This window comes from Arachis ipaensis, chromosome B8, assembly GCF_059453495.1.
Source record: "Arachis ipaensis isolate K30076 ecotype BB chromosome B8, ASM5945349v1, whole genome shotgun sequence".
NCBI classification, from domain to species: domain Eukaryota; kingdom Viridiplantae; phylum Streptophyta; class Magnoliopsida; order Fabales; family Fabaceae; genus Arachis; species Arachis ipaensis.
This window is the reverse complement of record NC_142443.1, coordinates 733,335-787,375: the sequence shown is the minus strand read 5'-3', so window position 1 is coordinate 787,375 and position 54,041 is coordinate 733,335. Positions and strand designations below refer to the sequence as shown.

The 54,041-nt window shown below is 30.7% G+C and overlaps 5 protein-coding genes and 1 long non-coding RNA gene across 6 annotated transcripts; 5 read left to right on the top strand and 1 right to left on the bottom strand.

The window, feature by feature from the left end:
* The first annotated feature begins 4,347 nt into the window (after positions 1-4,347).
* Positions 4,348-7,126, top strand: IAA19 (indole-3-acetic acid inducible 19). The gene is made up of 3 exons (XM_016313796.3): positions 4,348-4,742; positions 4,945-5,023; positions 6,798-7,126. Exons 1-3 carry the CDS (start codon positions 4,424-4,426, stop codon positions 6,910-6,912), a joined length of 513 nt encoding a protein of 170 aa, XP_016169282.1. The 5' UTR covers positions 4,348-4,423; the 3' UTR covers positions 6,913-7,126.
* An 8,537-nt stretch (positions 7,127-15,663) lies between these two features.
* On the top strand, positions 15,664-17,817 carry LOC107612194 (auxin-responsive protein IAA1-like). Its single transcript, XM_088497658.1, has 5 exons — positions 15,664-16,190; positions 16,491-16,657; positions 16,740-16,827; positions 16,926-16,996; positions 17,526-17,817. The coding sequence occupies exons 1-4, from the start codon at positions 16,042-16,044 to the stop codon at positions 16,969-16,971; spliced, it is 450 nt and encodes a 149-aa protein (XP_088353784.1). The 5' UTR covers positions 15,664-16,041; the 3' UTR covers positions 16,972-16,996; positions 17,526-17,817.
* Positions 17,818-19,318: 1,501 nt separating this feature from the next.
* LOC148546962 (uncharacterized) lies at positions 19,319-19,695 on the top strand. Its single transcript, XR_015896932.1, has 2 exons — positions 19,319-19,443; positions 19,529-19,695. It is a non-coding gene; the product is annotated as an uncharacterized LOC148546962 (long non-coding RNA).
* A 785-nt stretch (positions 19,696-20,480) lies between these two features.
* Positions 20,481-25,502, bottom strand: LOC107614211 (cyclin-A2-4). Its single transcript, XM_016316441.3, has 12 exons — positions 25,291-25,502; positions 23,974-24,305; positions 23,709-23,865; positions 23,346-23,500; positions 22,893-22,985; positions 22,532-22,665; positions 22,190-22,265; positions 21,893-21,969; positions 21,755-21,788; positions 21,511-21,660; positions 21,300-21,434; positions 20,481-21,069 (listed from the first exon to the last, which is right to left on the bottom strand). The coding sequence occupies exons 2-12, from the start codon at positions 24,244-24,246 to the stop codon at positions 21,016-21,018; spliced, it is 1,338 nt and encodes a 445-aa protein (XP_016171927.1). The 5' UTR covers positions 24,247-24,305; positions 25,291-25,502; the 3' UTR covers positions 20,481-21,015.
* A 9,647-nt stretch (positions 25,503-35,149) lies between these two features.
* On the top strand, positions 35,150-38,320 carry ERH3 (P-loop containing nucleoside triphosphate hydrolases superfamily protein). Its single transcript, XM_016315776.3, has 7 exons — positions 35,150-35,548; positions 35,634-36,141; positions 36,313-36,510; positions 36,830-37,074; positions 37,251-37,409; positions 37,560-37,647; positions 37,800-38,320. Exons 1-7 carry the CDS (start codon positions 35,190-35,192, stop codon positions 38,079-38,081), a joined length of 1,839 nt encoding a protein of 612 aa, XP_016171262.1. The 5' UTR covers positions 35,150-35,189; the 3' UTR covers positions 38,082-38,320.
* Positions 38,321-47,627: 9,307 nt separating this feature from the next.
* LOC107612130 (gibberellin 3-beta-dioxygenase 1-like) lies at positions 47,628-49,531 on the top strand. Its single transcript, XM_016313951.3, has 2 exons — positions 47,628-48,271; positions 48,614-49,531. The coding sequence occupies exons 1-2, from the start codon at positions 47,787-47,789 to the stop codon at positions 49,254-49,256; spliced, it is 1,128 nt and encodes a 375-aa protein (XP_016169437.1). The 5' UTR covers positions 47,628-47,786; the 3' UTR covers positions 49,257-49,531.
* The last annotated feature ends 4,510 nt before the right edge of the window (positions 49,532-54,041 follow it).

Here is a 54,041-nt window from a genome sequence, read left to right as displayed (position 1 = left end):
CTGGAAGTGAGCCGAGCTGAGTCAAGTTAGACCAAATTCAAACTCGGCTCACGAAAATTAAGTTTGGCTCATGACTCGACTTATTAACAATAGAGCCTATTTCGTAAGTTCAAGCTTGGCTCAATGAAAGCTCACAAATTGGCTCGAGCTCATGAGCTGGCTCAAATAATAGGAACATAATCTATAATTTTATATCAATAAATTATAACTTATATACATTAAAAAATTATTAAAAACATAAATTTAATATATTGTCTATCTATCAATTATAAATTTTTTATTTATATCCTACATCAAAATTATATATAAAAAATGACTATAAAATTTTAAACATTTAAGAACATTAATATATATGTAAAATTATATATTACTATTTTATATGTATAAATATATTAAATTATTAATACACATATCCTATATGCATTTAATCTATACTTTTAATATTATATACATAATCGAACGAGCTCACGAGCTAATGAGCTGAACTTATCCAAACACAAGCTCGGCTAATTTAATTTATGAGCTCAAATCCAAACTCAAGTCCGGCTCATCAGCTTACGACTTCAGCTTATCAAGCTATTAATGAGTCAAACTCGAGCTGACTTGACTCACTTCCAGCCCTACTTACTATTTATTAGAGTTATGAAGTGTGACAATTTGTAATTGAAATTATGTGGCTCTAATTCAACTTGAAAAATTAGTTTAAGTGGTTATGTTTTTACGTACACAAATTAATTAATGAATGATGCCAAATTGAAGTGTTCCTAAATATAGTATATTTATTTATTTTATTCTAAAGAAGGTACAGTGCTATAATAGTAAGGGTAATTAAGCAATGGTCCTCATTAAATGTTAATAAACTTTAATTATTCATTCCTTGCTACCTGGCTGCTTTTGCTTAGACAAATCTTCATCAAATTCGCATGCGTTTACACAAAATTTCACTTTTGGTCCGACACAAACCTGATTGATGGCTACCTTTTTTGTAGTAATAAGAATGCGACCTTAATTATAAAAGTAAGCATGGAAAAAATTGCCGGTGACAAAAGATATTAAAGTTGACAATACAATTATGTGAAGGTGCTTAATTAAATTAGCTTTATCATCAACCTTACCAAACTTTATTTTATTGAACACAAGGTTTACAAGAGTACTATGAGCATGTTTAAGCTTTTTTTCTTTTTTTGCAAAAAGGTCTTTTGTCAGAAAAAATAAACTTTAAAAATAGATTATAAACACATGTTATTCGTATCAAATTTGCATGGTGCACAAATCAACCCACGATGTGAATAATAGGATATGCCTACTCGATCGGTCTTGTACATAGAGCACATTAGAGTAATAACATGAGTTATAATGGAAGAGAATAAGTAGTAATGCATAATATTGATAAAAAAAATAAAGACAGAAACTCACCCGCAGACTGCAATTGACTTTACGTTAAGTTGATTTTGAATGGTTGACACATGTTATTATTTAATTTTAAAAAAATCGATTTATTTTATACAAATAGTTTAATTAAAAAACCAATTTAAATTAGACTCTTAAAATTTATTCTCACCCAATTTTTTAGAACTAGTATGAAACTTTTGATTTCTAATTTTTTCTTTTTTGCCATTCTTATACAGACAAAAAAAACGTTATTTTTATTTATTTTTCAGAATATCAAACTATACTTTTTGAAACAATTTGTATTCATATATTTGACGAAAATTAAATAAATAAAATTAAAAGATAAATTTAAAGAAAGATTGGTAAAAAAAATAAAGAATAAGAACGTATCAAATTTATAATTTAAAAATTTAGTGATAAGACAGAAAAAATTAATTTTTTAAAAGTAGTTATTTGATTTATTTAAATCGATTTTTTTAATTAAACCATTTATATAAAATAAATTAATTTTTTTAAAATCAAATGATAACACATATCAGCCATCTATAAATAACTATAAATAACTTCATGTGAAATCGATTCCAAGTGAATTCTACCCAAAAATAAAATAAAATAAAAGGCGCACTACCCATTATATGTCTTGACCTACCATGTGGTATCAAAACTTCAAAACAAATATAATATGAATGAAACTTTAATTTATTTCTTTGGTAATAATAATAATAATGTATGCAATACTTCAAACTTTGATAAACTTTAGTTAGCTAATAGGTTTGGTGGAAGTTAAAGCAGCTAGCTATCTAGTTACGTTTTTGCTACATAAAAGCATTCAATTTCATAGCGTGTTGGTAACAAACTAAAGCAAAAACCCTAATAAGTCGTAATATTGATGAAAATGGAAGGTTTTGCTAGCTAGGTAGGTAGCTACTATATGTATGTGAAGGAGTGGGAATGTGTAAGGTTATTGGTTTGGATGATATGTTTGGGCAAATTCTAATACCTGGCGTACGCGTTTGTAAGTTTGATGAGTCCCAATGTGTTCCCTCATAGACCTAGGGATCGTCGACTTTGACTCATCATTTGCTGTGATCTTTCACATTCCACATAGAAATTCGTTTGTTGCCTTTGGGTCCTACCTTCTTACACCATTTCATTATTTTGCTCCCTATATGTATCTCTATCCCATCACATTCCCTTACATTAATATATGCCATGCCATTGCTATATATACATATGCTAATTAACTAATTAACAATAATAATTAGGTGAAACACAATCTAATCATATATATTCTGAAAAGTACCAAGCATGGCTATTTTTCTGATTTTTTGCGTTCGTGTGTCAAACACATTTTAAATATGATATTTATTGATATTTATTTGATACACGTATTTTTTGTGTCTTAATACAAAAAAAAAATTTTAAACACATTTAGACAAACTTAAATACCATCATGTGTCAGTGTATCTAACCTTATCTTTATTATATATTCTTGAAATAAATTTAAAAGTAATATATATTATTAAAATAAAAAATATTTTAAATATTTTATATAATTAAAACAAGACATTAAAAATAATTAAAAAATTAATTTATATTTTAATATCAATAAATCATCGGAATATCATTATAATTTATTTAAAAATACTTTATATTATATTTTATATATATAAATATGTCATGTCCCGTATCTTATAAAAATTTTAAATTTGTGTGTTCGCGTATCCTATGTCATGTCGTGTACTTAGTGTCCGTGCATCATAGTCTGAAACAATGAGATAATACTCAATTTGGTCCCTGAACTTACACGCGAATCTCAATTTAGTCCCTAAGATTTCAATTGCCTCTATTTAGTCCCTAAAGTTTATAAACGTGCCTTATATTAGTCCCTGAGACAATTTTTAGTATAAAAACGTTAATAGAGCGTTGTTGTAGACTATCACGTGTCACGTTAAAACTTGTAAAACGATACAGTTTTGGTTTTGACATTTAAATAGCTCAAAAACGACACCGTATTACTTATTTTGTTAGGTAAAATTTTAATAAACGCCATTTAGGATGTTTTTAGGTTATTTGAGTGCCAAAATCATAACGACATCATTTTACAAAGTTTAGTCTGGCATCTGGCTGTCACGATAGTGTTTCGTTAACATTTGTACGTTGAAAATTATTTCAAAGACTAACATTAGTTATGTTCACAAAGTTTGGGGATTAAATAGAGGCAATTGAAACTTTAGAGACTAAATTGAGACTTGCGTGTAAGTTTAGAGATCAAATTGAGTATTATCTCCTGAAACAATATTTAAATAGAATTACTAAATATTTGCACACCAAACATTCTTTACTAAATATTCGTGTATAATTATTAAAAAGATGCTAATATCAAAATGATATTTATTATAAAAGGTATAGCCGTATAGGCCGCGAGATTATTTTGAATTTCCATCAATTATATTGTATGTAGTTGAATGAATTTGATTAAAGCATAACCTAATAGAAGTGGCATGTATTTGATAGAACTAAAGATGGCAGTGCACATATATAATTAATAAAAGTATTGTTCAAAAAAATGAGAGCAGCTTAGCTTGAATGAAGGGAATCACATGGTGTGCCCCAGAGTCAGCTAATGAAACGGCCACGATCAAATGTGAGGAAATGAGAAGAGAAGAAATAACGGTAGGATGGTGTCCAAGAAAAAGTTTAGGACCAGCAATTTTTTCAAATTCTGGCCAGCATGTAACCAATAAAAAAAAGTGAGTCATTAAATGAAATCTCACACCATTAAAATCATTATTGATAGCTATTTGATAGCTATAAATTACAAAAATTGCTGCCCTAGTACTCCTCGATGTCGAATGTATCAAAGTTGGTGTGCCGCGACTTTAAGAGGGAACAAACAATGTCCCTACCCTACACTCATTTGTTCCTCATGTGACCGACCACTTCACCTGTCATAAACAACAACCTAATTAATTAATACCCTCTTTCTTTCATATATATACTCTCAGTTCACCAAAAAGCCTCAAAAAAGATGGCGAAAGAAGGTCTTGGACTAGAAATCACGGAGCTAAGATTGGGTCTTCCCGGTGGGGATTCATCAGCATCGAAGAAGAGGGTGTTTTCGGAGATTGATGGTGGGGAAAATGGATCCTCGACGGAGAGGAATAAGAACGCGGTGGTGGGGTGGCCACCGGTGTGCTCTTACCGGAAGAAGAAGACGTCATCAAAAATGTACGTGAAGGTTAGCATGGACGGTGCTCCATTCTTGCGTAAAATTGATCTTGCCATGCACAAGGATTACTCCGACCTAGCCTTTGCCTTGGACAACCTCTTTGCTTCCTACGGAATCGGTGAGTATTCTTTTACGTTACATTATACCAACTGCACGTGAATTTCTACCTTTCAGCTGAAAATTCATATGAAGTTATCTTTTATGTGAATTGATATTGGAGAACCTTTTCGTATAAAAACAACTGCATGTAAATTTTTATCTCGTTTCTAGCAATACAGACAAAATGTTAACGATTGGTAAAAAAAATAACTATATGACAGATGCGGAGAATTGTGAACAAGTTCCGATTTACGAGGACAAAGATGGTGACTGGATGCTCGTCGGAGATGTTCCTTGGGAGTAAGTCTTTCTATACTAATTTCTTCTTATTTTCAACTTTGTCCACTGTGCTGCATAAAATTATGAATAATATCATTAGAATTGGCTATATATATAGAGTTATATTAAGTGTACAATAAAATCAGTCATCAAAGTCACCTACTAGTATAAAATATATGTTAGAATATAAATACACATTGAAAATAAATTAAACTACACATATATTTATATATAAATACATTGATGACTGATTTTAGTAGCTAATTTTAGTGTACAAATAACATTTTTGATATATATATGCCAAACTGATGAGATTTATTACTTTAATAGGATACACAGTTACACACAACAGCCAGCCAATTAAAAAACATATATTACTTCTTAGTTTATAATGATATTGATAACTATTTATTTAGCTATTTTTATTCACTTAATTTTTTGCGATAGATAATTTTATGATAAACCATCAAATTTTTTATAATCTGTTAAATCACTCAATTTGAAATTTTAGGAAAAAAGGACACTCTGAAAAAGAGTTTAGGCACTACTGATGATCCATTAGTTATGGTAATTGCATTGTCACCCATCATCTGCTATGATATTTCCAGTAATATATATATTATCTTTTTCAACCAACAAAATAAAACCGCTTTAGGAATTTATGTGCATACATATTTTCTTTTGGTAGGTGTTGATTCATAATTTAGTGGGAGCATCTATTGATTTTTTTTTTTCTGAGACAAAAAGTCACTAGCGTGTCATGTAAGACTGGATATAATTGGTAAACTATATATAGGGAATTTTTCGGTGAAGCATACTGTCCACTTTACCATTAACCCTAGTTTCATGCCTATATTAAAAGTTATATTAGTGGTGATTATTTTTTAAATATTCTAAATTTTAAATATTAAATTCTAATCTAAACTTCAAACTTTCTAAAAATAAGGGCCAAAAAAGTTTTTCTTATACTTATTTTCTTAAATATATTTTACTTTATTACATGATATATGAGAGAATAGAGATACATGGATAGTTAGTTCACATATTATTTATTTAGAATGATTACTTCTATATATGTTATAACTGAAAACTATGGTAAAAACTCAGATGAAGTCGACTTCATGTGAAGTTGATACCTAAGAGTCGTTAGATGAAAATTTAGTCAAATTGGTCAAATCATTTAACGGTTCTTAAGTATCAACTTCACGTGAAGTCGACTGTACCTGAGTTTTCACCGAAAACTATTAAGTACTTTGATATATATAACTAAATTTCTTAATATACTTTTATTTAACTCTTATTTTCACAAAAAAAAAATAATAATAAATTAGGAGTTGTGACTTTTATCTAATTCCACGAAATTGAATTGAAGAATAAGTTTGGCTAAATCATTTTGATGTCTGCCAGTACGACATTATTTGAATAGACGTGTTGATTAAGTTGTCCATAGATCTAATCAATTCCAAAGTTCTACTTTATATATCATTATTATCATGTTAATATCAAACATAAACAAAAGATTCTCATGGATCACACTTACATGGCCGACATGCGTGAATTCTTCATTATAATGTTCGTTCGTAACATCAAAATGAGACTGAAAATATAGCATCACTTTTATTGTCTCTTCCTTGAAAAAGGAAAAAGCAATTATTATTATTGTTAAGAAATATTTTACTATAATTATTATTAATTAACGTCATAAGAAATATTTTACTATAATTATTTTTTATGTTTTATTTTTGTCAAGTAATAATATGTTAGATTTAATTTGCACTATATATTATTCATGCAGGATGTTTATTGAATCATGCAAGCGTCTGAGGATTATGAAGAGATCAGATGCAAAGGGCTTCGGTCTCCAACCAAAAGGATCATTAAAGGGATTTATAGAAGGCGTGAAAAATTAAAACAAATTAAATAAGTTAGGGTTTTCTACTTTATATATATTATTATTATGTGGTACACGTTTTAATGATCATAGATCACAATTTTATGTTTCATTTTGTTTATATTCGAGGAAGAAGCAACTTTTTTATTTAGTTTGATGCATGAATTGTAAAACCTAAGAATGAATTTGATATATGAATGTTTTGGTAAATGTTTTGCCGGAACCAATTTTTTTTATAGAGTAAAGTATTATTTTGGCCTTTATATATGGATCACATTCTAATTTTTATTTTAGTCTAAAAAATTTTAAATAAGTTTAACATTATTCTACAGTTAAATTTAATACAAATAATTAGCATATTTAAGAGTTAATATAACGTTCGATTTTATTACGTAAATAAATTTCACTTATCAATGATTATTAGTATAAAAAAATTTTATTTATTATTCAAATCAAATTTAACGGTAGATCTAGAATAGCATGAATCTATTTAAAATTTTTTAGAATTAAAATAAGGCATTTAAAATATTAACAACTAAATTAAAATTTGGCTCAAACGTTGAGAACGAACTAAAATAATATTTTATTTTTATTTTATATTTCCTAATCGTTTTGGTAAATGTGTTGCCTCATATCTGTTAATGTGCTAGTTTTAGTAAAAGTGATTAATCGTTATTGAGTCTTGAGTCTTAATTGTCAGCTTATTCAGTTAATTATTTAAATTTAAATGAGAAGAATAAAAATATTAGAGTTTTCATATTTAAAATATTATACTAATTAAACTAAAAAAATAGTTCGTTATATTTTTTCAAGTGTTAAATAATTATATTGTACTCCATGATTTATTCTACAGACGGATGGGTCATTCATCTGCAAAAGGGAGGAATGGAAAACAAAAATGGACTAGTTTTAGGAAACTAATACTCTTTGTTACAAAATACTTGCTCAATATGATAGGAGTAAGTAAAATTACACCTTCAAATTTTCAACCACCCATCATTTTCATCAAATTACTCATAATTAATATGCCAAACCACCCCTAAAACGATGATTATTTTGGTATATATAAATTTGGTTCATACAAAATTTTATAAATTAAAGAGGAAGATGATTCTGAGAACCTAATTGAATTGGCCAATTTAATATAGTTAATTGAGAATCGGTTACTAAATCGATTCAATTTAAGGTAAAAACTATTTGATAGCAAATCGATGATAATGGTATAGTTTTTTAGTAATTAATCAATTTAAAATAATAAATTATAATCTTTTTAAATTATATATTTTATATATAATTTGTTTATTAAACTTTTGAATATTTAAATTATTGAATCTCTAATAATATTAGTTTGATGATGATAAAATCTAGAGATGGGAGGAGGTTGCACAAGTGGAAGAAGGTGTGAGAGAAGAGTGGCAGAGAGAAGGTATGGAAGTGAATGAAGTTTAGTTGTTGAAGAATAATAGAGAGTCACACTTGTAAGAGTATTACAATGCAGTATTTATACATCAGACAAACTATGCTCAATTAACTATGGCTAATTCTAACTCACACTAACGGACATCTAACTACAGTAACTTAGTTACTTTCTAACTAACTATTCACTAGCTTACTTCCATAAATATTTAGGCTGGAGCAGCACCAATATCAGCTAACATCTCCCCTCAAACTAGGAGTGTGAGGACTGTAAATGTCCAACAATCCTAGTTTGGAACAGCATGAGTGGAATGGTCCTGGTGCCGGTGTCTTTGTCAAGAGGTCAACCGTTTGTTTACTTGAGGTTACGGGTAGCAGCTTGATTACTCCCTCGTTTGCTTTGTCGCGAACTATATGGCAGTCTACTTCTATATGTTTTGTTCGTTCATGCAGGACCGAGTTGGCTGCCATGGCTAAAGCAGACTGACTATTACTGTACAGAACAAGAGGTTGGGGATGACTCACGCCAAGTACATGTAGCAGGCGAAAAGCCAGAGAGATTCACAAGTGGCATTGGCCAAGGCTCGATATTCCGCTTCAGAAGACGATCTCGACACAGTTTGCTACTTGCTGCTCTTCTAAGAGACCAGCGTTGTGCCAAGAAAGAAATAGTAACCAGAGACTGAGCGCCTGGTATCGGGGCATGTCGTCCAATCCGCATCAGCAAAACCACTGAGTTTGAAGTCAGTAACAAGAGGGAAAAAGGGACCCGTGGCTGGGGCGTTCTTCAAGTAACGTAGAACTCGCAGGGCCGCTTTGTAATGGTCTTGAGTAGGAGACTCCAAATATTGACTCAATTTTTTCACTGCAAAAGTAATGTCGGGTCTGGTGTTGGTAAGATACTGGAGCTTGCCAATGAGCTTTCTATACAAAGTGGGCTCAGTGAGGGGCGCTCCTGAGGTTCTACAGAGATGCACTGAATAGTCCATCGGTGTTGAAGCAGGTTTTGCCTCCAATAGGCCAAATTCCTCCAAGACATCCGTTGTATACTTCTTTTGATACAATGTCAAGCCCTTTGTGTTATAAGCAACCTCCATCCCCAAGAAGTATTTGAGTTTCCCTAAATCTTTGATGCTAAATCTGGTGTCCAGAACTGATTTGATATTTTCAATCTCATTGGCATCATCCCCTGCCAAGACAAGATCATCCACATAAGCTAAAATTGCAGTGAAACCTGAAGCAGTTCGTTTGGTAAATAGAGAATAGTCTGACTTGGACTGTGTGTAGCCAGATTCAGTAAGCACGGAGACAAGTTTGGTATTCCATTGACGGCTTGCCTGTTTGAGGCCATATAAAGACTTGTTCAGTTTGCAAACTGAGCCTGGAGGTGCTGCTAGACCTTGAGGAACTTGCATGTACACTTCTTCAGGTAAGTCGCCATAAAGAAAAGCAGTGTTCACATCCAATTGCTGGAGAAACTAACGCTTCGGGACAATAACAGACAGTAGAACTCTTAATGTAGTCATGCGGACAACAGGGCTGAAGGTATCAAAATAGTCAAATACGGCCGTTTGAGTGAAGCCCTTCACCACCAACCTGGCTTTATGTCGTTCGACAGTTCCATCCACATTAAACTTCACTTTAAAAATCCATTTTGATCCAATAGCTTTCTTCCCATGAGGCAGACTAGTAATAATCCATGTTTTATTTTTCTCAAGAGCTTGAAGCCCAGCATCAATTGCATCTCACCAACAACCCAATTTCATAGCGTCGTCATAAGTTTTAGGCTCGGAGATGGCCGCCACCGCTAATGAAAAACTTTTGAAATTTTGAGACAGTTTATTATAAGAATTATGTTTCGAAAAAGGGTACCTGTTGGTGGATGAATATGCCAAAGTCGATAGAATGGTAGGACAATCATAGTCATGCAGGTATGCAGGTATTTTTCTAGTCCTAGATGATTTTTTGGGGACTGGCTGTGGAGTTAATGATGATGATGATGCAGTATGAGTGTGCAAGGGATGTATGTCACACTCATTAGAGGGTGTGGGGTTATTATGTAATGCAGATGCATCATTCGAACATGAGCGAGGTGGTGAAGGTTCTGCTAGTGATTCGAATGGAACGGGTGAAGTATGAGGGAAAGTGATAGGGGTAAAAGTTTTAGGCAAATCAAAATACAGCAAGTTGTCATAAAGATGCAAATCATGAGGGCTTGAACTTGGATTAATGCCATCTGTTACCAGCTTGCTTTCATATGTATTGGAGTTAAAAGTCTTTTAAAAAGGAAATACAGTTTCATAGAATTGTACATTTCTGAAAATAAAGATTTCTCGTGTGTTGATATCATGCAGAACAAACCCTTTAATGTTGAATTTATATTCTAGAAAGACACATTTCCTAGCTCTTTTGTCAAATTTTCTTCTATGAGTAGCTAGTGTAGTGGCATAAGCTAGACACCCAAATACTTTCAATTCCATTAAATTTGGAGGTTTCCCAAAAATGACTTCATAAGGTGACTGATTTTTCAAGTTTTCATTTGGAATTCGATTTATAAGATGAGCAGCATGCCCAATTGCAGCTGTTCAAAAACAGGTTGGAATTGAAGAGTGATACATGAGTGTTCTAGTCATGCCTAAAAGGTGTTGGTGCTTGCTCTCAGCCACCCCATTTTTTTGGGGTGTCTCTACACAAGAAGTTTGTTGCATGATACCATTTTCAGCAAAAAATGTTTATAAGTTTCATTGTTTAATTTCTGAACCATGATCTGATCTAAAACACTTTACCATCTTGTTAAACTGGGTTTGGACATAAACTAAAAATTGTTTTATCAAAACTGGAATCTCATATTTTAATTTCATGAAATAGAGTCAAGTGAATTGGTTCTTATCATCAATGATTGTCAAAAAATAGTTATGTCCAGGAGTTAAAGGAGTAGCTAATGGTCCCAAACATCAAGATGAACCAAGTCAAAAAATTTTATTAGAATCTAAAGAGCTGTTTACAAGGGGTAATTTCTTTTATTTGGCGCAATGACAAAAGTCATACGACTGTACATTATCAGTACAATCTATGAGAGGATAACTCCTCTTTATTATATGCATTCTATCTATAGGTATATGCCCTAATCTAAAATGCCATAGGATTGCTATGTTATTCATCTCCAATGGTGCATCAAGCAGATTTGTGTGTCTAAAATGAGATGCTAATGACAATACAGTGTGATGTTGTGGTCGTGATCTCAATGGAGGAATGGTCAGTGTATATAGACCTCCACTTTCTTTAGCATATCCAATCATCTTCCAGGTACTCTTGTCTTGTACCTCACAGGCAGTATCAGATATTGAAAAATGACAACATAACTGTTTGGCAGCTTTAGAAACTGACAGCAAATTAAATGTAAAACATGGAAGGTATAATACGCCTATGAGATAAAATTTGTTAGAAAACATTACTATCCCTGCAATATTAGTTACGGTTTCATGTCCATTTGGCAGCTTAACTAGGATTGATTTTATGTGATGATAACTATAGAAATTTTCTAAAGAAAAGGACACATGATCGATTGCACCACTGTCAATGACCCAAGTGTGTAGTGAAAAAGTTTTTGAGAATAAAATATGTGAAATATGAGAGCTCATGGATAAGGTGTATATTGGAATACCTAATGGTGTAGGTTGATTAGGCTGTGAGATATTGCCTTGTTGGAGTAGTGCAATCAATGTGTCCTTTTGATCTTGAGATAGTAAAAGATGTGATGTCTTACTGTCTCCTTTTTAGGATGAAAATTGCATTTTTTCATTGGATTCTTCACTTTCCATTCCAAGTGAGGTAGCTGCATAGTTGATAGTTCTCAGAGGTTGTTTCATGTGTGGTGGTGGTCCGTACTTCTTGTAACAAGTATCCACCAAGTGTCCTATTTTGTGACAATAAGAGCACAGCTTGGGAGGTCCTCTGCCTCCTCTACTATCCCTTCCTCTTTCAGTTCGTCATCTACCTTTGTAGCCAGCAGCATTTGAGTAGTGTTGGGACCTTTTACCCTCAATAACATCAGATGAACTCATGCGAGCTCTTGCATCGCTGATTTCGGGTGAATGCAACTGTCGTTCTTGTTGAGTGAGAAGGGAAAATGCCTTGTTGACATCAGGTAGTAGTGTCATAAGCATCAACTGCGATCGAACTGTGCTATATTCGTCATTTAGGCCCCTTAACAATTTCACCAATTGTCTTTGTGTTCGATACTTCCTCACAGTTCTGAAGCCGCAAACGCATCCCGAACCACATAAGCATTTTGGAATTGGTAGGAATGTTTCAATCTCTTCCCAAATTATTCTCAGTTTGGTGAAATAAGCAGTGATACTTAGATCTCCCTGCCTAGTGGTATACATTTCCTCTTCTAATTCAGTGACTCTGAATATGTCTCCCTGATGATACCTATGTTCCAATTCGTTCCACATATCACAGGCATTTTCATTCAAAATCACACTCTGAGAGATCTCACTACTCAGTGACAAATTTAGCCAAGCAATCACATATGTATTACATTTTTTCCAAGCCAAAAAAACTCACATCCGATTCATCAAGTTTCGGTAAAGATCCATCAATGAACGCCAATTTATTATTTGATTTTAGTGCTAATCTCATTGCCCTAGCCCAAGAATGGTAATTGGAGGTATTCAAAGTCACATTAACTATGAAATTACCAGGATTCTCACATGGATGCAAGTAGAAGGGGCTTTCTAGATCCAAGATCACACTTCTGCTCCTCATTGTAGATTGATCCATTCTCTTCTGAAATTCTTGAAATTTGAAAAACTGATTCATGAATCTTGTAAATTTCTGAAATTCGCTGGAGGAGAACTCATTCTCCATCGGCATCGTACCTGGACTCGCTATTTGTTCTTCATTCGCCATAGTCGGGAAAAATCGGGAACCCTCATCAACAACTTCTCTTCTCCCTTTCTAATTCAAATTCTCGTCACACTCACAACCTCCACGCTCACCACACCATGATAAAATCTATAGTTGGGAGGAGGTTGCACAAGTGGAAGAAGGTGTGAGAGAAGAATGGTAGAGAGAAGGTATGAAAGTGAATGAAGTTTAGTTGCTGAAGAATAATAAAGAGTCACTTATAAGCGTATTACAATGCAGTATTTATACATTAGACTAATTATGCTCAATTAACTAGGACTAATTCTAACTCACACTAACGAACATCTAACTACAGTAACTTAGTTACTTTTTAACTAACTATTCACTAGCTTACTTCCATAAATATTTAGGCTCGAGCAGCACCTATATAAACTAACACCTATATAAGCTAACAGATGACTACTTCCCCTCTTCAGAACCTTGAAGAGGAATAAAGAATGCAAAGCTAGATATTAACTTAATATATAGTCAGGAATCCACGTACGAAAGAATTGAAAAAGTTTGTTATAATCATTCTAATTTTCTTAAATAATGTTACCATCGGTTAATAAAAAAGATTGAATAAAAGTGTAACGGAATCATTATAGTTTTTGTCAAGTTATAGTTTTTGATGCGTACATATTTTATATACAAATAATAATAATCTTCAAATTAAAGAAATAATACAAGTTGACCTACATGTTTGTTTCTTGCAAGGGGAACACTTGATGATTAAGATTGCAAAAAAAGATAGCTCTAAGTTAATCATATAACTATTTGATTCAGATAAATTAAACACAAGTAAAAGAAGAAAAGAAAAAATATTTAAGAAAATACATAGACAAATTAAACACAAGTAACTAACTCTAATAGATTGTAGAGTAGTTAGTATAGTACATTAGTTTTAATTAAACATAAACACATGCACGAACGCTGGCGATCGGAAGGTGCACGCATGGCTCTCAATGTCTCCCTCCAACGAATTTAGTTTATCGATAAGAATTAAGAATAACAACAACGCAATGAAAGGAACTGTTCTTTTTTTTTTTTTTATGTATTATTGTAGCATTATTCATTGCATGAGGTCACTTCCGTAATCGGATTTTAGAACATATGGTTCATTAATTTTTCGGGTAAGTTTTTCTAATATGTCTACACACACATAACAAAGCTACAAAAGGATGCACATAGTGGTTTTAGAATTAAGAGTCACTCATCTAAAGACGTTTAAAACGTCTTTTTTTAAAGATATTTTTTAGTAATTAAAATTTAATAAATATAATTAATTAAATCGTGTTATTTTTATTAAAATTAATATTATTTTTTATTAAAAAATTACTAAAATACCCTTAATATAGAAAATAACTAAAATACTCCTATTATATATATTAATTTTAAAAATTCTAAATTCTAGTCATTTACTTCTTGCCATCATAGAGTTAAGATTTAGAGTTTTCAAAATTTATATATAGTCATTTACTTCTTGTCATCATAGAGTTAAGATTTAGAGTTTTCAAAATTTATATATATATATATATATATAATAGGAGTATTTTAATTATTTTCTATGATAAGGGTCATTTTCTATAAAAAAATTTAGACCGATTCAAAATTTGATTCACCATCTTTTCGATCAAATTAATTTGTCTAGCCTAATTTTGATAAAAATAACACGATTTAATCGATTATATATACTAAATTTTAATTACTAAAAAATATTTTAAACGTCTTTATCTGAGTGGCTCCCTTTAAAATTACCTTGATAAAAGTTATTATTATTTTAGTAGAATATTTTTTTACGATAATTAATTCTTAAAAGAATATTTATTATGAGGATGAAATGTATTATAAGAATACTTTTAGCCAATATATAATTAAGAACTCTATTTTGGTTTTTATCTTTAATATAAAGAAGAGATGGCATACTTAATTAATTAATTCATCATTTTTGTTCATACTCGCTACAAACTAATCCATAATATAATGCATATTTAAATGAAGGGATAAGAAAACATGTGCTTTAATATATTTGCCTCATAATACTTCTTGGGTAAATGCATGCATTTGGTAATTTCTGTGTTTCACATACTTTATTCTTTTTCATCTCATATTTTCCCCATTTTTTTTTTGTATATCATAAATCAATAGAGAGCATATATATATATATATATATATATATATATATATATATAGAGTCCTGCTAGGGAGCCTGATTTTTGGGTTCACCAAGAATCGAATTCTTGACCTTTTGGATCTAGAACTCTAATACCATGTCATGATACCACTCATTCCAAAAATTTCAGCTGATAGGAAAAGGTAACACTAATAGTTATATCTCTAATATTCTCTAAACTTCTATTGTACACATTGTACAAATATTCTATTGGCTCCTCATACTTTCCTATATATATATATATAAGGCCATAGCTAGCCATGCTTCTTCAACAATAGAAGTAATCAATACAGAACATATCTTACTAATAGTAGAAGCAAGACTAAGCACAAAAACTAGTACAATTACAATTACACTTTTACTATATCTTGTAGTAAGAAAAAATAATGTAAAATAATCAATGAATTGGGTCTACTATGCCATCAATTATATCCTTTTTAGGGTTGAACAGGGAATTAGATTTTTGATCTTGTGTTGGCCCTAATTAGAATAGTCGTCTTTTTCTCTCTCTCTCTGCTTGGAATTTTTTCTTTTTAAGAATAGAAAAGAATAATGTGTGATTATATATATAGGTATAGTTAGTTTCTCCAAACCCAAAAGAAAAGAAGAGAAGAAAAAAAGTACTTGACTTACTTACACAAAGCGCCAATGGCGATGTTGGATGTTGACTTTAAGCTCAGCCTCTCTCTTCCCGGTACTCAAACCGGTGGCACCAAACGCTGCCGCCGCTTTCCGGAGGAGGACACCGTTGATCTTCTTCATCCCAACGAAGAATACAATTTTTCACCAGCATCCAAGTAAGCTTGTTTTAAGTTAGGATAATGTGATAAGAGCTGCATGCGATGAAAAAATATAATTATTGCTAGAGATATAATTATTTATGTTATTTTTTTATCAGTTTAAATTAAAAAAAATGATATTATGGCATAGTATGAACAATCTTTAGTAATTCCTAAAAAAAATAGGTAAATAAAACAAAAAAATAAATAAATTTAAAAAAATTATTATTTAAATATATTAGAAATATAATTATTCATTCTGTATGTTATTATTAATTTAAAATTTTAGGAGAATTAATATCATGATGTCATGTGCAGGGCACAGATTGGGGGGTGGCCGCCGGTGAAGGCAAACAGAAAGTGTGGCGTGAAGGTGGGTGTGGACGGAGCACCATATCTAAGAAAAGTGGATCTTGAAGCGTATGAGAGTTATGAGCAGCTCTTCAAGGCATTGGAGACCATGTTTTGTTGCTCAACCATTATTTGTACGTTTTCCTTTGATTCATTGATGATGATGATTATTGGTATTATTGATGAGAGTAAATGGGTGTTTTTGTATATGTGTAGGTAATGAGAATAAGGTGATGGATAATTATATGCCAACTTATGAGGACAAAGATGGTGATTGGATGTTAGTTGGCGATGTACCTTGGAAGTAATTACTAATTACCACATATCCATGTTTCATTCTTTTCTTTCCTCATTAAATAACTCATTTCTCACCTGCTTTGATTTCTTGTATTTTCTTTTTAGGATGTTTGTTGAATCATGCAAGAGAATAAGACTCATGATAAAGTAGACCCCTTGCCCTTTGGCTCGCTAAGGTTAATTATTTTTGCCAAAGCTAATGAGAGCTTGATTATTATTATTATTATTATTATTATTATTATTATTATTATTATGGGTAAAGTATATTTTTTGTTCTTGAAGTTTGACAAAAGTTTTAAAAATACCCTTAAGTTTTATTTTGTGTCAATTTTGTCCCAAAAATTTTCGATTTGCATCAAATATACTCCTACCGGCTAAATTTTCAAAAAAATTAAGACCAATCTAACAATAAAGCATGAAAATTATACTTGATTTGCTTGTGTTGAGGGTTGTTCTTATAAAATTGTTGTTGAATTGGTCTTAAATTTTTTGAAAAATTAGCTATTAAGAGTATATTTGATGCAAATCGAAAACTTCTATGACAAAATTGAAACAAAATAAAATTTAGGGATATTTTTGAAACTTTTATCAAATTTCAAGAACCAAAATATACTTTATCCTATTATTATTATTATTATTATTATTATTATTATTATTATTATTATATATGCCTCTAATTATATATCTGTGCACATAAAATTGCAGGTATACCGTACTGCTCAACTTAGAAGAATATAATCTAGTTTAGTTAGCTAAATTAGCTATATATATATATATAGTTATATGATAGTAAATATTATGTATGAATCTTGCATCATCGTCGTCATATATAAGATCCAGAGTGTATATTATATACAGACTACATACACTTCCGCTTTGGATTGTTTGTGTATATGTGATGTTTGTTAATTAATGATATGGTTTATGTTATGAACAAATCATAAACTTAGTATTTGTATTCTATTATACATGTTATAGATTACCAACTTTGTTTAAAATTGGGAGAAAAAAATTAATAGCCCTCCTTCCAACAAATTAAAGGAATCAGCATATACTTAAGGTGGTTTACACATGTTAAAGAGAACGAATTTATTAATTAATTCAGTGAGATAATAACTACGTTTCATAATGTGTGCTACATTTTTTGTTGAATGTGTCAATATGTTAATTTATACTTGAAGCCCAATTTAATAAATCGATCATTTTTTGCTGCTATTTCTTTTTTTTTTTTTTCATCTTTGTAGAACTTTGATATAGACCTAAAACGGACCATGAAACAGAGCATTTGGAAGTCTATTAATTATTGGTGCATTAAAAACAAACTTGTTTCTGACCCAAAAAAAACAAACAAAATTCTATTTGGACCAAGGGAAAAATATGATTTGCAGTGGGAAACATTTTTCCACTTCCACATAATTGATCTTTTATAACGAATTTCTTATGGCACAAATATCTAGAAGTGCACGCGGATCGGATCGGATCGGATATGACCAAATGGATCCGATACGACCCGATCCGCACATTTGCGGATTGGATCGGATATCGGATATATCCGCAAAACAGAAAAATATTTTTAAAAGTTTATTTTTATTAAAAAAATATCAATAAAATTCATTTTTCTATTCTTTTAAATATGTTTATTCATAAAATAATATTAAACATGCTTTTTTTAAATAATAAATTAAAATAATACAACATATACTATAATTATTAGTTGAAATAAAATATAAAAAGAATATTTATTTATTTATTTCTTTATTTTTGCGATACGCGGATCGAATATGCGGATACCAACACAAAATTTGCAATCCGATTCGATTAGTGTGCGGATCCGATCCGATCCGATCCGCAATAGATCCATATCCGCAATTTTTGAATCGGATTCGAATAAACACCGCGGATATGCAGATCAGATCCGATCCATGAACACCCCTACAAATATCCCTCGGGTTTGAAAGTTACTTCACATGATGAATTCTTGCTGATGAATGGTTTTGAACTTTGAATGAAGGAGTGTAAAAAACATGACAGTTGATAAATGACAATAATAAATATAAGCACGGAAGAGTGTATACTTTGGTATCATATATGGATATAGTTATGATGGACGGTTATTGTCCAGCTGTACTTATATTAATATAAGTGACATGAATTTGAATGAAAGAATAGTGGATATATTGGTCTATTTTGCATTTTGAATCTTGTATGGTTGAATGTTGATGTTTCTTTTTAGGTAGGAATTAAGGGTTAGAATTGAATTGTACAAGAAAGCAACTACCTGATCATGACAATTGACATAGTTAACTATTATATTAAATTTTATCATTCATTAATACACAACTACTTTACATAAAGAACTGAATTTTTTAAATATATGTTACTTAATTGAGAGTGAATGAAGCTTCTAACTAACTAACTAACAACCATAATAAGTGTTTATTATTTAGCTTGTGCAGTTGTGATTATAAATACATGACCAAAATGAATTGCATTCATCATCATAATCTTCTTATTCAACTGTGTTTGAAAACATGACAGGGGGATCTGCACCAGCACAGCAACAGATGTCGTATTATGATCATGTTCAGAGGCGACACAACGAGAAAGGAATCTTCTATGCTTGGTGTGTTACTTCATCCTTTAGTTTGTGTTACTTCTCAGTTCTTCAATTCCTTCTTTGACATGTGATTCATTTTTGATTGGTTCAGTTTGTTTACCCTGTGTTGCTGCTTCTGCTGCTATGAGAGTTGTGAATGCTGCTTGGAACGTACCTGTTGTTGTTGTCCCTAGCTACCTACTTTCAGATTCATCCTTATTGTAGCTATATTGTGTCAAATCAATTATAAGGAACAACACTCTTTGAATTATTACTTTATTTCTGTTGCTTGCTCACATTCAAATCATAGTTTACCATTGTCTTATATTTGATTCCAAGTTGCTTATTATATTTAATTAACCAAATAAGAGATATAATTATTTTACAATAATTATATACTTACATTTACTCATTCACACTACATCCAGAAATATATATATATATATACATCACAAATGGTTTCTTTTTATGTTATCCATAAAAAAATCATGGTTTTAAAAGTTGAAATAAATAAGCCTTTGTTAGGATGACAAAGAGGAAGTGAATTAAAGGTTCTCTTAATCCTCTAGTCCAACCATGAGTCTAAAAGTTATTAGTCAAAGTCTTCTAAAATAGAGTCTACCACTCGAAAATGTAAATTGTAGGATGCCATTTGATTTAGTTATAATTTGTAATTTATAATATGTATATATAATTTAATCACCTTAAAAATAGTTTGAATTGAATCCACGGAAGATATTATTATCAAGTTAGGCTCTATACATTATCTTCTTTGAGTGCAATTCTTTTTTAAACCATACGTTAACGCAAAATGCTTGTGCACTGAACTATTTTTTTTCTTTTTTTGTATTGACTTTTTCTACAAATTTTTAGATTTGATATCAAAACACAATGCATATAACATAGTTACATAGTGCACGAAAAGAAATGCAATTTTCAGGGAAAATCTTATCCTACATAACAAAAACTTGAAAATTTTCAAATAGTTTTTTTTTTTCAACCTTTAAAAAAAAGAATCATACATAACTAAAAAATGAAATTCTGTATTTAAGAACTCAATTAACCTGGGTATCTACTAAACCTGCAAGAATATGCATTTCATCATTTGATTGCCTACACAGAAATGAACTGTAGCCATAATCCTCAACTATGACAAAAATTTCAGAGGACCTAATTACTAGGGCTTCAGAATCTCATTGTTACACTATAATAACAAGAACAATCCTTTTCTGGCTACATTACTTCAAAACATTCCCTTTTTTTTCCTACATTACTTCAAAACATTCCCCTTTTTTTTTGCTACATTACTTCAAAACATGCCTATGCAACATGCTTGTGATTGTGACCTTGGTGTTCATTCAATGTCAGACAACTTAAGCAAGGATCCCAACAAAAGGTCACCAAATGTATATACAAAAAGATATTAAAGAATATAGACAGGAACACTTGAACTAAACTTGGAGGGAGAATTAGATTAGTCTTGATTGAGAAGGCTTTTGACTAACAAAGCAAGGTGTTTTTCCTTCTGATGTGCACATATCTCTGTTACAGTTAAGGCCTTAAGGGTCCTTTGCTTTGATTTGTAAATTATCTATAACTTCAGAACAGTGTGTCAAGCAATTCAGGTGATGACAAAGCCGCTACACATTTGAACTGCGAGAGAAATTTTCATAATGAAACACCATGCAAGTTACTTACTAGTACATATGATTCATATATATGATGTCCTGAAACAAGGAGATGAAATATAGCCTGTTGTTTCTATTTTCATTTTTAGGATTTTCTGTTTCTATCTATCTATAATGTGAAGGAAAAAGTATAAATAAGAAATGAAAACGAAAGCCAAGAAGGTTTGGCTAGTTTCAATTCCTAATCTTTCATACCTTCTCTTGCTCATACTTGGTGCGGATGGCAGTTAAAGGGCAGTCATTGCTATTCAGCTGTAGATCCCGTAATGCAAGAACTGTGGCTTTCAAGTCTGATGGTTTATAAGAGGCATAGTGTTGAAGAGTTGGATTCTGAAAAGAAAAATGGTGGTCAGATTTTCTTTATGTGAGTAAATTCATAAGGGAAATGGCAGTGACAAACACATACCCATGGATGGCTTGACCGATCTAAAGTCCATCTAGCAAGAAATACAGCAGATGCCGCAATCATAGAAGGACGGAAATTTAAGAAACCATAGTTCATAAGTGTTAGTTCAGCAAGGTAATTTGCCAGGTACTCCAATTCGAAGCTCGGGCTCTGCAATTTTTTAGGCAGGCGATTAGTAATGCACAAATCAAAACAATGTGGCATGTTCTAGACCAAGCAGCCATGTCAAAGTTGAATCTTTCACCTCGTAAGAAGCTTGTGCTGCCCGAAGAAACCTCCTACGAAACCAAGGATGAGTACGGACAATTGAATGAGGTTTCAACATAACATTTTATTTTATTTTAAAAAATATTTTTTAAATGAAAAATATGTTAACAAGTACCTGAGGAAAGTTTTTGTAGTGGGAGCAAATAGTTTATATGATGAGGACTTCAACACTTCAGTCTCCATTTTTCGTACCTGCCATTCAGATTATTTATCAATGCAATAACTCCAGTTATTTTGATAATAAGGCTCCACAACATACATTGAACTCAAGCCACAAAGGATATGGTAGATGGGCTTGATATTCTAAGTTCTCTTGTTGGGATAGGAATGAAATTGCAGTTTACTATTTGAGTGTATATTTTGTATTTTGCCATTAATCACACTAGTTCAAACTTGAAAAAGCAAGGCGTACCTCCTCTTTTGTGTATGTGTTGTCTGTGATGAAGCAGAATTCTTCAATTCGTGGGGCATTAATTTCTTCGTATTTCCTTTAATCATACAAAAACAAGAACATTTTCATATGGGGATGCTTCAAAGATATACCTAGACAAAATATGGACTGCTGAATTGAAAGCCTAATCTTAATGTCAACAAAGTAACAGACACTAAATTTCCTTGAAAGACTAATAACCAACATAGAAACAACAATAATTTATGATACAAGTATACAACGAACATGAATGCATATGTTTGTAGAGGAATGCTAACAGAATCAGAAGGTAAAAGGTCAACTTCGCTGACCCGAATAACTTACGAGGCAATTAGCATGCAGGTTATGCCAAGCAACTGAAGTCGTCGTCTTTCCATGTAAGTTTGAGAGAGAAACCAGTCTATGAGATATACAGTGAGGTAAAGAGTATCTGGGACCAATTTATACTCCTCAGAGACCTGATAACAAAGTTAAATGTGAATTAAAAGCAGCATTCGTATTGCATCGACTAGGAAAATTGAACCAAAGGAAAAACATGAAAGAATAAAAACAAAATAAGTTAATATCTACAAGCATGCAAGAAAGGAATCAGCATCAGTGATTTCACAGACTCTGCTAAGTTCCTATTGTTCAGTGAATACTTGACAGTTTGAACTTCTTAAAGATATTGGAAAGTTATACAAACCTCTACAAGCCAATCAACCAGTATCCCACGCATGCTTTGTGTTATATCTTGCTGTACTGTTTCCATGTAGTTAGGATAAGGCCTTCTTGATAGCTGAAAAATAAATGTTTGACATATTTTATGAAACAGCTGACAAGAAGAATGTTATGGAAAGTTCAAAACTAACAAATTTTACTTCTCAAAAATGAGTTGGAAACCAAATATTAAAGCAATTCTTCAATTGACTAGATGTTGCAACAATCAAACTATCAATTGCAAATTCAAAGCAAAGTTTTTACATTAGGAATGCAAAATAAATTCTAAAAACCTCAACAGGAAAAGGCTGGCAGTAAAAATAAACATGAAGATATTCTTGTAACTTCCAATGCAAGTCATTAGTAGAGACAACAAGATTTCTGTATTGGACAGAAGAAGATTGTTTTATTATAAGTGCAGGGCATTTATTTCACAAACCTCAGCAATACGCAAGTTTTTGTAGATATCAGTCGCATAGAAGCTGCACAATTGGGGATCTTCAAAATCTGCATCAATGTCAGTGATATCTGGTCCCTTTAATACATTTAGAAGTTCATAAACGCCACTCTTCTCGGCTGCAGCCATTTGTACATCTGAGAACAACACACAAAAAGAGTGCATCAACTAACTAAAAAATTATTTCCTTTATGAAGCTCATGAAGAGATTCAATTATCCTTTTATGATTTAAGGTGGAGTATTTAAGCAATGGGCAGACATGTCCAACTCTAAAGTATATTATGATATGCCGGGATCCAACATATTACTATAGCAGTCTTGTTGCCAGAGGGAGGGGGGAGTACCTTTCTTTTGAGAAATCAAAAGAAGAAGTGCATTGTTTGCGTTATTAACTGAGCACGTAGCATCTTCCGGTCTAAGCCCTGAGTGGGGCAAACTCTTCTCTTTAAGTACTTTGGAAACACCACTTGGACCAGCCTTATCCAGCTTGCCTTTCTTAGACTGAGAATAAGTTACAGGGGATATATTAGCATCATAAGTAAGGGAAATGTTAAATTCAAACAGTTGAGGTTTTAACAAGAAATGGTGGATGCATGGCAAGTTAGCAACCTGAATTTTAGGTGCATTCAAACAGCCCTTGCCTTTAGTTTCACAGAAAATGTTAGACACATCCTGAAGAGCAGCCCTCTTTTTACGTGGAAGGCATGCATTATCCGAAACTGCTCTTTTTGGATTGCCTTTTACAAGCTGCTTCTCTTTTTGTTGTGATACCCCCTTTGAAGGAGGCAATTGCCCAGATGCAAGAAATGCAGCAGCTTGAGCTCGAGTCAATCGACGAGGGAGGTCTCCAACGTTCCTGGTTACATTATTTTCTTTCTTCATGACGACAATATTCAGTAGAACAGAGGAAATTATGGACACAAAATCTTGATGTGTGAATCCTGTGACAGAAAAATGAAATTATGAGACAGGAAAGCCAAAAAAAATCTATATATCTGTTTTAGAGATCAGATTTTTAAAGTTGACCAGCAACCTAACATCAAAGGAATACACTTCAATTCATCATAATTTTGCAGTCTCCTGGTCCATCTTTTCAATGCAGAACAGAGTTCATTTTGAATTTGGTATGTTACAATAATGATTTTAAAAAAAACAGCATATCGATGCAATATGGTGAGACTAGTTAACAATTAAGATCAGTGCCTAATTTAAGCTTCCATCATGCTGTTGATTTTGTGTCAATAAAGTAATTAGTTAATATAAGAACTCTCTTATATTTTGAAATACAAATCCTCTCATCAAACTAAGATTAACATAAAAAATGAAAAAAAAAAATTAAAAAGAAGAAAAAGGGGCAAAACTTTAAGTTAGATATAGAATGACTAATACAAATGCAGAAGAAGTGCACATTACAAAAATAGAATGAACTAGGTCAATATAGAGTGCAAATTACATTTGTAAAGTGTTGGAGCAGAAGAAAAAGAAACCCCAAATCAATTTTAGAGTGACAACCAACTTTCCTCTGCAATTGCAAAAGCATACATTCCAGAAAACATACACACATTGTAAGAAGAGAAACAACTATGTTTATATACAAATGTAATCTTATTTTTCAGCATCACAGGTTCTACAGCTTCAGATTAGTAGTTTTCTTCACTTGATGGGAAAAATTGCAGTCAAAAATTGAGAAGAAAAAGAAATGAAAAGAAAAGAAATCAAGACTCAGACTTTACTTTTTCCCTTCTCTTACTGAGGCATTTTATCATACACCCATCAGACATAAAGAACTAAACATCAAAACCCAAATCAGCATTGAAGCAACATTACCACCTTCCCAAACCCAGTCACCCAGAAACACAAACATGTTCAAGAACGTAACATTTCTTGAAAGACAAAGACAATGGATTTGTATGCATGAAGAAGGACCTGATTGGGTGTCTATAGTGCAAGCTCCACCACCTCCATTGAAGAGAGAGAGAAAGCTCAGAAAAAGTCAGAAACCACAAACAAGAAGAGCGTCCTTGCAATGTTTGTTGGGGAACAAGCGTGAGAGCGGGATGTGGGTTGGGTTTAAAAATCTTTATGGAAGACATGGACGAGGATAAAAAAAATTAATATAGTTTTCTGAAATAAATAATAATTCTGTGGAGTATATAGTAGTATATGCTAATACCAATTATTTAATAAGACTTTAGTGGACTATTCAATTTTTGTTTGACCCAAAAAAGTTAAAAGCCAATTGAGTGATGGTGAAGAAAAACATCATATGACCATTTCCTTTTTGTCCATTTATGTATGCCATGTTATCTTTTATCTAAAGTTTTATTTAGTATTTTATTATTTAATCAATTTAAGAATATCTTTAGTAATAATTCTTAAAGCATTTCTTAGTAAGAATATATCTTTTCACAAAAATACTATTCATACGCCAATATAACTACTAAAATCAGCTAACAATAAATTTATGTATAAATATAAGTATAATTTAATTTATTTTTAATATTAATTTTGATATACACTTAACATAGTCGATCTTTTTAATTACATCTCTCGTCATATTTTCAACTCAGTTTATCAATTGAAATAAACTAATTACTTAGTAAGATTAGTGACTAAATTAGTCCAAATACACTGTATTATATGTATTAAACTGTACACTATGCGATATTTTTTAAGTTAATGATTTCGGATATTTTGTTTCATATTTAAAAAACAAAAACTTATGTAGTTTATAAGATTGTTATTATTATTATTAGTAGTAATATTATGTAATAGGTCAGTTAAGATTACGAAATTATTAGCATCTATTCTTAATATATAAAAATAGATGCATAAGTTTATCTATATTATTTTTAAGATTTTTTTTTTTTACTAATGTCATGTCAATAATATCATTTATTTTGGCAAAATTTTAGAATCAACCACTCAATTTTTGCCAAATCATCTATTATTTCTAAATCAGCAATATATATATATATATACAAAAAACAATACAATAATTACCAACGACAATAATTATAAATTAATAGTGTCTAACCAAATTTGTAACTTACAAATACATTAAATTCATATCCTTATATTTATTATATCTTACCGTTGTAAACAATACAATAAATTTATACCTCTAATAATTAATTTACTAATTTCTATAAACAACTCATTCAATGTAATAAACATCCATATTACAAATGTTATAATAATATTATTAATCATAATAAATTTTACGTTACAAACATTCAAATTTCATACTATTTGAACTACTTATATAAGTCTCTTGTCACTATTCCTTCAAATAACATCAAATTTAGCTCAAAAAATCTATTTCCGGACTATACAACATCTCAAACTCACTAAATGGAGATAACTATGTTATATGTGAAAAGTGTAAGAAGAAAGCATATGAAAAAGAGATAACTACATTTGTGGTATACGTAATCAAACACTACAATATCTAACAATAAGGTAACTTTATATACTTTTCATAATCCTATCTATCAAATTACTAACCAAATACTTATTTTAGGTTCAAAATTCAATTAAAAGTTTCAAATAAAAGTGATACAACAACTTTTGTACTATTTGATAGCAAATAAAAAAAAAATTGGGTACAACTGCTCAAACCTAATGACACTCCAGAAAGTAATGATATTGAATTACTACTCCAATTGAAAATTTTGTGTAACTTCACTCATATTTAAAGTCAATGTAAATGATTTTAATCTTAAAGAAGTTCTCTACAATACATTATTACCAAGACATTTGTTCCCACCAAAAGCACAAGCACTGAACCTAACACCCTTTACAACAAATAAAACAGGTAATACTAAAAAAAATTACTTATTTTAGTTATTTTAAACATTATTTTTATTTTTAATTTAAATTATTCATTGATTATAAGAACCAATTTCACCAACACTAATATTCTCAGACGAATATCACATACCCATCAAAAGATTAAGGTGAAAAAAACCATACAAATTAAAGACATATCTTCGAAAGAAGAACATACTTACAAATATGGAACAAACAACATAATATAAAGTGCATATAACTCAATAATTCATAAAGAACATGTGTATTTATAAGAACTTACACAAAAAGAAGAAAATAACAAGTCTAACAACAACCAATAAAACAAAGAGAGGACGAGTACCATAGAAGAAGATTAAATTTATCAACTAAAATAAATACAAAAATCAAACCACTAAATAAAAATGTCATTTTATACATACAACTCTAACATCTAAATTTTTTGTATTATAAATTATTTTAAATAAAATATTTTTTAGATTTAACTTTAATTTACATATTTAATTTAATTATATACAAAATATAATAATTTTTAATATTTATTATATACTATCATTAATTTATTGCTCCGCGTATCGCGCAGGTTTCATTCTAATTGATTAAAAGGGAAGAACGGTAAAATGCGTAGTTGTTTATGTGATGTGTGGTGGATTCTCAAAAAGTTGAAAATTTGAACCACGTGTTAGCTGGCACTTACACTTTTTTAGTTTTTTAGGTTACTGGCCTTTGCTTTTTTCAATAGTTCTATTCTTCTCCCTTCTCTCTTCTCTCTTGTCTTCTACACTTCTAACTTCTAAGCAATATTATTATTAATTTATTGTGCATTTTGAATTTGGGTTTTCTAGTAATTTTTTGAGCTATAATATGTACATTTTCCGATAATAGCTAGTTCAATACTGCGGTAATCAAAGTTGATTTTAAGTATTTTAACATTTATTGTTTTTAACGATTTTTTTAAGTTTATCTGTATACTGAATAAATTAAATACTAAAACATTGCAATTTAATATATTTATTTTAACAACGTATATGTATGTATTGCTGTAATTTGAATATAGTTTATGAGAAAATAATATTATCAGTTAGAAACTTAGAATTTATGGATCATTTTTTGTTAAGTGAATCTAGCTAAGAGGAAAAACAAAACGTATAATCTTTTTGATATACAACAAAACGTTAACACTAATCTGACTTAACTCGAGTCTTAAGTCATAATAATTGCAACTAATTGTTTCTAAACGGATAAAAATTGACTTACTCAAGTTTTTTTTTTTTTTTTTAGGATAATTTCGATACTTATCCACTTATCCTTTTTCAAAAAAATAAATAAACAACTACAAGAAAGCTAAATATATTTCAATATTGTTGTAAAACAAGAGAGTTTTAGATTAACTGTGATGATTTCAATCTTTAAAACAGAATGATATTAAAACACTTTTTGATACATTGCCATCATTAATTCACTAAACACCTACCTACAATTGAATCTCATATTATATTTTATAAAAAATATTATTTATATATACTAAAATCAATCATCACTATATCTTTATGTATAAATACATATATAATTTAATTTATTTTTAATATATATTTTATATTACAATATATATTTTTTATTAGTAGTTGATTTTAATATACACTATAGTTGATATTTTATAAATACAATTAGAAAAAGATAAATAATATAATCGAGTTTTTAATTTTTTTTTTTTTTTGGTAGATAATTGAGCCATTCATTATATATTCATTGATGTATGAAAGAATACTTGCTATTATTATTCAATGAAAATTAATTTTGATGTCTTGGTATTTTATCCCCAAAAGGTTGTATTATTCACATAGAAACGAAAAGAATGAGTATTCAATATAATCAATTTTAGCAGTAGTATGTTTAAGTTTTTTTCATAAATATTTAAGTTTACTAAGTTAGTAATTCAATTTATTAATAATATATAAATAACATTTGATATTATAAAATATAAAATAATTAAATATTTCGTTTGAGTGAAAATAAAATAAAAAAGTTTAAATCTTAATCTTACCTTTATCCTATCAATTGCTACTTCCATTACTACAACAATATAAACTATTTTTTAGGATTATTATGTGTCAAAAAAAATAAAATTCGTCAAAAAAATAAATTTTGACATTATTTTAATTATAAAAATATGTTAATAAAATTTTTGTGAAAAATAATATTTTTAACATATAAGTAATTGTAAAAAAAAGTTTAAATTTTATTTTGATAAATATTAGCCGTAAAAAATAATTTATTAGAAAAATTTGAGAATATATTTTTTGTAATATTTATTAACCGTTAAAAATATTATTTATTTTGATACTTATTGACCATAAAAAATTCTCAACAAAAATTTTTAACAAATAATGAGATGAGATTTTGAAACTGAAAAATAATCTGAGATTTTGAAGATGAAGAATGAGTAGTATGATTCTAAACTGAGAGTGATGCCAAAATTGACGGAACTCAACGAAGAAAAGGAATAATAAAGTAAATTGAAAACAAATGAGTGTCAAGATTGAGGAGTAATCTTCTACAATTAAATTATTCATAAAAAAATATAAAAAATTTGACATTTATGATATTTGTCAAAAATATATATTAATTTTTATATTTAACTATGACTGTTAAAAAAATTATGTTAAAATAACTCTCTTTTTTTGTAGTGTATTTCTTTATAAAAATGCTTGACAATAATAATTATTTGCGGTGGACTGACATATATTTATGCAAATTTCTTATTACAATAATTAGCGATTTTTCCAACAATTAACCACTAACATGTATTTGTGAAAAAAAAATCATCTCTTTAAAAAGTCTACTAATAATGTTTCGTCTGCAAAGATAAGTTTTTGTATTAACTAAAAGAAGCTAAATTGTTAATACGAAATGCAAGTGAAATGTTTGTCTATCAAAATTCAAATTTTGTATTGATGCTATTAACTCATTCTGCTCAAAGAAAGCGACTAGGCAGATGAATGTAGATATACATTAAAGAATAGAAAAACAAACATATGTGGTTCATATATTTGAAATTTTTCAACTTATTAATTAGTATATTACATTATTGAATACGATGAAGCTCGTTAATATTATTAGCACGTGAGTTACCAGCTTTACCAACCTGGAACCACACCCCACATGAAGGGCAACCACACCTTCCTCTTAAGTCATTGCCCTTAAATATTATATAGTAGTGTGTAGACTTAGACTAACATAAATTTATCTATACTCAAAATTTAAAGTATGCCTTAGAGATCCATAAACTTAAAATAGAGTGCTTTATTTTATGGATGAGAAAGTAAGTCATATCAAATCAAATCAAATTATCTAAAATGAGAGGGAGATTTGACAAGTGTATGTGTATAAAAGTCATAGATCCATAATTCTCTCGGTAAATCGTTTTTGATAGGTGGCATTGCAAGTTAAATAAACCAAGAGCGGGCAACTCATTAATGCAGAGAAAGGTCAATGCTTCTAAGTTCTAACTAACATTATATGCTTTTGGAAATTACTTTTTTAATTTTAAAGTATAAGTAAATTCTTTTTGCTTTGGTTTGAAAAGTGTATATTATGCAATGTTTATATAGTCCCCAATGTTTGGGTAAATCCTATTTGTGTCCCTAACATTTAAATCGTTCTATTTGTATTCCTAACATTTGTAAAAGTGATTCAATGTTATCCTGCCGTCAATTACACATCATGAGTGCTTTAGTTTGAGTTTTAAAAATCTCTTCTTGAAGTTAAAATACAAATGTTTGGGATAGAATCGATGATCTACTCTAAAAAATAACTCATCAAATGTTGAAACTAATTCCTACAACATTTACATAATTCACTTTTTTAGGGGCATAATTTAATCTAAACACAAATAATGGGTATAATATTAAAATTGAACATATCCAAGTAAGTCCTAATTGAGAATGAATACATCCAAATGAGAATAATTGAAAAATATAATCTGATTTGTTAGTATAATTGATAGTAGGATAACATTGAATCACTTTTATAAACGTTAAGGATACAAATAGAACGATTTAAACGTTAGGAATACAAATAGGACTTATCCCAAACATTGGAACAAAAACAATACTTTACTCTATATTTTAAGCAATCTCACTACTTTTCAAACAGTATTCAGTATTAAGTATCAACCATCAAGTATCGGTGTATAACTAAGAAGATTTGTGTTCTCTCAAACAAAAAATAAAACTAAAAAATATTTAAGTACTTTTTGCTATGATTATATTTTGACTGTATTGAATGATCAATGTGTACACAGTATTTTGTTTTAAAAGGACTTAGGTTAAATAATGTATTGAATAGCTATACTATCCATCATATTATAAACATTTTAGATCAGATTCACCTCAAACTATAATTATTTTCAGTGACCAAATTATACAACATCAACGATGACATTATTGATTATAAAATTAAAGCAAAAAGAATGAGAATGAGCAACATAAATTTTAAAAAATATTTGGTGAACATTGGATTATGACATCGATTATTATTATTATTGCCACGAGTTATAACTCAAATGGTATAATCTATTCATATTCACCTAAGAGGTTGTGGGCCCTCTATCTTTGATTAAAAAAAACGATTATTATTATTATTGGGAGACATTGAAAAGGTCATCTAGCAGGTACTACCGGTGGGAGTGAAGTGACAAATGGAAGACTGTGTTTAATAAAATTGTGAGTGATATGTGTACGTATGAGTAATTTGTGTTAATTTATATGTGAGAAATTTTTGTATGACTTGTTTGGTGAGAGTTTGAGATGTATTTGATGTGGATGATAAAAATTTTAATTAGTAGTTAATAGTTGGAGATTGAATACAATTCAAAGACACTTACTTCTCTGTTTGGAGGAAATTTGTAGGAATGATTTGAACAAAATTGATTAAATTTTTCGTGGTGGTAATTACATCATTTGTATATTATGGACTAAAATTTTTCTGACGGAAAAAAAAATTACAATAGTGATGACTGATGATGATGAAGAAGATGAACAAGACAAAAAAAAGAAAAAAAAAAAAAAGAATAAGAAGAAAAAGATTAGGTAAATATAATAGAATTTTATTAGACTAGTTATAAAAATACTTGGTCATTCAACATTTCTAAAAGTAATGCTAAGGAGATAATAATACACAATTATTATATTTTATTTAATATCTATAATTTATATATGTAACATCTATGGCATAGACTTCCCATACTCAATTAAGAGGTTGCGGGTTGAGTCTCTTATCTTTCCAAATTTTTGCCAATGAGTTATAGTTCAAATGACATAGTCTCTCTATACTCAATTAAGAGGTTGCGGGTTCGAGTTTCCTATCTTTGGTAAAAAAAAAAAAACATCTATAATTATATTACATATAAATTTATTTATTTATTTTAGCAATAATTATAAAAATATAAAATAAAAAACAAATACATTAAAAAAATAAAAAAAAGTTTATACCTCCCTATGATTTCAAACTATGACTCCCAAACATTATACTTAAATAAAGGATAAATTGTTAAAATAATAAATTATTGATTAACATAATTTCAAAAAATACGAACGATAAAAATATTATTTTTTATAGACGAACAAAATTGCCAATGAGTTATAGCTCAAATGACATAGTCTCCTTATACTCAATTAAGAGGTTGCGGGTTCGAGTCTCCTATTTTTAATAAAAAAATTCAAAATTTGGTCGTAACATTTAGATAATTATTTAGAATGTGCTTAAAAAAAAAAAAAAGCAAAATTTGAAGATTCAAATTTTGTATTTTTCTAAAAAAGGTCATTCACCAAAAAATAAAAAATTCATTGTTAAAAAGGTAACACATCTTAAAAATAAAACAACTTTATTTTTCTAATAATATTTGTAAAAAAATTACATCAAAATTCGATTTAAAAAACACATTTTGATAAGATATATATTTCTATGGTATTTTTAGATGTTTTCAAGAGTTATTTGTCATTAGATCATGATAAACATTTCCAGCAATAAAAATTTTCAATACCAATAAATAAATAAATAAAAGAATTAAATGAATAATTGAGTGGTTGTAAGTTGTATCCAGAGATCCAAAATTTTGAGATGAAAAGTTGCTGTGGGTCTAGTCCGTTACCACTTACCAGCAACCAACGGCTCTCTCCAAACAAAAAGCCCACTAAAATCCCAAACCAACCTTTGCCTAAATCTCAAACCAGAAACTCCCAGGGTTTGTCCGGTCATTTTACACCCCTTCACTAAATGCCTTCGTCGCCGCTTAAAGGCCACCGTTGCGAGGCCCATTCCCGAAGCTGCATTTCAAACTCAAAAGAAGAGAAGAATGAGTGGGGCTTCGTTTAAGTACTTTTTGCTATGATTATATTTTGACTGTATTGAGTGATCAATAATGTGTACACAATATTTTGTTTTAAAAGGACTTGCTTAAATTTTTTTCATTAAAGTAGCAATACTATCATCATGTTATAAACATTTTAGGTTCACCTCAAACTATAATTTTTTTTTGTGACCAAATTATACAACATCAATAATGACATTATTGATTATAAAATTAAAGCAAAAAGAATGAGAATGAGCAACATAAAATTTAAAAAGTATTTGGTGAAAATTGGAGGATGGCAACGATTATTATTAGGAGACATTAAAAAGGTCATCTAGCGGGTACTACCGGTGGGAGTGAAGTGGCAAATGAAAGACTGTGTTTAATAAAATTATAAGTGATATGTGTATGAGTAGTTTGTGTTAATTTATATGTGAGAAATTTTTGTATGACTTGTTTGGTGAGAGCTTGAGATGTATTTGGTGTGGATGATAAAAATTTTAATTTGTATTAGTAGTTGGAGATTGGATACAATTCAAAGACACTTCTCTGTTTGGAGGAAATTTGTAGGAATGATTTAAACAAAATTGATTAAATTTTTTGTGGTGGTAATTACATCATTTTTATATTGTCTATCAAAATTTTTGTATTTTTATTCTGTTAAATATATATGGAAAAAAATGAAGAAAATAAGATGATAGTGGTGATGATAATGATGAAGAGGAGAGAAGAAGACAAAAAAAAAAAAAAGGGGTTGAGAAGAAAAAAAAATTGTATAAATATAAAATAATTTTATTGGATTGATTATAAAAATAATGCTAAGGATATATATATATAATTATGTGTTTATTATATATAAATTTACTTATTTATTTTATCAATAATTATAAAAATACAAAATAAAAAAACAAATGTATTGGAAAAAAAAGTAAAAAAAAAAAATTATATCTCTCCATGGTTCCAAACTATGACCCCAAACATGATTATTTATTTATTTATTTTTTTTTTACTAAAGATAGGAGACTCGAACCCGCACCCTCTTAATTGAGTATGGGGAGAAAAGATAAAAGACTCGAACCCGCAACCTCTTAATTGAGTATGGGAAGTCTATGCCATTTGAGCTATTACTCGTTGGCACATGATTACTTAAATAAAGGATAAATTGTTAAAACAATAAATTATTGATTAAAATAATTTCAAAAAATACAAACCATAAAAGTATTCTTTTTTTTATGGACGAATAAAATTATTTTGTTAATTACTAAATGATTTGTTTATTTGATTCGAAATTTTGTCAAAACATCTAAATAATTATTTAGATGGTGTTTACAGAAAATAAAACAAAATTTGCTCTTTAAATTTTATATTTTTCTAAAAAATGTCATTCACCAAAAAATAAATTTATTGTTAAAAGTAACAAATTTTAAAGATCAAGTAATTTTATTTTTCTAATAATATTTACAAAAAAATTGCATCAAAAACACGTTTTGATAAGATATATATTTTTATCTTATTTTTAGATCCTTTCAAGAATTATTTGTCATTAGATCATGATAAACATTTTCAGCAATAAAAATTTTCAATACCAATAAATAAATAAATAAAAGAATTAAATGAATAATTGAGTGGTTGTAAGTTGTAACCAGAGATCCAAAATTTTGAGATGAAAAGTTGTTGCGGGTCCAGTCCGTTACCACTTACCAGCAGCCAACGACTCTCTCCAAACACAAAGCCCACTAAAACCCCAAACCAACCTTTGCCTAAATCTCAAACCAGAAACTCCCAGGGTCTGTTCGGTCATTTTACACCCCCCTTCACTGAATTCCTTCCTCCCCGCTTAAACGCCACCGTTGCGAGGCCCATTCCCGCAGCTGCACTTCAAACTCGCAAGAAGAGAAGAATGAGTGGAGCTTCGTTAACAGGCTTGCAAGACCACCTCAAACTGGCAAGAGAATACGCTCTCGAAGGACTCTACGACACTTCCATTATCTTCTTCGACGGCGCCGTTGCTCAGATCAACAAGTAATTTCATACAATCCTCGTTAATCACTCAACTAATTTAGTTAGTACTTAGCTCTCCTAATCGGGTTTAATTTTGGAAATTCAGGCACCTAAACACTGTTGAGGATCCGTTAATCCGAGCGAAATGGATGAATGTGAAGAAAGCTCTGTCGGAGGAAACCGAAGTGGTGAAGCAGCTGGATGCGGAGAGAAGGGCATTTAAGGAAACTCCTGTTGGGAATGGGAGGAGGCGTCCTGCTTCACCTCCGATCTCCACCAAATCTAACTTCGTTTTTCAGCCGTTGGATGAGTATCCAACTTCTTCATCCAGCGGTCCAGGTGGTCCCTTGGACGATCCCGATGTGTGGAGACCGCCCAGTCGAGATGATTCTAGGTCTGGTAGCGGGAGAAGGCCCGTTGTTTCTACCCGCGGGCCTACTCGCAAGTCCCAGCAGGATGGAGCTTGGGCCCGTGGCGGCCCTACCAGGCCCGCTGCACGCGGTGCTAAGGCTGGTGGTGCTGCTGCTGCTGGTAGGGTTAACTCCGGAGCCCGGGGCGCAACCGCTGCCAAGAAAGGCACTGCTTCTGGAAAATCCAGCAAATCCGATTCAGTTGTAAGTGTAGCTCAATTTCCTCTACAAACTTGGAATTAAATGCAACATGTTGATCTGGATGAAATGCAATCTTTGTTGAATTAGTTAATTGGTTTAGTGGATAATGTATTATGTATATAGTATTATAGTTCAGTGTTTTGATGTAGTGCACATTTTTGTTTCAATGGATAGAATGGTGATGGTGATGATGGGAAGACAAAGAAGGGGCAATATGAAGGTCCTGATCCGGACTTAGCTGAGATGCTCGAAAGGGACGTGTTGGAGACGTCTCCCGGAGTGAGATGGGACGATGTTGCAGGCCTCACTGAAGCCAAGAGGCTTCTTGAAGAAGCTGTTGTCCTTCCATTATGGATGCCTGAGTATTTCCAGGTATTGATGGTTTATCTATACATACTATTCTAGTATTCTGATGTGTATATGAATGTTATACTTTATGATTGTTGTGATGTCTGGTGCTTTTTATTCCCTTGGTAGTTGTTTCGCTATATGTTGAAATTTGAATTAATCTTGCATGCTACTGTTTCTTGTTTTTCCTTGGAATTCTCTCATGCTTGTGTAGTCATGCACACAAATTCTCTTGTTATGTGAGCTCCAATGGCCTTAAGCAGGCTGTTGTTGTATTTCTATCCCATTGTTGTTGTCATGGAAAGACCTTTCCTGTGGAATTCATTATATGTGATTCTTACAGGGGATTAGGAGACCGTGGAAAGGTGTTCTCATGTTTGGTCCTCCCGGAACTGGGAAGACACTTCTTGCTAAAGCAGTTGCTACTGAATGCGGTACCACTTTCTTTAATGTTTCTTCCGCAACTTTAGCTTCTAAATGGCGTGGAGAGAGTGAACGCATGGTGCGGTGTTTGTTTGATCTTGCAAGAGCATATGCACCAAGTACAATTTTCATTGATGAAATTGATTCTCTGTGCAATGCTAGGGGGTAAGTCTTTGCTGTTCTTTTCCGTACATAACAATCTTGTGTGTTGCGTCATGTATGCCATGTTTTTATTTGCGATGGGGGATAATGGTTGTCAAGTACCCCTTGGGTTCACCCTGAGTTTGTAGTATCAGTTGAGATTATTTGATTTCTGATTGAGTTGCCTTTCAATTCATCAGGGCTTCTGGGGAACATGAATCATCCAGAAGGGTGAAGTCTGAACTTCTAGTTCAGGTTGATGGTGTAAACAATAGTTCCACAAATGAAGATGGTACCCGTAAAATAGTAATGGTTTTGGCAGCCACAAACTTCCCTTGGGACATAGATGAGGCACTGAGGTTTGTATTTGCTTTTCTGCATCCTTTTCTTGTACTTCTTAATTTGCATTGCAAGTGATAGAAGCATGCGATGAATTAGTTCTATCTGTTGGAAACCTCTTTTAATGTACATGTACTGATACAATTTGATGTTGATGCAAATCAAATCAGGCGAAGGCTGGAAAAGCGTATATACATTCCTCTTCCGAATTTTGAGAGTCGTAAAGAGTTGATCCGTATCAATTTGAAGACTGTGGAGGCAAGTTAGGACGTTGTGATTTACCTATGACACTGTCTTAAAGATATTATTATTATTATGTATTGCCTTTAATTAATTTCTTCAATGGATTCAAATGAAAGACATTGAGCATCTAACAAATACAAGATTTTCATGTTTTGCCTTTGCACCAGGTGGCCCCTGATGTCAATATAGATGACGTGGCTCGCCGTACAGAAGGCTATAGTGGAGATGATTTGACAAATGTATGTCGTGATGCTTCCCTGAATGGTATGAGGCGTAAGATAGCGGGAAAAACACGCGATGAGATCAAGAACATGCCCAAGGATGAGATTTCAAAGGATCCTGTTGCTATGTGTGATTTTGAGGAAGCTTTGAAGAAAGTCCAGCGAAGTGTTTCTCAGGCTGACATCGAACGTCATGAGAAGTGGTTTACTGAATTTGGATCAGCATAAGGAACACTAACACAGTGACATTTCATATTAACCACTATCCTGCACTGGCTGCATGATTTGCTCCTACTCTGCTGTCAATATTTGATTTGATTTCTGATGAGTGTTCATTGTAATTTGCAGGTGCTGGAGGGTTCTTTAATTGTTTATTTGTATGTGTTATCAATGATTTTATGTAATCTAATACTGTTTTTAAAGGAAATTGACTTCAACAACTACATCTGAACTCTTTTGATGACCAAGGATCATGTTGAACCATAGCGTTCTAGGTTGTGAATTGAAAAAAAAAAAAACACGCGTATAGATAAATATACACATGTTTTACCATGTTTTATTTTCTTTCCTTGTAACCAATGACCATTTAAAAAGTTCAGGATCTTAAAGTTCTTAAATCATATATATAACCATATTGCTGTGGTAAATCACAATCCCACGGTTAACATCTAGCCAAATTTTTGTCATCAAAATTCAAAAGAATAATATGATGATCAATTGATCATGAAGTTGTCTTACATACATACAGGCTACAGCTAGTAATAGAACGGCCCCATGATGAAAATAGAACTATAGAAGTAGGGCTTCGGCCCGTTTTAAAAATAATAAAAAATAGAACTATAGAAGTAAGTTATATGTGTTGAAACCAACATCGTATTCTTTTGACCCAAGAAAAACTTGATTTCGTTATTGGAGTTAAAATTGTTATTTACGAAAAAAAAAAAGGGTTTTTGTTGGACCGAAATCGTTTATTTACGAATGATCTTCTGATCTATGTCTGCCAAATTTTTGCGATCGTTACGTTAACATACATTAATTAAAACTTAGTTTATATATAAATCTGATATAAATAAGTAGACATATAAAATTTAACTATAGCTAATGGCAGTTATTTTTTTGGGTGAAAACTCACATGCAGTCTTCATGTAAAGTTGTTATTGCTAGTTGAAAATGTTAGATAACAATTTAGTCAGGTGAAAATTTAGGAGCAATTAACTTTAGTTGTTATATAATTTGACTGATTTGACAAAATTTTTATCGAAAAATGTTATTTGTACACCAAAATCAGCCTCCAATGTATTTATGTATAAATACATGTATGATTTAATTTATTTTCAATGTGAATTTGTATTTCAACATATATTTTATACTGGTGGCTTATTTTAGTGTACATGTAGCATAACCCATTTTCATCTAACTGCTTTTCGTTATTAATTTTACGTAAAATTGACTATATCTAAATTTTTACCCTTGTCAAATCATTTAACAATTCTCAATTAATAACTTTTATGTAAAGATAACTGCATATAAGTCTTTGTCTCTTTTTTTATGTGCATCAAAATTTATTTTTGTTTATATTAAATTATAACACAGTAGAGAGAGAGGACGGAGAGAAGGGGAGAGAGGGGGGGGGGGCATAGAGACAGACGACAGATATTTATTTAAGTGTATTCTGCTGAAAATATGGATATTGGATATGGAATATCGATGTCGAGGTAGACATCACCTTTGTAAGCGGGGACATATGCATTGGATAACTTATACAATTTATAATTTATATTGTTTTCTCCTTCCTTTTCTATTCGATTAATTTGGAGATTATTTGTTATTTTGTACATAAATACATGCATGCATTGTCTGCATAACGTGACAAACTTCATTAAATTTTGTTAGTGTATGTTTGTCTTTCGGCTCATAAATCTATACGAGAAAAATAGTTCCTCCAATTTAACAAAGCAAAAATTAATTTAATATCACACTGCTTAACTTCATTATTGGAGTACGTGATGATTTTTTTATCAAGTTAAATTATTATTTGTTATATATACACATGCTCTTTGTATAACATATGAAGTGGCCCTCTGAGCTCTGTAGAGGTATTACCGTATTACATATAGTATTTGGTAATGGTGTTAGACTATTGGTTTGCTATAATATGCATGTGCCTCTTCATGTGTGATTGAAATTAAAGTTTCAAGCATGTGGTTGCTATTTTAATTTGTCGTTACAGACGCATGTAAAGTTTAGGAGTGTGCATGACCCGTTTGGTCCGATTCTGAATATTTTAAAAGTTAATTTAGTGTGATTTTATCAGTTTTAAGGTCGAATAAGAGTCTCAAATATAAACCTAGTCATTATTTTGGATCGGGTTCGGATCATGGTTTGGGTCACCCGAATTTGGCCCGGTTGTTCGGTCATCATTCACAATTAATATTTTGCGTTATTAGTGATGGATGATAGTTATTCTTATATAGAATTTAAGTATTATAAATTTTAATATTTTGTATTATTAGTTATTATAAGACTATAAATTAATGTTTAATGTTTAAAATGCATAAGATTTTAGACTAATGCATAATATTGTGTTATTTGTATTGATTTAAATATTTGGTATTATTAGACAATATTAGTATTGATTATGGTTATACTTTAATTTTAGAGAAGAGTTGGTTCTTGTTATATTTTTCTAAGTAAATCTTATCATGTCAAATAATAGTTGGAGTTTTGGAAATTTTGATATTTTCATATGCTAACTTATAAGAAGGTATCAAGGTAATGTAATATTAATGATCCGATTTTCACCCAATTTTTATCCGATATAATCGTGGTCTAAAAATGTATAAATTTCATCAAGTTTAGGATGAGTTCGAATTTAACAAATAAATTTGATATATATTTCAAGTGAAATCTAGATCATATCAAATCCAATTTTATGTACATCCTAATAAAGTTTATCCTTATCAATCTTTTTTATATTTCCACCACATCGGCGCATTCTTTATTGTATATAACAGAAGATGAGGATAATGCAATACATGTAATTTATATCGTATAAATTCATTGGTTCAATTTGAAGCTAAGGTCAGAACCTACTATGTAAAATCGTGTCCATATATACATGCATAAACGAATTATAAATTGCATGCATACGGCGGGGTTTACGTATGTATATACGTAGTGGAGGCACATATAGAAGGCCAAGTTCATGTTTTCAGCAATACTCACATGGACCAATAGACAAAGATTATAACTTATCCCTTATATTATAAAATTAAACTTAATAATAAAGTAAGTCATAGAAGATTTGAATTTTGATTTCCCTTAATTATGATAAAAAGAAAGAAACAAACAAACTAAAAAACAGGTTTAATTAGGACGGTCCAATTGAAGGAAAACGCGTACATTATATTGCTGTGTCTTCGGGTTCTCCATATATGATGCTTCTCGATTTGTATATAACCTATGTGTGTATGCTATTATTATTATATTGTCACATGATCAAATAATTAAAGATGCATAATTATTTGTCTTTGCCGTGATAATTTAAGCCATGGCACGTGCATGTTGGGGAAGTTAGCAACATCAATCATCCAACTCTATCTCTTGGATGCTTAATTACTTTAAGTATGGTACGGATATTTCTCTATAAGTCAGGACATGTATATCTTTTAACCATTATAATCAAAATCTTGGATTAGTTAGAAGGAAATTTAACCCCACCATGGTATAATATATATATATATATATACCCTGACCCAAAATAAAAGATAGATTCAGTAAAAATAAAAAAATTTGTCTAAAAATGTAGTTTTTATCGTATATTCGTCTTTCTTAAAGAGGTCAGACATGTTAAAAAGAGAGAGCTTATATTTATCTAAGTAAATAATTATTTTTCTGAATCTCTTTAACTATGTCTATTTTCTCTGAAAGATAGATCTTAACAAACTCCCAAGATAAAAAGAACGGTTATCTATTAATAAAGATGGAACTACTCCAACAAAGGTAGTTATCTACTCTACTATAAATACACTGACACCCATCATGTATATTCACGTTCTAATCTACTAAAAACCTGCCTAAAGCCCTTGCTAACTTAAGTATCGGAGTCTCTTGCAGGTACCACCCCACACCACCTCACGAGGAACTCGAACAGACGACACATCGACATATCAAGTCGGACGCTGCCACACAAAAGAATCTGGACCTCACGTTCAGGTCCAAATCAATATTTCAGATAACCCTCGAAATATTGACGCTGTTGTCGGGGACCTGGAGCTCAACCCTTAATAATGGCGGATGATCAACAAAATGGTCAGACAGTCACCCGACATAAATAGGATGCAAGAATATTAAAAAGAAACTGGAATACAGTTTCTATGGATACCAAAAATTCTGTAAAAACTTCTCCCAATAGACAAAGGATATCAAATAGGGATGATGATTCTACTTTTATAGTTAAATTGGATTAAATATACCAAACGACAGAGACGAGGATAATGCGCTCGTAAACACTAACCATGGTAGATGGGAAGCCGCATATTCATCACCATCGTTAAAAAAAAGGAAAAGAAAATGTGACTGATCCCAATCTCCTCGTGAAATAGGATGGACAACGAGATATGTGCTGACTTACAACCACGGAAAGAATCATGATACCCACTCATCATAATGAAGCAATTGTATGTTTCAAATACACAGATTTTATGAAGAAAAAATAAATAAATAAAATTTTTCATATTAGTTAGTAATTAAAGGAAGAATGAAAAAACATTGTTGGTAAAAATAATGAAACCATTCTTCCTAACTCATGCCAAAAAATTTAGCATCAGCCAATTTAAATGCTACCTAATCAGACAATGGATTGATGAATCTAGTTTTTTTTTCATTGGATTCACAAATCAATTACAACAAATCAGTGAATAACACCGAAAAATCTCATGGCACATATTTCATTGGTTGCTTACAAATTGCATAACTGTTAATGAATTTGATGTTGTTTGCATACTAATAAAGATGGATGGCTTCCAGAAAGAAGAGCTCGACCTCCTCCCCAAAATTCGAGAAAGAACTCGGATAGGGAGGAAGCTCTAAAATAAAGGACGGCTCTAAAATACAACCAAAAGGTGATCAAAAGGAGTTTTGCCACCAACGACCTCATCTAATCCGAAATGACATCGAAGTACAGAAATCAGGAAAAAGAAATCTGGCCCCTAATTAGAAGGGACCTTACAAAATAGTTGAGGTTCTAGGCAAAGTTTACTACAAAGTGTCCGACCTCTAAAGGCAGGAGCTCCCGAGATCTTGGCACACTTGTAACCTAAAGAAGTACTACAGCTAAGTAGCAAATCTCGTGTATTGGTGTACTCTTTTTTTCAACTATAAGAATTTTTTAATGAGGCACAACACGAGAACTAGGGGCACCCAAGCCCCCTAGTGTGCAGATTTGTAAGGAAATTTCTTGATAAAAATTTTCTATCTCTTTCTTCAAAAGTTTCCTATTTAGAACGCATTAATTTAAGTTTGACAAATCGTGAAAATCATTGTCTGACCTCGAATGGTCGACAAGATGAAGCGACGAGATATAGATTAATGTAAGAAGTTATATAAACAACTCATACAAAACGACCTCAATGAGATCGTATAAAAAACAAGCTGTAAAAGTAACTTAATAAAGACCGACTACTTGAAGTCGAAACTAGAAAAGGAAACTAATAACCTAACAAAGTTGCTAAAATTTAAAGTCAAGCAAACTCTATCCAAACAGAAGTCATAAAATGCTCGAGTCCAACCTATGAAAAGATCAGAACTTAAGTAAGGATACTATTTATACCCTAACCCAAAACAAAAGTTAGACCCAGTAAAAATGAAAGGCCCGCCTAAAAGGGTGGCCTCTACCGCATACCCGATCTTCTTAAAGGGGTCGGACACGTTAAAAAGGGGCAGCTTATGTTTATCTAAGTAAGTAACTGCTTCCCTGAATCTATCTAGTTATCTCTATCTTTTTTGAAAGATAGATCATAACAAACTCCCAAGATAAAAGGAACAGTTATCTATCAATAAAAATGGAACTACTATAACAAAGGTGGTTATCTACTTTACTATAAATACACTGACACCTCTCGGATATGTTCACGTTCTAATCTACTAAAAACTTGCCTAATACCCTTGCTAACTTAAGCATCAAAATCTCTTATAGGTACCACCCTCCACCTTCTCATGAGAAACTCGAACAGACGACACCTCGATATATCAAGTTGGATGCTGCCACACAAAAAAATATAAATTTCAAATTCAAACCAAAATCAATATTTCAGATAACCCTCGAAACAATATCCATATGCGCTCAATAATATAGGGCGTTTTCTAAAACAACTATTACTATTTACTAAGATCTTAACAACTAGATCTATATCATCTATTTTATGTTGAAAAAAAAAATTATTAAGTACTCTGAGTGTAATTTATAATATACATTGATACATTGATATTTATAACAATACAATTTTAACATATATGACAAAAATTGATGGAGAGGAGTAAACGATAAATAAGTTTTTAATTTTTTATTTAAAAAAATAAATTTCTATTGACTAATTTAAATATAAAAATGTCTTTTATTTTTTAAAATATGAAATATTAAATTTTTTTAAAAGATTAATTTATTTTTATATATTTTAGATAGAAAAATTTAGATGTCTCGTTTTTAAAAATTAGAGACATTTTTTATATTTTTAATTAATTAGAGACTTATATGTCTTTAAATTAAAAGGTTAAAGAATTTTTTTATTTTGTAATACTCTCAGAGTATTAATTAATAATGAATCAGTAAAAAATATTGCTGTTATTAATTTTTTTTTCATTAACAACATTCAATGAAATTCTAGCTAGTTAATTATCAGGACAATAAATAAATAATACTGTACGAGAATAATTTCAATAGTATAGTTTAATTAATTAACTCATCATCTTTCTTGACCGTTCAAAATATCTCTTTGTATCAGATGGTGCAAATATCTGAACATATGTATAGTATTATAAGGAAAAGTAATGCATGTGCCTATGTGGTAATAATCTTTGAGACCTAGGTAGAGTAGTAGTAGTAGAAGAGTATAGTCTTGAAATTAGAATTGGCATGGTCAAAATTATTACAGACTCCAGAAGAAATTTTGCCTTACCAGTTTAGGAAGACACCAAACCATGCATGTTCTTTGACTGCAAATAAAAACCATCTTATTTTAATTAGTACTTAAAGAATGTTATTTAATTTTATCCTCGCTTGGCCTATGCTTCTCATATTCTTCGAAATTAAATAATGTTCAAGCTTAGCTTAATTATATATGAATCTCACGCACTAAACATGTGCATTATAAGTTTAAATATACATAAAAAAAAAATGACCCACGTTGCATGATAACTGAGGTTCTTCATTCATAAGGGAGCCCATATATATAGGGGTGGCAACATATACCCTACCCGTGAGTACCCAATCCGACCCTATCTGGTCGGGTAGAGTTGCCAACCTGATTCGCAGCAGGTAGGGTAGGATGTGGGTAGGATTTTTGTGTAGGTTAGGTAGGATGCGGGTTGTGCCTCAATCCTACCCGACCAACTTGCACTCTATATATGTATATGTTATATACTTATATAAAAATATGTTTTAAGTGGATGTTGAACAAAGACTTCTCACTAAATGCAAAAGATCCTTAATCATTAAAAGAAGATCATTAATTGATAATTTATTTATTTATTTTTTACATAAAAGTCAGTTCTATTTTAAATTATTATCAAGTTATATAATAATGTTGCATCTTTTTTTTACCCGCGGGTAGGGTCGGATACTCGCAGGCTAAGAGGGAGTAGGGTTAGGGTTGAGATATTCTCAATCCGCGAATAGAATAGGGTTGAGTTTATATAAAAATCTCAACCCATGGGTAGGATTAGGGTTGGCTCCAAACCCTACCCTATCCTATCCATTGCCTCCCATACATATATACATCTTTAATTTTCCTTATTATTCTTCATTCATTTACTATTTGAATTCTCGTATACTTAAACTGTTTTGCCGTTACTTTTCTTTTTATTTTACCAGAAGTAGTATAATATATAACACAGCATAATAAGTTACTAGTAATGGTAAACAAATTTGAAGTAAATGAAATGGTGGACCTTAGGTTATATCGTTATATCCAAAATTCCAAATGAATGGGGGAAGCCATGGCCCGTGGGTTGAGTAGGCGACCCAAATCGGTCCCCGGGCCACGTGAAGAGCATGTGCACATAGGAAGAGAAATGTAATGTATGTGTGATCTCTGATCTGTGATATTGTGAACACACACGAGCCTGTGTCCCATGAATGCATGTCATGTCATGAGCAATTTCAAGTCTTCAACCACAGGGTGGGCCACAACCTTTATCCCCCCAAATCATCATCTCATTCATCATCAATTAATCAATGACATCAACATACACTATATATAGTATTTCTTAATGAGTATCTTCAAAGTACATTTCGGAAATAAATAAAAATACTAAAAATACTTTTTAATTATTTTAACATGATATTTTAAAATATATAGAAAATATATAATTAGAGCAAATTCGATTTCTAAACCACTAAAAAAAATTCTTCACGTAAAAAACCTACATTAAAATTTAATTTCTAATTTTTTTTAGAATATATATCTAACCTTTGATAATTTTTTTTTCACTTTTTTAATCTTTTAAGAATGTTTTTATATCATTTTAATCTTTTATAAATATTTTTGTTGGTATTCAAATTTTTTAAAACTTATTAAATTAACTATTACGTATTTGTGTATATTTACATATAATGATTTATATATATTTTTAACTAAATAATTAACAAAATAATTAAATCTGTAATAGATTAAAATTAAATTTATTTATAATAGTATAATAAAAATTTATAAGATGTCAAACAAGTATTTTTATATATAATGATTAATTAGTGGCTGATTTTACTTTTTTTTCCCCCACTTTTAACATATCGATTTTGTCAAGATTACAACAAATCAGGTTTCTTGAACAAGAAGAATGCAGAACTAGAGCAGAGAAAGTGAATGATGAAACTAAAAAGGTCCATCCTTAGCGGCCAGCGGGTAGCAATAGCCAATAAGATGCGGATCATAAGTGGTGATAGCATTCGAATGTTTTGGGATCGAGTTGAATAATGGTGTGACATGCCAAATCAAAACATTATTATAATTATTATCATCATTATATATATATATATGTATATTCAATAGTATATATATATATGTATATACGCATACATTTGGAGATGGGCAATTTGGTAAGGATAGAATGAGAGCGATAACCCAAATGAGAGGGGTATTGTGGGTGTTGTCATATAGCGAACGAGATAAATCATAAATCATAACACAACTTGGAAGCCTTTCATTTAAATTTCTTTATACTTGAGGACAAGACAAAGGCACATGTTAACGTAGGGGCCCTTACTCTTTTCTTGGATCTCCTTCCCAATTTCAATTATTTACAACATTAGTATATATATATTTAGTAGAATCTAATAACAATATATACATGTCTTAAATATAAGATTAGAGGATTATTGGATTTCACTTTCTTTTATTAGTGTGTGCAAGGACAAGATAGTCCTTTCCCATTGTATTGTTCATATCTACTACTAATCTACATGTATAATTTGTAGTTTAATTTGGTTTCGGGTAAGGGGAAAGTTTGTCGCCTTGTGGCTTATGATCTCTATATATGCTATCTTGGCACAATCATGTTGTGCTCACCTCATCATCCTTAAATTTTTTTTTCTTTTGGTACTATGTTTTCTAATTGCAATAAGTACTAGCAAACCATCAATTGCCATAATATTTATAACACTCTAGTCTCTTGTTCCTAGTCCCTAACAACATATACATATAATACTAAGAATTAAATATGCCTTCACTCTCCGAAGCCTACCATTCCCACCCTGTGGAGGTTCACCACCACAAGCACCCTGACTTCAAGTCCCTTCAAGAATTACCGGATTCGTACGCTTGGACACACCCAGGAGATCATGCTCTCGCCATCAATACTACTTCTTCCAACTTTGGTAGCGTTCCGGTTATTGATCTGTCTGACCGGAACGCAACCAGGCTTATAGGGCATGCATGCAGGACCTGGGGTGCTTTCCAGGTCGTGAATCATGGGGTGCCCTTAAGCCTCCTTGACCACATTCAGTGGGTTGGCCAGACTCTCTTCTCACTCTCGACTCACCAAAAGCTTAAAGCCGCTCGCTCTCCAGATGGAGTGACCGGCTACGGCCTCGCCCGCATCTCCTCCTTCTTCCCCAAGCTCATGTGGTCCGAGGGCTTCACCATCCTTGGATCCCCTCTTGAACATTTCCAAAAACTCTGGCCCCAGGATTACGCTAAATACTGGTACCATTACCAACAAACACACATCCTCACCCACGTGCTTTTTCAATTATCATATTATTTATATGCATTAAAACTATAGAGTATAGATACATAAAGATATGCAAAATAAAACACATTATGCTAATTAATTTTTGGTATTTTTTTTTCATTAGGTTAATTACTAATTAGAGTTAAGGAAGATAATGAATTCATCATAATGAGAGTATTATTGAACCCACAGTATAGAAGATTAGGCATGTGAGATGAGGATCTATTGCAGCGAATCCGCCACTTGTTCCTATTTTTAATTGGTCAACAGTGCTGTGATTTTTTCCTAACACTTGGATTTCTTTGTCGTTTCAGTGATATTGTCGTGGAATATGATGAAACCATGAAAAAGCTAGCGGGAAAGTTAATGGGCCTCATGTTGGACTCTCTCGGCATTTCAAAGGAGGAACTCAAATGGGCCTGCCCCAACAAAGGCCCATTTTTCAAAGACACATGCGGTGCCTTGCAATTGAACTCCTACCCGACTTGTCCGGATCCGGATCGAGCCATGGGGCTCGCCCCGCACACCGATTCCACCCTCCTCACAATCCTTTACCAAAACAACATAAGCGGGTTGCAGGTTCACCGGGAGAGCACCGGGTGGGTGACCGTGCCGCCGATCCCGGGTGCTCTCGTGGTAAATGTCGGCGACCTCTTCCACATTTTGTCAAACGGGTTATACCCGAGTGTGCTCCATCGGGTTCTGGTGAATCGGAGCAAGCAGCGGTTTTCGGTTGCCTACCTATATGGGCCCCCATCGAATGTGGAGATATGTCCACATGCGAAGCTAGTGGGCCCAACTAGGCCTGCTCTCTATAGGCCAGTGACTTGGAATGAGTACCTTGGCACCAAAGCAAAGCACTTCAATAAAGCACTCTCTTCCTTTCAACTATGTGCACCTAAAAACGGTTTGTTTGATGTAAACGAGTCTCACAAAAATAGTGTCCAAGTGGGTTAACATAGCTTTTCACCTTTTAGAACCTTCCCTCTTGCATGGTCTATTTTTGTACCAAGCATACACTAAAACCGAGATATATATATATATATTGCTTCTTAACTTGAACTACTATTTGGATGTTGTGGCCAAACAACCAAAAGGTGGAAGAACTTAGTATAGATAGGAAAATCTTATAGTTTTCTATAACAACTATTATAAAAAGTTATATTTTAATTTAGTGTTGGAAGAATGTAAGTCCATTATTATTAATTTTTATTTATTTATTTACTTTATGATGATTGGAGAGTGGAGACACTTCTAAGTTCAAAACAACTATAAGAGAATTGTGCAAAATATTATTGCTTATTGTAGATAATATTGTTTGGCCCTAAATGGGAGAGAGAAAATTTATAGAAAAGGCCATGCAGAAGATAAGATACATCAAATCAATAAAGTAATATATGCAAACACAAAAGTTTCATACTTTCATTGGTGTTTCGTTTGTCTTTGTAGTGAAAGGGACGTTGCAAGATTGTAGAGTTTATTTGAATATTCAGTTTCCAGTAGTACAGCACGCACAAGATAACATTATTATTTTCTTTGGAACTTGATATTTAGCTTTATCTATATAAAATTCTATGGCGATGAATAATGAATGATGCAAAGGGTTAATTATTATATAATATATATACCAAACCTGCCCAAAATTTTATTTGTAAACTAATAATGTGCACGAGTTTGATCGGTCCAACAGAGGTATATATAGCTAAATGGCTAATAATCACTTAATCATATAGATATCTCAAACCTATGTTTTTATATTTTAATTTTTCAATATCTTGTTTTCTTGTTATTGTTGTTATATTTTTTTTTTTATTAAAAATAGGAGACTCGAACCCGCAACCTCTTAATTCATTGATGAAATAGATGATCAAATTGATGGTCGCCACATATTAAGAGAAGGACATGCAATTAAGAGATTAAATGAACAATGGATTCTACATTTCTACTACATACGTTTCAGTGAAGTTACTTCGATGAGCAGTTTATGACGGTTCGTTTTAGTAGGTATAAATGGTTATTTTAATTTTTATGTGAATGATTATTTTAATTGAATTAGATTTAGTTATATATAATTAAAATATGTTGGATATTCAATTTATTAAGTATGTGGATGATTATTTTTATCTTTAAGTTGATGGTTATTTTTACTATGGATGAGCGACGCTGGTGGACGACATGTGACAAACCAAGTATGTGACGGTAAAGTGAGATGATTATTGATGAAAGTGGGGGTGACAGCTGATTGAAAAAGAAAATAGTATTGGAATAAAATGTTTTGATAAATTAAAATTTGAGATTATTATTTTTTTGAAATAATTGAGTAAATTTTTTTATTTAAGTAATTTGTAAAATATTTTTTATTTTTTATATATATTTAGCTAAATCTGCAGCACATTCTTTACATTATTCAAATTTTTCATTGTCTCCCTATTAGAGTTGATACAAAAATACTTAGTTACTTGACGTACCAAGTTGCTTATGTTTGCTTATTTACTCATCTATGAACTGTGTTTGCTTGAGAGAGTAAATTAGAACCATCATAGCTATATATTATATATAAATTAACAGCTTCAACTTTCACATAAAATATAATTGGTCTATAAAGAATAGAGTGCCGGTATATATATTCTTACATAAGAATGAAATGCCCTCTTTTTAGCTATTAGAGAAATTGGGTTGTGCAGAGAGGTGTATATGTGGAGAAGGTTTTGCTAGGGTTACTGAAGAGGGACAAACTTGACACTTGAAAAGGATAACACCAAGGGTAGAAGTGGAAAAAGTTCGTTGAATTGTGTCCTGGTGAAAGTACAATTTTGCTTCTCAAATTAAGATTTTTATTCTTCTCTGAAACTAAGCAAATATAGTAGTTACTCGCACAAAAGTATTCTTATGTGAAAATGAAAATGAAATTTTTTTAAATAATTTAACATATTTAATTAAATGACTATTTAATAATTTATAATTATCATAATAATATAAAAGACACCATCATATATGTGAGTATTTACTTATTAATTATATTAAGTGTATATTAAAATTAACTATTAAATTTAATTGTTAGAATAAAATATAAATAAAAATATTATTTGTATATTAAAATTAACTATCAATGTATTTATATATAAATGCATATATAATTTAATTTATTTTTAATATATATTTATATTATAATATATATTTTATATTGATAATTAATTTTAATGATTGATAAATAATATAATTAAAATATAAAATATATATTAAAAATAAATTAAATTATATATATATTTATATATAAATATATAATAACTAATTTTAATATATAAATAATATTTTATGGCTCACATTTATACTGTACTCAGAATTCACTTTTAATTTAAAGCACTCTTAGACAGTGATGGTACCATTTTAGATGGTGATCGCACCCTCTCCTTTTTTTTTTTTATGAAAGATATGAGATTCGAACCCGCAACCTCTTAATTGAATATGGGAAGATTATGTCATTTGAGGTATAATTCATTGGCTGGTGATCGCACCCTTGATGGTGCTCATGGTTGATATTATATGTGCTGATCACCATAAAATTTAATGCAATAATAATGAGAAAAGAAAAGGAAATCTGAAAAATTTGTTGGGATCTTAATTGTGATTGATAAAGTTTTTCATAGTATTGATTAGGTAGTAGTAGTGAGTTATAAACTTATAATAATAAGGAGAACTCACATAATAAATGGATGAACTCGCTGCAAACTCATTTAATTAGAGCATTTCCTAACCAATCATTAGATTCTATCGTTATAATAATATGAACTGTGTCAGTATTGGTTGTATGAGATTTTTTTGGTGATTGGTATGTATGTTGTGTTGTGCTAAGTTGGGTCATTGGGTGTTCATTGTTTTTTACTTTTTTTTTTTTTAGCTATTGATTGAATTTAAGTTCTTTTTTTATCCCGCTAGAGAATTAATTTTTAGTTAATATTAAATTTTAAATCTTCAATTATAATTTAATACTAAATTTTAAAACTTTTAAATAAATATTAAAAAATATATTTTTATAATAATACAAATATTGTTTAGTACTCTTTAATTGAAAGGCATAAAACAAATAGATGACCCAATTAAGAAGTATTTGTTTCTCTTTTAATAAGAAGGATCATAGAAGTACAATAAACCATGTGTAATTATATGTATGTAAATATGTATGTGATGAGTAGCAAATTGAAAGGAATGGTAAGTTGATCCAACTTGAAAGCAATGATTTGGGGAATGAAACAATAATGTTCTGAACACAAAGTTGATGTTGTCTCTCTGCAACAACCACGTGTTGGTGGCTGTCCAGCTTGTTCATCATCAGAATCACAGCCTTATCGTTCATATCATGGAGCAATGCTAAGTGCTGTTCTTCTTATTTTACCCTCAAAACTCATTTTCAATTCAACTTTGCAGTGTTTTCAGTTTTCACTTGTTTGATTTATTCATCGTTTGTCCAATTTGCATATGCATACTGTCCCTACATCTGTGCCACCATTATTCATTATTCATGGTCCTAAACTTTTGCTTCTTTTTAATCATTTTTTTATTGAATAAAATTGGAAAAACTTGATCTATGTTTCACCATTACCATATATAAACAGAAATAATTAATATGTTATTAATTTTCAGTTCAATATCGACAAAATAAACAATGATGGGTGTTGGAAACTTGTAAAATTGTATTTTAACATCAAATAATAAAATAAGTATTTACTGATATATTCTGTTCATACTTAATTTCATCCTTTAATTTTTGGATAGACAATATTAACTAAATTTTTTTATTATAAAATAATTTAAAAAATTTAAGATTTAGAATTAGAATTTAAAAATTTTGATTTAAAAAATTTGGCTGATATTAACTAAAAAGAATTGATCGTAATTAAATGTTAATACTTTTAATAAAAACTTAAAAAGTTAACTAGTATTGCTTCATATATAAAAAAATAGTAATACTATGCAATTACTTTTTTCTGTTAATATCAACTATAAATTTTAAAATTATTTTATTTATCTTAAAATTTTAGATATTAAATCATAAATTTTTAATTTTAAATTTTAAATTACAAATTTAACTATTAAAATTGGCTAATAATATTAATTAACTAAACATTAATTTTTTATTTTAAAATAAAAATAAAAAATCATGTTGGCCACTTAGGATTTTTCTAAAAGAAAGACATTGGACAACATATATTTTCTTGAAAAAAAAAAGAGAGAATCTGTCGCATAACTATGCGTGAGATGTGTGGAGGATATGTACGAATGCTCGGTTAAAATTTTTCCATCTTTCAATACGTGAAAAATAGAAAACACGTTCAGCAGACTACTATCGTATAAAAAATACATTATTTTATGCTTAAATCAATTTTGCACTTAAATATTTAATTTATTATAAACTGTTTTGATAAAACTCTATTCAAAACCTGCAAAGAAAAATATTTTAAAAGACAGTTAAAGAGTGAAATTACATGCTTTTGTTATTAACAATATCTATATAAATTTTTACATAAAAGACTAAATACCTAAATTTTAATAAATTTATTCTAACAAACTATATATATTAAAGTACCTAAAAAGTATTTAAAAAAAGTATATATATATTGAAGTCCTAGCTAAAGGAAGAAAATTTATGATAACAAAGGGAACAATTCATAATTATTAGTTGTACATGCGCTAAGCCATTATTGAAGTGATGATTAGCATGCATATCATTGTGATTGTATCAAA

Bases quoted from the DNA above. Each gene is read 5' to 3' on its own strand.
- IAA19 (XM_016313796.3), top strand. From the start codon at position 4,424: ATGGCGAAAGAAGGTCTTGGACTAGAAATCACGGAGCTAAGATTGGGT. The intron at 4,743-4,944 runs GTGAGTATTCTT...ACTATATGACAG, and splicing joins CTTTGCTTCCTACGGAATCG to ATGCGGAGAATTGTGAACAA. The intron at 5,024-6,797 runs GTAAGTCTTTCT...TTATTCATGCAG, and splicing joins GTCGGAGATGTTCCTTGGGA to GATGTTTATTGAATCATGCA.
- LOC107612130 (XM_016313951.3), top strand. From the start codon at position 47,787: ATGCCTTCACTCTCCGAAGCCTACCATTCCCACCCTGTGGAGGTTCAC. The intron at 48,272-48,613 runs GTACCATTACCA...TTGTCGTTTCAG, and splicing joins CAGGATTACGCTAAATACTG to TGATATTGTCGTGGAATATG.
- LOC107612194 (XM_088497658.1), top strand. From the start codon at position 16,042: ATGGCGATGTTGGATGTTGACTTTAAGCTCAGCCTCTCTCTTCCCGGT. The intron at 16,191-16,490 runs GTAAGCTTGTTT...TGTCATGTGCAG, and splicing joins AATTTTTCACCAGCATCCAA to GGCACAGATTGGGGGGTGGC. The intron at 16,658-16,739 runs GTACGTTTTCCT...GTATATGTGTAG, and splicing joins TTGTTGCTCAACCATTATTT to GTAATGAGAATAAGGTGATG.
- LOC107614211 (XM_016316441.3), bottom strand. From the start codon at position 24,246: ATGAAGAAAGAAAATAATGTAACCAGGAACGTTGGAGACCTCCCTCGT. The intron at 21,970-22,189 runs GTACGCCTTGCT...TCTGAATGGCAG, and splicing joins ACACATACACAAAAGAGGAG to GTACGAAAAATGGAGACTGA. The intron at 21,789-21,892 runs GTACTTGTTAAC...TTGGTTTCGTAG, and splicing joins ACTACAAAAACTTTCCTCAG to GAGGTTTCTTCGGGCAGCAC.
- ERH3 (XM_016315776.3), top strand. From the start codon at position 35,190: ATGAAAAGTTGTTGCGGGTCCAGTCCGTTACCACTTACCAGCAGCCAA. The intron at 35,549-35,633 runs GTAATTTCATAC...TTGGAAATTCAG, and splicing joins GCCGTTGCTCAGATCAACAA to GCACCTAAACACTGTTGAGG. The intron at 36,142-36,312 runs GTAAGTGTAGCT...TTCAATGGATAG, and splicing joins CCAGCAAATCCGATTCAGTT to AATGGTGATGGTGATGATGG.